Source organism: Rutilus rutilus (assembly GCF_951802725.1).
Source record: "Rutilus rutilus genome assembly, chromosome: 14".
In the NCBI taxonomy this organism is placed as follows: domain Eukaryota; kingdom Metazoa; phylum Chordata; class Actinopteri; order Cypriniformes; family Leuciscidae; genus Rutilus; species Rutilus rutilus.
In genome coordinates this window covers 35018866-35072821 of record NC_140219.1, presented here as the reverse complement: position 1 = coordinate 35072821, position 53956 = coordinate 35018866, and the positions used below count along the sequence as shown (strand labels likewise).

Here is a 53956-nt window from a genome sequence, read left to right as displayed (position 1 = left end):
GCCTGTACTGTATCCCCCCAAAACTGCACAACTGTAGAGTAAAACATTAATAAAAAAAAAGTGATAAAAAATGCGTCTTAAAACTGACATGATTGTTACAAAATCACACAGTCTGGGGCCTCTGGAGAACTCAGAACAACTGCTAACATTAAGTTTAAGGTAAAAATAACCATGAAAATTATAGTATCTTACTCCTATGCAATTAGATAAACTATTCATTCACTACATCACTTTACCTCTGTCTTTATCCCTTTTTATCCTCTTCTCTTCTTTTTGGCACTGTATCTATCGCAGACTATGCTCATTTATAATGTGTCATGTAAATTCGGCCATCCGTCACAATCAGGAAACTTACACCGTGTCTAGAACTGGCGCGAGCTGCCAGACCCGTTTCTACGAGCTGTGTGTTAACAAAAGCAATGCTGTCTACATTGGATGCGGCCTCGCACACGCTACACAACAAATTACCAACAACTGATCGCGCGCGCGCTCTGTGTCTGACGCACTTCAAGCACTCGCTGGGCGGGGGAAGATTGATGAGTCTGATTTTTTTTTTTTTTTTTGCTTTATTTGGTAGTATTTCGAATTAATGGTTTTAAAATATTATATATATTTTTTTAAATGTAAAAAAAAAAATTCACTCGTTCACTCATTCTGGCGCCCCTATGGATGAGTGGCGCCCCTAGCATTTGCCTATTCCGCCTATGCCGCGGGCCGGCCCTGCACATTCCTCATGATATTCCCAGGGGAGGGTCTTTGTCTCTTCAGGTGTGAATCACAGCATTATTCATGATGATTCACGCCCTCCCCGCATACAGCCATTCTGACAATAAGTGTCTTACAAAATTTAAATGACTATATTGCTTTGTATGAAGGAGTGCTCACAGCGTGTCCTAACTACACGCGACACTGCGACACGCGATAAAAGGTTCTTCTCCATGTTAATCAGAGTTTTTGTCCTATCCAGCCGCGACGGCGACACGCGACGATTCTATTTCAGAAACGGTTTCTATTTTTCTGCGACGTCGCGCTGGAACTACAAACACAAAGTGTGGCGATGATAATCTCAGGTACTGTTTATGTGCTTTATTTAATGCTAAAAGCATGCAATGTGACTTTGAATATCATTTCACGAGTTCACACGTACATGAAATCTAATGCAGTATTTATGCGTATTTGGCTTGCTGTCCAGGGAAGGGCTCCGAGCTCGGAATTTTGCCCAAACCCAGAGTACTCCCCCTATACTGGGGTAGACCCAGCCGAGAGTGAGGTGATGGGGTGGTGGAGGGATGCTGAGAAACTTGTCGTGAGACAGAAGGTGAGGAAAAGCTTTATTTATACTGGCTTCCTCTTGAGCTGATTGGTTGATAACCTGAATGTGCTCCTCCTGAACTTTGTTACATAAAACTTCATTTAGTGCTCCAGCTTTGAGGCTGTAAAAGCAACAATGGATAATTCACCTCAGATCCTGAAATGAAACAAATGGAAACAAGAACGTTCTTCAAACTGTGAACAAACAAGTGTATTATTTGACAAAGATTGTTTTAGTAACTCAGTAGCATATGTATTTTTAATAATGTTTAAAAACTGTGGGTTTTGATAGATTTTGACGCATCTCGCAGTCGCGTCGCGTCTAGTGTGGACAGACAAATTATTTGTCGCTGGAATCTTATCGCATCGCGTCTGGTTAGGACACGGTGTCAGGATGGTTTTCACATTGTTTTGAAGAAAAAACTCTAGGCAACAAGATCCAGTTTTGAAAAGCCTTGTGAACAAATGTTTAGGCTACTATGTGTTATAAGGCCTAATTTCAGTGACTTACTTTTTTTTTTTTAAATCATGCATAAACTTTATTTTCTCAAAACCACAAATTTTGATGTATATGTTGCTCATATATTACTGTAGCCCTGTTTGTGCAGTCTAATCAGACTTTAGCCATTAATATGTTTTTAAGCAACTGAAAAAGCACAAATGTCAGGGTATGTCAAAACTTCTTCGGGGCCCCAAAATACCCTTAGGGCCGAGAGGGTTAAACAACTCTTCTTGATGGGTCGCTAGTTTTTGAATAATCCCACTACTTGAAGCTAAGGCTGGCACATTCTTTTCACCTTCCTCTGACCAGGTAATCGCCACTTCAGTCACATCCTTGAAAGATATACCCCTCTGTTCCATACTGGTCCTTTTCAAACAAACCCTAAACCAGTTCCTCCAGAACAACTTCTGGTTGAGGTACAATTGTGGTCCCTTTTCAAAACCCTCTCCAACTTTTCCTGAAGAGCATAAGTATATGCCTTAACCGTCTCTCCTGGTCTCTGAGTGGTTTTGTAAAACTCCCTCAGTAGAGTACCAACTGGTGTTCTGTCGCCGTACGTGTCAAGGAGCACCTCAGATATAATTTCTGGATCATTTTCCATTTCACCCAGTATCAACTTTACAGTTAGCTTCCCCTTTAAGGTGATGTTTAAGAAGTTCAACTTGATCATCCTCGGGTATGCGGGACAAGAGGAAGGCGGATCTCGCTTGATCAGTCCATTTCTCCACATCTTGTTCCCCTGATATACAACTGAAATCAGAAAGCTTTCTCTCTCGAGGGATATAAATGGCTGGGGTTACTTTTCTGTGGCAGCTTTTGCTAATGCCAAGGCCTCACGTTGACCTTCTCTGGCTAGTAGCAAAGCTTCACCTTGTTCTTGCTATGTTTTGTTAAGTAAATCCACTTCTTTCTGTAAATCTTCCATTTTTCAAAGTACTTAGTCCCCACTTACTTGCATAACAGGCAAAAATGAATCCTTTTCGCGTTTGCCAATTGTAACGGGTACTTATGCCCGTCTGACAGGGGTTAAATGTCCTGTGGCTCCTTGCCTCCAAATTCAATACACGCCGTACTATTCTCTCCCTCTGCTGTCACATATCTCATTTCCATATTTAAAAGGTTTTAATTAATTAACCTGTACTTATTACTATAGAGTTACAGGTAGGGTTTGCTTTTGGGGTTAGTTACTTGTAATTATGTATAATTTACTGTTATTATTGTAGTAAATGTAAATGTAAACGTGTAACTATGTCACCTTAAAATAAAGTTATACCAAGTTTCTTTCTTCTGCTGAACACAAAAGAAGATATTTTGAAGAACGTCTGTAATCGAACAGTTGACGTTAGCCATTGACTAGTAGCCGCCAACTCTGGTTTTTAGTGGTGCTTACTGTGTGTTTCCTGCACAGGGTGTGTTAATATTTTCTTATTTCTCAAACTTTTGACTGTTCTTGTGTAAGACTGCAATTGTGTAACTTTTTTCCGTTATGTTATCTGCACATCATAGACACACCTAGGCAAGGCAAGGCAAGGCAAGTTTATTTATATAGCACATTTCATACACAATGGCAATTCAAAGTGCTTTACATAGAAGAAATTAAAATAATAAAAAGAAATAAGAATAATTAAAACAGTTTAGAAAAATAAAAAATAAAATACAGTACAAACAGTCGGACGAACATTGGCACAGTGCTCATTCAGTAAATGCATAGTTAAACAGATGTGTTTTGAGTCTGGATTTGAATGTGACTACAGTAGGAGCACGTCTGATCTCCTCTGGAAGCTGGTTCCAGCTGCGGCTGGCATAATAGCTAAAAGTGGACTCGCCATGCTTAGAGTGAACCCTTGGTATTTCAAGCTGATATGATCCTAATGATCTGAGTGATCTGTTGGGTTTATATTCAGTGAGCATATCTGCAATGTATTGAGGTCCTAGGCCATTGAATGATTTATATACCAGTAATAATACTTTAAAATCAATCCTAAATTTAACTGGGAGCCAGTGTAAAGACCTGAGGACTGGTGTGATATGTTCATATTTTCTGGTTCTGCTCAGAATCCTGGCGGCAGCGTTCTGTATGAGCTGCAACTGTCTTATGGTCTTTTTGGGAAGTCCAGTGAGGAGTCCATTACAATAATCCACCCTGCTGGTGATGAAAGCATGCACAAGTTTCTCTAAGTCTTGTCTGGAAACAAAGCATCTAATTCTTGCAATATTTTTTAGATGATAGTATGCTGATTTTGTTATCGCTTTGACATGACTACTGAAACTAAGCTCTGACTCTAGTGTCACACCAAGATTCCTGACTTGATTTTTGGTTGTTTGACCCCTAGAGTGAAGGTATGCGTTCACCTTGAGAACTTCATCTTTGTTTCCAAACGCAATGACTTCAGTTTTGTCTTTGTTTAACTGAAGAAAGTTTTTTTCTTTTTTCACCTAGACAAAACAAGAACAAGGCCTTGGACACACTTATACTCTCGCATATCTGACCTCTCTTACTTGTTATTATATTTCTTACGATGCCATATATGGTATACATGTTTGATTAGTTGTTTGTCAGCCAGTGGCGAGGCCACATAAGGGCCAAAGTGGCAATCAAAGGTTTGAGAATGTTCTGGAAATTACTGCAAAATAATCATATCTGTTGTGTGTATAATTTTTATTACAAATACATATAACATAATGTTTTTATTTTATCTCTATGAATGCTCGTCCATGATTCACACTGATAATACTGTGCCGTTTGTTTCATTTTTTGATTAATTATTTATTCTACCCTTTCAGTCAACAGTTCTTAAAGGAGCCTTTTTTCTCAGATTGAACAACATTTTAAAATTCTAAAGAAAATTTTTTTCCACTATAAAATGTTTTCCACTATGCCTTTTTTGGAATGGAAAATTTCCATCATGTCAATAAAGAACCTTTACTTTTAAGAGTGTAGCGCTACTGTTGACAAGAGAGATCAGGCAAACCAGATTTGTATTTGATAATAACATTAAAAGCAGATCTGAGCTTTCTCATGAACCAATGAGGTTCATTCTCGTGTGTTACGCAGCGAGTCTGAGCTCTCTCAAGAACCAATGAGGTTCATTCTCGTGTTACGCAGCGAGTCTGAGCTTTCTCAAGAACCAATGAGGTTCATTCTTGTGTGTTACGCATTAAATCTGAGCTTTCTCAAGAACCAATGATGTTCATTCTTGTGTGTTACGCATTAAATCTGAGCTTTCTCAAGAACCAATGATGTTCATTCTTGTGTGTTACGCATCAAATCTGAGCTTTCTCAAGAACCAATGAGGTTCATTCTCTTGTGTTACGAAGCAGGTCTGATCTTTGTCAAGAACATTTGTTCATTCTTGTGTTACGCAGCGAGTCTGAGCTTTCTCAAGAACCAATGAGGTTCATTGTTGTGTTACGCAGCACGTCTGAGCTTCCTCAAGAACCAATGAGGTTCATTGTTGTGTTACGCAGCAAGTCTGAGCTTCCTCAAGAACCAATGAGGTTCATTATCGTGTGTTACGCAGCAAATCTGAGCTTTCTCAAGAATCAGTGAAGTTCATTGACGTGTTGTGTAGCACGTCTGAGCTTTCTCCAGGACCATTGAGGCTCATTCTTGTGTGTTACACAGCATGTTTGAACTTCAGCGAGAACTATTTTGAATTATACCAAACATATTTCACGAGTTCACACTTACAAATAAGTCGGATAGATTAAATTGGTAAACGTATTTGGCGTGCTGTCCGGGGAGAGGGCTCTGATCTTGGTAATTGGCCCGAACACAGAGTATGTGTTGATTGGGTAGATATGTTGATTACTGATTGTAGACAGCTGATGATACTAGAGTATTTGTGATTACTGATTGTAGACAGCTGATGATACTAGAGTATTTGTGATTACTGATTGTAGACAGCTGATGATACTAGAGTATTTGTTGATTACTGATTGTAGACAGCAGGTGGCAATAGAGTAGCTTATTTTGACGTGTTCCTCCCGAACTACGTTAATAAAACATAATTTCACAAGTTCACACTTACAAATAAGTCAGATAGATTAAATTGGTAAACGTATTTGGCGTGCTGTCCGGGGAGAGGGCTCTGATCTTGGTAATTCAGAGCCAGAACATAGAGTATTCCCCCAAAAATGCCAAATTAGCTTATTCAGACAGCAGCCAGGAACTGTACCCCCAAAATATAGAAATAATAGGGCTGATGTTTGCGGTGTCCGACGGGAGTTCAATACTCGCTGCGATCGGACGGGTAAGCTTACACTGACAATTAGGTGGACGTTTATTTATCATATTGGGAGGGCTTTTTGCGGCGTCTGACGGGAGTTCAATACTCACTGCGATCGGACGGGTAAGCCTCCGCTGGCGATGAGGTGAACGATTTATATTGGGAGGGCTTTTTGCGGCGTCCAACGCGAGTTCAATACTCACTGCGATCGGACGGGTAAGCCTCCGCTGGAGATGAGGTGAACGATTTATATTGGGAGGGCTTTTGCGGTGTCCGACGGGAGTTCAGTACTCACTGCGATCGGACAGGTAAGCTTCCGCTGACATTTAGGTGGACGTTTATTTATCATATTGGGAGGGCTTTTTGCGGCGTCTGACGGGAGTTCAATACTCACTGCGATCGGACGGGTAAGCCCCCGCTGATGTAGACATGAAGATGTTTAGCTATTGCTGATTGGGAGGGCTCTCGCACCATCCGACGCGAGTTCAATACTCACTGCGATCGAATGGGTAAGCTCCGCTGGCAATCAAACGAGTTAGAGTTGGTTTAGCTGAGCGGGTAGGATGGGTCTTTTGGATGCCTTTAATAAGCAGTGATGTCTGTGAGTTTGTTAAAGCAGGAGAGGGTGAGCCAAAAATTTATTTGTGGAAAAATTGGATTTCACTTAAATAGCCTTTAATGGAACCAACTTGGAGGTTTTTTGCTGTGTTGAGGTAGGAGACAAACGATGTAATTGTGAGCAGAGAGAAATCCGGGGAGGGTAGGTTAAAAATTAAATGAAAGGTTAACGGAACACTCCACCATTTTTTGAAATAGGGCTTATTCACCTTCTTTCCTACATTTAGATAGGTGGGCAAATGCATTTTTGTCTCAGTGCATGCGTCGTTTTAGTTTGACAGGGTCAGCGCTAGCTTAGCTTAGCACAATGAATGGAATCATTCGGCGCGTGCCTTCTTCAGTGTGCAAATAAAAATAAAAATATATTTAAGCATAGTCTGGCCTCTCTCCCACTTCATGCATGTATAGATCGACCCATATTATACCTGTATTCACATTCACATATTATACCACATATTCACATTTCATGTGTTGCGTGATATCTCTGCACCCAAGTAGCAGCGCCTTGCCTAAGTAGCAGTGCTTCGCCTGTGCTTCCCCCTAATATAGTCCCAAGTCAATATCTGCCTAGGAAATCGCCTAGTGTTAATCTGCATCGCTATTTGTACTCGTTGTGAATACGCAGGCCACAAGAAGTAATTAGGTGGGTTTTTTCATTTTTTTTAGATCACTTTTACTCAGGCCATGCTAGCTGGCAACAAAGGATTCCATTCATTGTGCTAAGCTAAGCTAGCGCCGACCCTGTCAAACTAAAACAACGCATGCACTGAGACAAAAATGCATTTGCCCACCTATCTAAATGTAGGAAAGAAGGTGAATAAGCCCTATTTCAAAAAACGGTGGAGTGTTCCTTTAAAAAACATCTCCAAGCTGTTAAATATGATTGGAGAGTTCTGAGGGAAAAGACTTGGAAAATAGAATCAAGAGAGGCAGGGCCACGAACGATGGAGAGAATTTGGGATGGTATTAATATATTGTATTGTATGTATTGTATGTATTGGGATGGTAACAACAGGTTGCACCTGTCCCGCTAGTGGAGGCAACCTCACGCTAGAGGGAAGACGGTCGCTGTTAGTGACCGGTAATGAGTGATGCTGAGCAGAAGGCGGAGAGGGTAGCGGTCTAGCGGCGGCGGAATCTGGGGCCCGTCCCAGGCTCGCTGAAGGTGCACTGCCCCTACCTGATGATCGACGGTGGTCCGGTCTCGCTGTGGAGGAATACTGGATTTGGTAGGTACGTGGTGTTTTACCTTTGTTGGTTTTGTTTGTCGCTTTATTGGAGACCTTGGAGGGAGATGAAGGTTTAAAGGGGGCGCACGTTGACTGTAGGTTAGTGTATTATTGGTATAATTCGACTTGGTTGTAATGGTTGGCTGGGCCAGTGAGTAGGAGGATGATGAGGATGAGGACGAGGAAGAAGGTGTGTGTCTTGTTGGTGGAGGTGAGCGCTGTCTTTGTCTTTCTGGAGTATGGATAGCGGTGCAGATTGGCACTGAAGCTGGAGACTCTGCGACGGCACCTGGTGGTGTAATGGCGCTCTTTGGGGTGGCTGGAATTGCTGCAGAGTCCTGAGAGTAGAGAGATTCATCATCGGACGGGAAGAGTTCAATCTCCGACATGGCGGCTATTAGGCTAAACCTGTTCTGAAGACTGTAGAATATCCTTAGGTGAGTTTGACTGTGATTATATATGGTTTGCCTTTGTGCTGATTGGGTAGATATGTTGATTACTGATTGTAGAAAGCTGGTGATACTAGTGTGACCTGGGAGATCTTTAACCAGATCTAGATTTAAAGGTTCTTGACTACGCCACCTGGTGCCTCTCACACCAGGATATACTTTGCACCTTAACTGCTAAATATCTAATCTAAGGCAAGCAGGTTCGTAGAAATACACCAAAGATGAACTGGACAGAGACGTGCTTTCAATAGAAAAACAATAACAAAACTTTATTGTACAATAGTATAATACAAGAGTCACACCGTCATACTAGAGGCACAGTACTAAAAACGAGAGACCAGACCTGGTATTGGCTGTTACAAAAGACAATACGATTAACAATTTAACTAGAAAAATACTGATTCACTGTCAAGGCAGGTTACCTGTCCGGGATACGCGTGACGTTCACCGCCCGTGCTCTGGATACTGGAGCCCACGATCACGTGCACACACACACACACACCCACCCACACACACACACACACACAGGCAGGCACAACCACTACAAGCCAATGATTCAATCAATATGGTGAAGTGCAGATTACCACTACAATACGTGGTGCAGTGCGCGAGGACGGAACCAGGAACCTCTCTTATGAGCAGCTACTCTAGTACTCTAGAAAAAAGGAAGAAAATGACAAGAAAGTTATCACTAGCAGAGTGGATAGAGAATGTAAAACTATACACCACTAGTACAGCCAATACCACATCAGTCGGACAGATCTGTAGACGGAGGCTACGGCAAAATAACCACAATAAAGAAAAGAAAAGAAAAATATAAAACTTAATTTGGGCAAGGCAAAGCAGCAGGAGCAATCTGTCTGCAGACACAAAATCATTAAAATTAGTGCTTGATATACACAATGCACAAATAGTCCTGTAGCATCGCAAACATTTCATAAAAACATTATTTTCTTTTACCTCAATGTAGACATACGAACTGACACAGTGGAAAAACAGCCCTTTGCGCCAGTCTTCACAATCCTACATAACAGTTGTTACACAGCATATTCATCAAATACATTTATATTAAGAGTTGACAATAAAACACAGCCATGCATTACGTCAGGGCAACACAATCAGACTCATTTTACGTGTTCAACGCTTTTAGTCCTAACACACTGGATCTACTCGTAACACAATAAACAAACATTTACCTTCTTGATGTTGCTGCTTAATTGCGGTACAGCTACCTGGCGGGTGCTTTGCCCAAGACCTGTGCGCAAATGTGCTCATTAAAATGCATGTCCCAACAATGACACCCACATTATAATTATCAGTAAAATGCACAAATAATACCTTCAGTAATACACAGCACGATTACCCGGAAGCATCTGGCAATCAGTCAAACACCTATTTTCCAATAGCCCAGTATTAGATACAATATAAATGCTTAGCTTGCTACATCACATAAACATTTACCATACCTTCGTTGCACAGGAAAACCACATACCCAAGCAGTAACAAAATGTATCTGAACACCAGAGAATCTCTCTAAGCCCAACAGTGCAGACTGTTTTATAGAAACTGACCTAGACGCAAATGAGTTGTTTAGCCACTCACGGCTAGCTGGGTGACGTCAGAGGGCTACCGTAGCTGCAGAGGGACAAACTTCAACAGGACAGCGAATACTCTGCCGGTTACACTCTACCCCCCGATTTGTTATCGGCGTCCCGCCGATAAGCTCAATAGGTCATGACTCTGCCTTTCTTTAATAAAAAGAATACAAGATAAACAAAATGCAAGGGGGTAACCTAATACCAAGGACGGAAAACCGTTGTCACTTTACCGCTAGACCCAAGTACTTGAGAGTTAGTAGCCCCATCTGCCCTACTCACCACTGGCACTGGGAGGTGGTATAGGTTGGCGTGTCTTCCTGCAGTAGTCCGAGCTGTTCTCCGGGGTGCCACTGAGCCAGCTGGTGTCTCGTCCGTGATGGGGGCGACATGCGGGGAATCGGGCAAAGCTAGCCTGGGGGCATATACTGGGAGAGTTGTGGCAAGCTGGATAGGTGGAACCTCTTCCCGAGAGCGGACAAGAACCCATCGGCCAGGGGTGTCACCATCTGCTGACTGGCTTGTTTCCCCCTGCAGTTCCACAGGCCTGTTGGGTGTTTGTGGGTCCTGATCCAAGTGGGCAGGCTTTAGCATGGTTCGATGTACTTGTCGTACTTTGCTTAGGTCCTGTGTTGGGGCCACGGAATATACCACCCCACCAAGTGGGGGTGCACGGATGACCTGATGTATTGTGGCGCCCCAGGCATCTTGGATCTTCGAACGGCCCCTCGTTGTATGGTCTCTGATGTAGACGTGCTGTCCTTCTACCAGTGGCTCACTCCGGATTTTCTGGTCATGCCGTTCTTTTCTCTTGGAAGCAGCAGCTTGCATACGCTCCTTGGCATTCTGGAAGGCCACATTAAGGCGCCGCTGGTGCTCTTGGACCCATTCACACACATGCCCGTGTCCAGGCTCTTGTACCCTGCCAAGCAGGAAGTCCACCGGTAACTGGGGGTCTTGCCCGAACATCAGGTAATACGGTGAGTCGCCAGTTGTCTGATGAACAGCAGTGTTGTAACTAAACACTAATTGGGGTAGGTGCTCTGGCCAGCGGCGCTTCAAATCCATGGGCAGAGTACGGAGCAGATCGTGCATCGTGCGGTTGAAACGCTCACACTGGCCGTTGCCCTGAGGGTGGTAAGGGGTGGTCCGGGTCTTCTGGATACCGTACAGGGCACACAACTGGTAGATGATGGCATTCTCGAAGCTGCGTCCCTGATCAGAATGTAGGCGAGCTGGGACCCCAAAACGAAAGAACCACTCCCGGATGAGCACATTAGCCACAGTTGTTGCCTTCTGGTCCCTAGTGGGCACGGCCTGTGTGAATTTAGTAAAAACATCCGTCATGATCAACACTTGCTCTCTACCATCCATTGCAGGCTCCAGGAAGGTGAAATCCACAGCCAATATCTGGTTTGGACGAGATGCCAGGAGGTGCCCCATGGGTGCATGGGGTCGGAGTTGCGAAGACTTCGCAAGGGTACACCGCTCGCAGTTCTGACACCACTGCTTTATATCTTCCCCCATTCCTGGCCAATAGCACCGCAATCTTATCAGCTCTGTGGTACGTTCAACTCCCTGGTGGCCATGGTCGTTGTGGAGCTGCTGTAGGACTTCCTCCTTTAGGCATGCAGGCAACAAGAGCTGACGCACCTCTTCACCCCCATCTGGACGGAATGTTCGGCGGTAGAGCAGTCCATCGGCTCCCACAACACGGTCCCATTGTTGCAGCAGCACACGGATAGGGCCCGGCAATTTCCTACGCACTGTCGGGTCGGGCAGTCCCTGTGCCAACCAAAATGGCAGAAAGGCCCCGATAGTGGGGTCTGCTGCTTGTAACCTTCTTAACTCCTCGAGGGTACGGGAGGGGAAGGCCGAGACAGCCATCTGGATTGCCAGTGGTGGATCTTGACATCTGGTCGTTTGTTGTACAAGAACTGGTATGGCTGTCCCTAGTGTGGAGGACTCTGTGGTCTGTCCCAGTGGTCCTGCAGGTTGTCGGGAGAGGGCATCTGCATTCCTGTTAGTACGACCAGGCCTATAACGGATGATGTAATTGAAAGCAGCAAGCTCGGCCTCCCACCGCTGTTCAGTCGCTCCCAGCTTGGCAGTCCCCAGATGGCTCAGGGGATTATTGTCCGTCCAAACAGTGCATTGTTGGCCCCACAGATATTCCCGAAACTTGTCGGTCATGGCCCACTTCATCCCAAGGAACTCCAGCTTCATCGAACTGTAGTTCTTTTCTGATGGACTGAGACTACGACTAGCATAGGCGATTGGCCGGATCTTTCCTTGCTGCTCCTGCGAGAGAACTGCTCCGAGACCAATGTGGCTAGCATCCACCTCCAGAATAAAAGGTAAGTTAAAATCAGTGAACGCCAAAGTGGGGGCACTCACCAACCTCTGCTTCAAGGCCTGGAAGCTGTTCTCACAGACATCTGTCCACACTCCATCAAGCCGTGGCCCTTGGCCCTTCCGGGTCTTAGTACCGCCAAGCTCTGCCCCCAGGCGGTTTAAAGGAGCTGCCAGCTTGGAAAAGCCCTCCACAAATCGCCTGTAATAACCCGCAAAACCAAGGAAAGACCTCAAGTCGGACACGGTGGTGGGACGGGGCCACTTAGCCACTGCGGACACCTTGGCTGGGTCAGTGGATACACCTTCGCGTGAGACAAGGTGGCCCAGATACTGGACTTCCTTCTGGAAAAAACAGCATTTCTCCAGCTTTGCTTTCAGACCTTCTTTCCGTAGACGGCTCAACACTAGATCCAGACGGTGTATATGATCTTCGACACTAGAAGAAAAAACAATTATATCGTCCAGATATAGTAAAAGGGACTGGCAATGCTGCGCTCCAAACATTCTCTCCATCAATCGTTGAAAAGTGCTTGGAGCGTTACACAGTCCAAAGGCCATGCGGTTAAATTCGAATAAACCAAAAGGCGTACAAAAGGCAGTCTTTGGACGGTCTTGTTCGGTCACAGGTACCTGGTTATACCCGCTAGCCAGGTCCAGCGTGGAGAACCACTGAGCCCCCGATAGTGCATCCAAAGACTCCTCGATGCGGGGGAGGGGGAAGGCATCCTTTCTGGTCCTGCTGTTGAGCTGTCTGTAATCAACACACATACGCAGGCCACCACATTTCTTCCGCACAATCACAATGGGAGAGGCATAGGGGCTACTACTTTCTCGTATGACCTGGCTGTCTAGTAACTGTCGCAGGTGGGCCTTAACAGCATCATAATCAGAAGGGGGAAGACGCCTGTAACGTTGCCTAACTGGTTGGTCATCTAGCAGAGGTATATCATGAGAGATAAGATTGGTACAGCCAAGGTCACCCTCAAAAGCAGAGAACACTGACTCATGTTTTAACAAGAATGCCCTTATCTGTTCTTGCTCAGCCTCCACTAGCACTGACAAATCAAGGGCCTGTATCTGCTCCCTCACTGACTTAGGCCTGACTTCCCCATTAGGAACCTGCATGCTAGCCACAACAGCCTCTATTTCCGGTTGGTCTTCAGAAATGCCCACAGGAAGGCCCTCAACAGTAGCGTGAACCAGCAACCCTAGTGACTGGCGGGGGTATAATGTAGCACGTGTAAACCCCACATTGACTACAGGGATAAAAGCTGTACCTTGTTCTACGCGCACTAGCGCAGGCGAAACTAGGAGACCACTAGGTAAAGAGCCGCTAGTCGGTTCCAACAGGACAGCAGAAGCATCACAAAAGTGAGGGGAGCAGGTGGCTGCCACCAATTTTACAGTGCCTCCTGGTATATGAATGGGCCTTCTACCTCTAACTTTAGCTACACCCGTTTTGGGTGGAAGAGAGCTGAGCTGGACCCGATGACAATGCTGCAAGGCGTGCCGCCATGGGAGTGAAGCATGAACTACCGGTGGGAGATCAAACAAAGAAGAACCATGTTGGCCAAACAGTTCAGCATAACATTCTTGAATAACATTCATCCCAAGCACACCCGGCACAAATGGAGGGGCTGGCTGACCTGGGGGATCTTTAACCACTAGCCAACCTCTTTGGGGGATTACCTTCCCTAATACTTCAACTGTTAGCTCAGCATACCCGATATAGGGTATGTCTAGACCATTTGCAGCCCGAAGCTGCAACCAATTACACTGTTGAAGTTTATCCTTGAAATGTTGCACAAAGAAACTCTCCACCAAGGTAGATACCATAGACCCTGTGTCTAAAAGACAACTGACAACTACTCCCCCTACTCTCACAGCTACCTTCGGGCACTGAGCGACAAGGGAGGTTACAGGGTGACTAAAAGTGTCCTGATTCTGAGAGCCGCTACCATCCCCTCTCAGCGTGTGGCTCTGCACGCTGAAGGGAGCTAGTTTTCCGACTGAGAAACTGAGACAACATTAGCCTGAGCTTGGGCCTGGGGGATGTGATTAGGAGCTACTACTCTCTCATTGTTACACTCTCGAGCGTAGTGACCAGGCTTTAAGCATCGCCTACAAATGACAGTTGACGGCCGACTAACTAGAGGGGGGCGACTGGGGTAGGCTGGGCGAGCTACTCCCTGTAAAGTAGTTAAGGCACTAGTTAAGTGGTTGATCTGTTCTTGTTGCTTCAGCAACATGGACCGCAGCTCTGCCATTTCTGAACTTGCCATACTAACGGGCGATGAGGCTCTGCCTGGCTGAGTTTTGGAGTACTGCAGAGCACAAAGAGAGGGAACTGAATGACTCCTACCCCTATTGAAGTCACTGGGCCTGCCCTCACACTCCCACCGGATGGCAGCAGCACGCACTTCCAGCATGGACATCCCTGGGGTCTGACGGACAATTCTCTTCAATTCCCTACGGAGGTCCGAGTCAATAACGTGCTCTGCAAACTGGTCACGGAGCAGCATGTCGAACTGGGGTACTGAGTCAGGGGAGACCTGTTTAACTTTATCCATCAGAGAAAAGAGAGCATGTGAGTATTCTTGTAAAGATTCACCGTCTAATTGTTTTCTAGAAAAAAAACTTTCTTGTAAGGCAACATAAGACTGGGAACACCCATAAAGTTCTTTGAGAATATTTGCAATCCTTTCCGGGTTTTCCCGATCTGCCCTTGGCCTATAGCGAATCTCATCTTTAGCCTCCCCATCCAGATGATCAAACATAAAGTAAGCTTTGTCAAGTGCACCCAAATGTCTAGTACGCGCACAAACCTCCACCTCTTCCACCCACTCAACAATGTCAATACCCACCCTACCCCGAAATACAGGACACTTCCGTTCCCTAGGGAGATAAATCAACCGTCCATGGGAAGCAGGGTTGGCAGAATTGTCCGGCTGAGGCGGCGGTGGTTGCTGCTGCTGCAGGTGGCCATTGTCTGCCTGCAGCTGACGGATCTGTTCTCTCAGCTGTTCAACTTCATCCATTACTGCAGCAGAGTAATGCCCACGTTACAAGAGAGGCGGGGGGGTAGTCGGTGGCCTTCCCACTGCTCCTTTAAGTCCCACGCCGTGCTCACTGCTGCTTTGCCCTTAACCTATTACTATGCCTTAAAAATCAAAGTATACATAAACAGACAAAAAAAAAGAAAGGAAAAAAGAAAGAAAAGAAAAAAAAAGACACGTCTCTGTGTGCAAGGACCCTGCCGACTGCGCCACTTTGTGACCTGGGAGATCTTTAACCAGATCTAGATTTAAAGGTTCTTGACTACGCCACCTGGTGCCTCTCACACCAGGATATACTTTGCACCTTAACTGCTAAATATCTAATCTAAGGCAAGCAGGTTCGTAGAAATACACCAAAGATGAACTGGACAGAGACGTGCTTTCAATAGAAAAACAATAACAAAACTTTATTGTACAATAGTATAATACAAGAGTCACACCGTCATACTAGAGGCACAGTACTAAAAACGAGAGACCAGACCTGCTATTGGCTGTTACAAAAGACAATACGATTAACAATTTAACTAGAAAAATACTGATTCACTGTCAAGGCAGGTTACCTGTCCGGGATACGCGTGACGTTCACCGCCCGTGCTCTGGATACTGGAGCCCACGATCACGTGCACACACACACACACACCCACACACACACACACACACACACACACAGGCAGGCACAACCACTACAAGCCAATGATTCAATCAATATGGTGAAGTGCAGATTACCACTACAATACGTGGTGCAGTGCGCGAGGACGGAACCAGGAACCTCTCTTATGAGCAGCTACTCTAGTACTCTAGAAAAAAGGAAGAAAATGACAAGAAAGTTATCACTAGCAGAGTGGATAGAGAATGTAAAACTATACACCACTAGTACAGCCAATACCACATCAGTCGGACAGATCTGTAGACGGAGGCTACGGCAAAATAACCACAATAAAGAAAAGAAAAGAAAAATATAAAACTTAATTTGGGCAAGGCAAAGCAGCAGGAGCAATCTGTCTGCAGACACAAAATCATTAAAATTAGTGCTTGATATACACAATGCACAAATAGTCCTGTAGCATCGCAAACATTTCATAAAAACATTATTTTCTTTTACCTCAATGTAGACATACGAACTGACACAGTGGAAAAACAGCCCTTTGCGCCAGTCTTCACAATCCTACATAACAGTTGTTACACAGCATATTCATCAAATACATTTATATTAAGAGTTGACAATAAAACACAGCCATGCATTACGTCAGGGCAACACAATCAGACTCATTTTACGTGTTCAACGCTTTTAGTCCTAACACACTGGATCTACTCGTAACACAATAAACAAACATTTACCTTCTTGATGTTGCTGCTTAATTGTGGTACAGCTACCTGGCGGGTGCTTTGCCCAAGACCTGTGCGCAAATGTGCTCATTAAAATGCATGTCCCAACAATGACACCCACATTATAATTATCAGTAAAATGCACAAATAATACCTTCAGTAATACACAGCACGATTACCCGGAAGCATCTGGCAATCAGTCAAACACCTATTTTCCAATAGCCCAGTATTAGATACAATATAAATGCTTAGCTTGCTACATCACATAAACATTTACCATACCTTCGTTGCACAGGAAAACCACATACCCAAGCAGTAACAAAATGTATCTGAACACCAGAGAATCTCTCTAAGCCCAACAGTGCAGACTGTTTTATAGAAACTGACCTAGACGCAAATGAGTTGTTTAGCCACTCACGGCTAGCTGGGTGACGTCAGAGGGCTACCGTAGCTGCAGAGGGACAAACTTCAACAGGACAGCGAATACTCTGCCGGTTACACTAGAGTATTTGTGATTACTGATTGTAGACAGCTGATGATACTAGAGTATTTGTTGATTACTGATTGTAGACAGCAGTTGGTAATAGAGTAGCTTATTTTCCCGAACTACGTTAATAAAACATAATATAGTGTTGAATGATAATTTTTCACATCAAGAGTTTTGGGTAAATTTCAGGTGATCTTTGCATGAGAGAGAGAAGAGATGGGGGAAGAGGAGGTGAATGGAAGGAGATGTAGATTAAGACGATACTGAGGTGATTGAGAGACTGTTCAAATGTTAATTTCCTTGCTCTGCATCTTCTAGTTTTTCCAGTCCTACACCAGCGTTTGACCTCGGGTAGTAAAAGACCCTGGACAGATGGCCGGTCCATCACAGGGATGACACACTCACACCTAACATCTCCAATTCACCTGTCCTGTATGTCTCTGGATTGTGGGGTAAACCCAGAGGAAACCAGCATCAACACGGAGAAAAGGTGAACTTTCTTTTAAAGGTGAACTAAGTAACTTTTTTATCTTAACCGAACAGCTTCGGAGTCATTGGAATGGTTATATGACTGTTTTCGGGTTGAATGGTGGTCTTCTCGCACCCCTCGAGCGCCTGTGAGACGAAAAACCACCCTTGCACCGCAGCAACAGGAAGTATCGAGTGATATCAGGTCTCGCGATGCAACAAACTGCTTTACGGCACTGCACACATATACTATCTAAACATTTAAATGCTAGTCTTCTGTGTATTATACATACCTCAGTGGACATGGCTCCGTGCGTTCGCCGGGTTCTTTGAAAACAAATGCACATGACCAGCGGGAGAAGATGGGACGAGCCAACGAGTTTTGACGACAGTGTTGTCAAATATCTATTCCAAAGCTGTAGGGGGAGCTCTATAGAGAAACCCGCGAGAAAAAAGCGACAAAACAGCGAAGAAATCGGCAAAGCTGCATAATGCAGCTTTAAAAAAAAGATAAGAAACGACAACAAAAAAATATTTGGCAGCTAACAAAAAAACTAACTTCCCTACAAACCAAATAAAAGAAACAACATACAATGACATATCTCCTTATTTAACCAATAAACAGGAGAAAAAGTGATGGACTTTAGGCCTACAAAAGCTTCTCCCCCCTCGGCTTCTCAAATAATTAAGAAGGAATACAGATATGATCAACGGGACACTGATGTTTTCACATAATGGGCAAACTGTGTCAAAAGTGTCTAACAGCACTCAGTTAAACACAAAGAAGAGCACAGAAATCACCATCTATCACACAGCACAGCAACAGTCAGTCAAGAGCAATGAAAGAGACAGAGAGCTTCATCCAGAGGAATTTACAGTCCGGGTCTCTTCTCTAGGCCAACAACCAACAGCCTTGCATTACGTCCAGGACCAATCCTAAAGGAGGAAGAGGAGACCGCAGAAACAACAACAGAACCAACACAGCTGCATTCTGTCACGGACGTAACAAAGAAATACTGATTTATGTGAGAAACTATTCAAACTTTAAAGATAAGTTCATCATTTATGCATTTCTGCCTGTTGTTAGCGTTTTTCTAGATCAGTGTGTTATGAATGACATGTATGTTTTCTGAATGAGAATTGTTGCCAGTGTTATGGTGGAACGAGCTTATTTTGAGACATATATGAGTGAGTTTTGGAGGTGAGATGAACTGTTTGGCCAAGATTCATGTTGCTAATGCAGACTGTATGAAGAGTTTTGAAAATGTGGCTTCAGTATTGAAAAATGCTTTTTAAATAAACCAATAATAACATCTAAGCCTCGTCATTTTCACCACCTTTATTATATTAAAACTTATGAAAGTATTGGAGAGATGTGCAATGATTGGTGGGTAAGTTTTCCTCTCCAGTTCCTGTGAAGTGATGTATGGATGTTCCCGTATTCCCTGAGCTGTTTGCAGGGCCTTCACACGGGTCTTTATCGCTCCCTTCAGATTGAAACATCACTTTAGATGGTATGGGCTGTATTTTAATTACATGTATTTGAAATACGCATTTAATTACTTTTGAGTATTTTGTAATTTGTATTTTCCTTAAATAATATATTAATACTATAATTTGTACACTTCACAGGGCACTATGGTCGAATGGAACGCACTTGAGGATTTCAGTGGTGTTTTCTGCACAGGGAGTGTTAATATTTTCTTATTTCTCAGACTTTTGAGTAACTTTTTTCCGTTATGTTATCTGCACATCATAGACACAAACAAAACAAGAACTAGTCCTTGGCAAGGCAAGGCAAGTTTATTTATATAGCACATTTCATACACAATGGCAATTCAAAGTGCTTTACATAGAAGAAATTAAAATAATAAAAAGAAATAAGAATAATTAAAACAGTTTAGAAAAATACAAAATAAAATACAGTACAAACAGTCGGACGAACATTGGCACAGTGCTCATTCATTAAATGCATAGTTAAACAGATGTGTTTTGAGTCTGGATTTGAATGTGACTACAGTAGGAGCACATCTGATCTCCTCTGGAAGCTGGTTCCAGCTGCGGCTGGCATAATAGCTAAAAGCGGACTCGCCATGCTTAGAGTGAACCCTTGGTATTTCTAGCTGATATGATCCTAATGATCTGAGTGATCTGTTGGGTTTATATTCAGTGAGCATATCTGCAATGTATTGAGGTCCTAGGCCATTGAATGATTTATATACCAGTAATAATACTTTAAAATCAATCCTAAATTTAACTGGGAGCCAGTGTAAAGACCTGAGGACTGGTGTGATATGTTTATATTTTCTGGTTCTGCTCAGAATCCTGGCGGCAGCGTTCTGTATGAGCTGCAACTGTCTTATGGTCTTTTTGGGAAGGCCAGTGAGGAGTCCATTACAATAATCCACCCTGCTGGTGATGAAAGCATGAACAAGTTTCTCTAAGTCTTGTCTGGAAACAAAGCATCTAATTCTTGCAATATTTTTCAGATGATAGTATGCTGATTTAGTTATTGCTTTGACATGACTACTGAAACAAAGGTCTGACTCTAGTGTCACACCAAGATTCCTGACTTGATGTTTAGTTGTTTGACCCCTAGAGTGAAGGTATGCGTTCACCTTGAGAACTTCATCTTTGTTTCCAAACGCAATGACTTCAGTTTTGTCTTTGTTTAACTGAAGAAAGTTATGACACATCCAACTGTTAACTTCATCAATGCATTGGCACAGGGAGTCAATGGGGCTATAATCGTTAGGCGATAGGGCTAAGTAGAGCTGTGTGTCGTCTGCATAGCTGTGGTAAGCAATTTGGTTCTTTCTCATTATTTGGCTCATTGGGAGCATATACAGGTTGAACAGGAGTGGTGCAAGAATTGAGCCTTGAGGGACTCCGCATGTCATGGATGTCCACTCAGACTTATGGTCTCCTATACTCACATAATAACCTCTCCCATCTAAGTATGACCTGAACCATTTTAGGACTATCCCAGAAAGCCCCACCCAGTTTTCCAGCCTGTCCAGAAGTATGTTGTGATCGACAGTGTCAAATGCAGCACTGAGGTCGAGTAGTACCAGCACTGATAATTTGCCTGAATCAGTATTTAAGCGAATATCGTTTATTATCTTTATGAGCGCTGTCTCTGTGCTGTGGTGCGGTCGGAAACCAGATTGAAAATTGTCAAAGTATCCATTCGAGCATAAGAATTTGTTCAGCTGATTGAAGACAACTTTTTCAATGATCTTACCTATGAAAGGAAGATTTGAGATCGGTCTATAGTTGCTTAATATGGTCTTATCCAGATTGCTCTTTTTCAGGAGGGGCTTGACAACTGCAGTTTTCAGGGAGTTTGGAAAACTCCCAGAGAGAAGTGAAGCATTTACCACTTCTAGAAGATCTGCTTCTAAACTGTTTAACACACTTTTGAAAAACGATGTGGGAAGTGTGTCAAGAGCGCAGGTTGATGTTTTAAGGTGCTGTACGGTTTCTTCCAAAATTTTCCCATCAATTTCTTTGAAATCAGACATAGTAACTACTTTCTCAGGTGGTTTGATCTGTCTGACCCCAGCGCAAGTCAAGGATGTGCTGATCACCTTTCTGATATTATTGATTTTCTCAGAGAAGAAAGAAGCAAACTCACTGCACTTGTTGTCTGAGAGCATTTCACTGGGAATCTGGTTTGGCGGGTTTGTCAGTCTCTCTACAGTAGCAAAAAGAGTGCGTGTGTTGTTTAAATTGCTGTTTATAATATTTGAGAAGAAAGTCTGTCTAGCTTTGCCTAGTTCCATATTGAAAGCATGAAGGCTGTCTTTGTAGATGTTATAATGGACTACAAGTTTTGTCTTCCGCCACATGCGCTCTGCTTTTCTGCATTGTCTTTTCATATTTTGCACTGCTGTTGAGTTTCTCCAAGGTGCTTTTTGTCTGCCACTCTTCTTCCTGACTTTAACAGGAGCAATATCATCAATTACACCTTTAACTTTTGAGTTAAAAGAATCAAGGAGAAAATCAACAGAGTCAGCAGATATGCTTGGTGTTAAGGATATAGCCTTCATAAATAGTACACTAGTGTTCTCATTTAAGCATCTCTTCTTGACAGACACAGATCTAGCTTCAGTGGCAGGAGAGATCAATATATCAAAGAAAATACAGAAATGATCAGACAGTGCTACATCCTTAATAACAATCGATGAAATGTTTAGACCCTTACTGATAAGTAAATCTAGAGTGTGTCCACGATTGTGTGTGGGTCCATGTACATGCTGAGTCAGATCAAAAGTTTTTAAAACACTTTTGATTTCTTTTGCCATATTGTTTTCTGCATTATCTATATGGATGTTAAAATCTCCAGTAATGGCAAAACAGTCAAACTCTGAGGTAATTGTTGATAACAGTTCTGTAAAGTCCTCAGCAAAGGCTGGAGAGTATTTTGGAGGCCTGTAAATAATGATGAGTAAAATGCGTGGAGCACCTTTTAACACAATACCCAGATATTCGAAAGACAAGTAATTCCCAAATGATATTTGCTTACATTGATATATATCTTTAAAAAGAGCAGCTAGACCCCCACCTCTCTTAACAGCTCTGCAGACACTCATAAAAGTAAAGTTAGGAGGGGCTGCTTCATTGAGGATTGTTGCACTGCAGCTGTCTTCTAGCCAGGTTTCATTTAGAAGCATAAAATCCAGGTTGTTTGTGGTTATTAAGTCGTTGACTAGAAGTGATTTATTTTTAAGTGAGCGAATGTTTAAAATAGCTAACTTAACAGACTTACTTTTCCTCACAGCAATATTAGTTTGACGTGTAATAGGCACCAGATTAGTTGGGTTTGCTGTACGGCTATTGAAGGCCTTAGACTTTCTATCATGTAATAGAACAGCAATAGAGAAAGATACAGGCACACTGGGTTCCCGCTTGTTTTGTAAACATTTGAGAAAGTTACTGTTATCAAAACGGGGACCCGACACATATCACTGAGAGCTGGTATCAGTTGTTTTTGGTTCACCTCGAGCAGAAGGAGGAGGGTGTGGGCCCTGGCGTTGTGGCAGAGGCCGAAGAGCTCTCACAGGAGGAGGGGGAGGGCGAGCTGGGCCCGCAGGCTTTGGTGGTAGTGGTGCCTGTCTTTTTTTAGTTGGTATCTGGGGGCTTGCAGCAAAAGAGTGGGATAGTCTGGTTCCAGCATGCACCAGTTCTTCCATTTTCTGTGAGAAGCACAGTAGTGGCGTTGCAGGGGAGAGGGAGAAAGTGTCTGGTGAGAGGGGCTGTTGCTCTGGTGTTATAGGAGGCTGTAATATGCTGTCCTGGCTTCCCTGGCTGTTTTCCAGGAAGTCGTCCTTGGGTGCTGAATCTTCAAGCAGTTCTGATATGGCTGTCTGTGGTGAGCTCTGTGTGCAGGGCTCAGCTGAGATTGTGTCCGTGAGCAGAGGTTGTTGTGGCGGAGTGGTGTTATCATGTCCATTTTGCTGCTGAAGTGAAGTCCCGTGGTCATTCATACTGTGTCCAGGTGTGTGTGTGCCGTTCAGATTGAGTGGATTGGCACAAACCGCAGAAGGATGATTTAGGGAGAAGTAGATATTGTCCTTTAACACCCTTGAACCAAGTTTGTTTGGGTGATGGCCATCCCGATGAAAAAGTTGTCTCTGACTCCAGAAAAGATTGAAATTGTCAATGAAGTTTACTCCTTTTATATTGCAGGTTTTTTGCAGCCATGTATTTAGCCCAAGCAACCGTGAAAACCTGTTTGTTCCTCTTGCTGGTAGTGGTCCACTGATGAATGTTTGAACTTTCAGTCTTTTAAGTGTTTCAAAAAGTTCATTGAAATCCTTCTTAAGGAGTTCTGACTGCTCTTTATGAATATCATTCTTCCCCACATGTATGATGAGTCGATTTGCAGTCTTATGTTTCATCAGAATGTTCTGAAGTTCCCTGTTTATATCAGAAGTTGTTGCTTGTGGAAGGCAGCACGTAGTTGTATCCCTGCTGCTAATGTTTCTGATTATGGAGTCCCCCACTATCAGAGTCCTGTGCTCGGCTGCGCTCTGAGCTGAGTGCCGCTGTCTGCTCGACCTTGAGCGCCAGTTAGCATCAGTGTTAGGTACTGGCCTATTCAGTCTGTGTTCGATCACATTCATCACATTTGTGGATTCCTCATTTACATTCATTAGTACTTCAAATCTGTTCTCAAGATGTATAGGCGGTGGTAGGAGGCCAGTGTTTGCAATCCTTGTCAGAGCTGTATCTGGGGTAGAGGATGCTACTGCGGTAATATGTGGGGCTCGTGACAATCTGATGTCTCGAGTGCCTTTGGGTTTAGCTCCCTGTTTGTGCCATCGATTAGTAAGTCGATCGGCTTGTTTCTCTACCTGTCGAGGAGTACTAGTTTCCTTGGACACACTTATACACTCAACGCACATACATTTGAGCATCTGACAACTCTTGTTATATTTCTTAATATGCCCTATAAGGCAGAGGTTGATCTTGAGTATATGACTGGATGGCCTGGCCATCGTGGATGAATCTGCTTTATCTTGTGTATAAATATGACCCTTCTTTAATAAAATTGATTGTTATGGTATTACACGGTCTCGGTTTCCAACTGAAAGCTTCGAGGCTGCAGATAGTCTACCTGACAAATAATAATAATAATAATAATAATAATAATAATCTAACAGGAGTAAAAAAAACAAAACAAAAAAAAACAGACCATTTATGATATTCTGCTCTTGATATGGTTTGGGTACCTCCTTCCAATATTCACCTGTTTTATTGTGTCTTTCCAAGATTTGAGGGAGAAAACAGAACAGCTTTAATATGCAACATTTATTTATGGATTAAATCATTACACATTCAGGTCGTAATGAATGAGACATGAGTAGCTGACTAAAGGACTGTCAAGCTGAATCATTGGTGCCATCCTGTGTTACTCCTCCAGATCTTCACTCTTACATGGGCCTTCATACTCGATCAAGATTTCAGTGCCTGATTCACTAAAAAAAAGAGAGATTAAATTGAGGATTAAAGTTTGAAAGTGACCGACTCTAAACTGTTTTTAAACCTACAGTACTTTATTTTAAAATACATGCATTTTTAAACTCACTCGATGGCAGCACAAAGCAGGCATTCATTGTCGTATGTTATTCCATCGGTTCCACACACGGGTCTTAATATCTTTGGGCATCCGTTGTCAGGATAGCCCTCGCACTCAGGCTGGTCACATAAAAAGAGAAAAACCTTGAGTTATTTGCACCTGGAGAAAAGCAATTCTACAGCCTTTATTTACTCACCTCTTTTGCTCCATCAGATATGGCCACTGTTTGAGTCAAGAGGGAAAAACAAGGATTAAAGTTTATCATGATATGGCAAGAGGAAATCAAATAACATAAATGCTAACTTCTTGTTTTACCCATGCAATGAAAGTCAATATGGTCTAATGTTTTTTTTTTTTTTTTTTTTTTTAAAACAGAACTTTAGTCTTTGTTTTTTAGTTTTTGTGAACTATACTTAAATCACACTTAAAAATGTCTGAATGTCACTTTTTCATTTGTCCTACTTTAGCAATGGTGAATTAAGACTCTAAAGAATGTGCAGACTTTATTGAAACAATCACCTTGATTCATTATGAACCAAATTAGACTGTTGCTGAGTGTCAGTGTGTATCGCAGGTCCTCATGTGACAAATTACCAACATCCTAATATCAGTTGTTTTGTAAATGAAATGATTATATTACTCACCTAGGACGCAGAGAAGGACGATGATTCCTCGTGCAAACATTGTTCACAACCTGAGAGTCAACTCACTGACGATATGATCAGTGATAAATGATCCGGCTATTTATAGCAATACTGCATATGTCCATCCCACCGATTCATCACACACACACACACACACACACACACACACACACACACACACACATACACACACACACACACACACACACACACACTCTTTAGGTTTACTCAACACCTTTAGTTTGAACTGCTTAACTGGGGAACTACTTTCTTCAGAGCTTCTTCAAAGAAAATGTTCTGTGCAAATGTTACACTTATTATCAAATATTTGTTTGCACACTTTTATGTCTCATCCAATCCAAGGCTGTTCATTTTTTTTTTTATTATAAACTTTTATTATAAAATTTTTACATTTTAATATATCGTTACTGAGGGATTTCATCACAACATTGCCATGACAATGTGAAAATAAATGTTAGCCTTGGACTTGGATAGCAGGTTTGCATCTTGCCTGACTTTATTCATTTATATTTATATTAGAATTCTTCACATAACGATTGCTAAAATCATATTTAGACATTGGCAGTTTTATAAATAATATTTTGCATAAGAAGAGATGCAGTTGAAACAGTGTGGGAAGTCCTCAAGCTCAACTCACTATTTCATTATTTCCTAAAATCAACAGCAGTATTTGATGTTCTTTAGTGATTATGAGTGATGAATTATCACCCTGAAGTTTAGCACCTTTGCTAAACTAGGACAAATGAAAATGAAAAAGTGACATTCAGACATTTTTAAGTGTGATTTAAAGTATAGTTCAAAAAAAGAAAGAAAAAAAAAAGACTAAAGCGTTTCAGACACCGGTTCACGCACAAGCGTTCCCCATAGCGTTCTGACGCAGTGTCTCGTTCCCTGTTCTTAGTCAGGGGGCCAATTCTGAAAAGGGCTTCCGTTAAGACTTTTACTGACATGTTTTGGTACAAGCTGTCACCCTATTTTTTTAGTTAGAAGACACCCATAGGTAAGATATTAGGGTGGTTGTCAAGCTGAATTTTTTTTTGTGTGACTTGTACAAGCAATTTCCGGCCAATTTTTTGGTTTCCTGCTCAACACGACATGCCAACAGTAAATGTTGAATATCTCCACAACCACAAGGACCATATTCATAAAATTGGTATCAAATGAAAGCCAACACTCATGGGATGTCTGCTGAAGTGTCAGAATGAACATTTATTGTACAGTGTAAGAGACAACAGAACTAGAACATGAAAAAAACAATCTCCGCCTAAAGAGAACCAGTTTTCAAAGTGAATATCAGCTTGGAAACATAACCTAGTATCCCAAAACCTCTATCAATCAGTACCCATATCTATGAGAATGAGTCAAGCCAAGTTTAAAGCTTGTAGGGAGAGACAGTGCAATGCTGCACAAGTTATAATACTTTAATGTCAAGGCGGAAATTTAGAACTGTAGATGATGGTCTATAGTGCTTTTTGACTTAATTAGTGTTCCAGGTTGTAACACAAATTATATTTAATTCACATATCACTATAGTTATTAATTCCATCCTAACAAAACTGCTCTCTCACTTCTTTAGGGTTAGGGGTTAGTAACTAGTTAGTAGTAATAACTATATAATAGTCGTATGGCAAAGGTATGTTTTTCCCCATCAAAGCAGTGGCTCTCAGGTTGGCAGAGGTTGGCTCTCAGGTTGTCAGTCTCATCCCTTTGAGACTGAATGGATTGAATAAGCAAGGTCAAGCTAAGCGCAATGCAAATAATGGTGTGTGTCTATTATATTGCAAAAATATTGCACAATATTATACTACAATAATCTCCAGAAAGAGCACAAAGACACCACTTCCTGAAAAATCACTTCAATCAAAGGGCTTTATCTTGGCTGTATTTTCCATATTTGTCTTGACAAATGAAATATTTTTCCCAATCAATATCTCTTCCTATTTGTTTTTCTTTGGACGCTAGGCTTACAGCTCCCTCTGGATCCATGTTATCTCATCTGAAGGCAAAGAAATGTTCACTACACTAGTCTGATTGGTTTCTGAGTGGATCACTACAATGTGCTCTGACATAAGCTGAGGGCTTTGCTATCTAACAAACTTATTAACACTTTTAGCTATAGCAGACTGTAAAATAGGCTGCTGTGCAGCAAATAAATTAAAAACATAATATTTCCATTACACATATGCACAAAACTTAATTTACCTATTAGTAAGTAAGCTAGTAATTATGAAAGTAAATTAGCCTAGCTATACACTCACCTAAAGGATTATTAGGAACACCTGTTCAATTTCTCATTAATGCAATTATCTAATCAACCAATCACATGGCAGTTGCTTCAATGCATTTAGGGGTGTGGTCCTGGTCAAGACAATCTCCTGAACTCCAAACTGAATGTCAGAATGGGAAAGAAAGGTGATTTAAGCAATTTTGAGCGTGGCATGGTTGTTGGTGCCAGACGGGCCGGTCTGAGTATTTCACAATCTGCTCAGTTACTGGGATTTTCACGCACAACCATTTCTAGGGTTTACAAAGAATGGTGTGAAAAGGGAAAAAACATCCAGTATGAGGCAGTCCTGTGGGCGAAAATGCCTTGTTGATGCTAGAGGTCAGAGGAGAATGGGCCGACTGATTCAAGCTGATAGAAGAGCAACTTTGACTAAAATAACCACTTGTTACAACCGAGGTATGCAGCAAAGCATTTGTGAAGCCACAACACGCACAACCTTGAGGCGGATGGGCTACAACAGCAGAAGACCCCACCGGGTACCACTCATCTCCACTACAAATAGAAAAAAGAGGCTACAATTTGCACGAGCTAACCAAAATTGGACAGTTGAAGACTGGAAAAATGTTGCCTGGTCTGATGAGTCTCGATGTCTGTTGAGACATTCAGATGGTAGAGTCAGAATTTGGCGTAAACAGAATGAGAACATGGATCCATCATGCCTTGTTACCACTGTGCAGGCTGGTGGTGGTGGTGTAACGGTGTGGGGGATTTTTTCTTGGCACACTTTAGGCCCCTTAGTGCCAATTGGGCATCGTTTAAATGCCACGGCCTACCTGAGCATTGTTTCTGACCATGTCCATCCCTTTATGACCACCATGTACCCATCCTCTGATGGCTACTTCCTGCAGGATAATGCACCATGTCACAAAGCTCGAATCATTTCAAATTGGTTTCTTGAACATGACAATGAGTTCACTGTACTAAAATGGCCCCCACAGTCACCAGATCTCAACCCAATAGAGCATCTTTGGGATGTGGTGGAACGGGAGCTTCGTGCCCTGGATGTGTATCCCACAAATCTCCATCAACTGCAAGATGCTATCCTATCAATATGGGCCAACATTTCTAAAGAATGCTTTCAGCACCTTGTTGAATCAATGCCACGTAGAATTAAGGCAGTTCTGAAGGCGAAAGGGGGTCAAACACAGTATTAGTATGGTGTTCCTAATAATCCTTTAGGTGAGTGTATGTCTGGTAAGTATATAGCTAGTTGGAAAACAGTTTAGCTTACCTGTTTCTGGCAAAATTTGATGGTACTGTAGAATCTTGAGGTAAATGTTTGTGTAGACAAATAGATCAAGTTAATCTGTTGTGTGATTGTGTGATTCACTCCTTTATAAAGTTTTGTTCAGACTGTACTGTTGACACCTGCTGTGATCATCTTCTCTGGATCTGCTGCCAAATCACAGCTGTGCTGACACAACAGTGCCCCTTGTGGTGTGATACTCTTGTGGTATTTATTGATTATTATTTTTTAATGATCATGCTTGCACATAAGTTGGATTATATTGCACATTTGCCCAAAATTACAATAGGTAACATGGAAGAAAATGGAAGCACTTTGGGAAAAAAATCCGCTTTTACCACTTTTAAGAATATAGTGTTAAAATGGACAAAAAAACATTTTCTAAGCTGAACAACCTGGCTAGAATACATGTTGAGGGGTTAAATATTAAATATTAATACTGGATAGGTTGTATACTTGTACCAAAAAGTGTCCAACAAAGTTTTAATATCAGTTTTGGCCCCCTGACTATCGCAGGGAGTATAGGATATAGTCGTAACCTGAGACGGTTTTTAATGCTGTTGTTGTTTTCTTGTTTTTGTTTTAAAGAAATAAATACTTTTATTCAACAAGGATGCCTTATATTGATCATAAGTGACAGTAAAGAAGACATTTATAATGTTACAAAATCTTTCTATTTCAGATAAATGTTGTTTTTTGAACTTTCAGATCGTCAAAGAATCCTGAAAGAAATTTGTACACAACTGATAATATTGATAATAATGATAATAACAACATTGATAATAATCAGACATTTTTCTTGATTATCAAATCATCATATTAGAATTATTTCTGAAGGATCATGTGACACTGAAGACTGGAGTAATGATGCTGAAAATTCAGATGTGATCACAGGAATATATTGCATTTTAAAATGTATTTAAATATTAAATTTAAGATAAATGTTTTCTATTTCACAACATCACTGTTTTTGCTGTATTTTGGATCAAATAAATTCATCAAATCCTAACCAGCCGCGACGGCGACAAGCAACGATTCTATTCTAGAAACGGTTTCTATTTTTCTGCGACGTCGCGCTGGAACTACAAACACAAAGTGTGGCGATGATAATCTCAGGTACTGTTTATGTGCTTTATTTAATGTTAAAAGCGTGTAATGTGACTTTGAATATCATTTAGTGCTCCAGCTTTGAGGCTGTAAAAGCAACAATGGATAATTCACCTCAGATCCTGAAATGAAACAAATGGAAACAAGAACGTTCTTCAAACTGTGAACAAACAAGTGTATTATTTGACAAAGATTGTTTTAGTAACTCAGTAGCATATGTCTTTTTAATAATGTTTAAAAACTGGTCTGGTTAGGACACGGTGTCAGGATGGTTTTCACATTGTTTTGAAGAAAAAACGTACTCGGTTACTGACGTAACCTCGGTTCTCTCTAGAGAGGGAACGAGTACTGCGTAAGTCTTACGCTAGGGGATAATCTCTTTTCCGCGAGATACTGAAGCCAAAAATTATCCTTAATTTTGAAATAATGTAAAACGCGTTGCGGCAGCATGCAGACACAGGCGAGACGGCTCGCGCGCCTATTGGCTGCCCTGCGGCAACTGCAGCAGCCTATCGATAAGGCCTTTTCGTGACGTCAGCTCCAATGGGGGCGCTTCGCGCCCAATACGTCACGTCCCGCCAGAATGGGCGTGGCCTAGGGCTATAAATATAGCTTCGAGAGGCTAGCTCACTGGTTTTTCATCGCCGAAGCGAACCAGAGCGTGTGCAGGCACGGCAAGATACGCAGTACTCGTTCCCTCTCTAGAGAGAACCGAGGTTACGTTAGTAACCGAGTACGTTCTCTTACGAGAGGTTCTCTCGTACTGCGTAAGTCTTACGCTAGGGGAACACAGTGTAAAACGCCGTGCATGCTAAGATCCAGCACCAAAGACCCAAGGGCAAGTGCCCAGGCTCATATAGTACATGATCATAAGGGACTCACAGAGAGCCCAGGAAAGAGTGGCTAGAATAGCATCATTCCTGTAATAATATAATAATAATAATAATAATAATTCATTACATTTATATAGCGCTTTTCTCGGCACTCAAAGCGCTTTACATAGAAGGGGCAATCTCCTCAACCACCACCAATGTGCAGCATCCACTTGGATGATGCGACGGCAGCCATATTGCGCCAGAACGCCCACCACACACCAGCTTACTGGTGGAGAGGAGACAGAGTGATGAAGCCAATCAGTATCATATAACATCCTATAAGGAGCAGTTATACTGATGATGTGTCGTACAGTCAGGGCGACCCCCGGCCTGGACTGACGAATATAGTGGGTCTTACACACTGCCCATAGAGCTGCGCGATCAAACAGCGAGCATTTGCTCAAGCAGTGTCAGTATTCTGGCCCGAACACATCAGGGCAGACAGTACCGATTTTAGACCGGAAGCAGCTTAGCCTGCAAGGCGGGAACCTCTAGGTTATAAAACCTTATAAATGTAGACGGGGAGGCCCAGCCTGCCGCCATACAGATATCTTGCAAGGCAATCCCACTAGACCAAGCCCACGACGAGGCCACGCCTCTCGTGGAGTGTGCTCTGACACATAATGGGCACTGTAAGCCCTTAGAGGTATAAGCCAGCGCTATAGCATCAGCTATCCAACTGGATAGGCTCTGTTTCGACACGGCAAGTCCCTTAGATCGGTCGTTGAGTGAAAACAAAGAGCTGCTCTGTCTGTCTGAAAACAGACGTGCGAGACACATAAGCTCTTAATGCCCTGACTGGGCAAAGGAAGCTTGCGTCTCCTTCCTCGTCAGAGACCGGTAGGGCTGACAGGGAAATGACCTGCGCCCTAAACGGTGTATTGAGGGATTTTGGAACATAACCGTGCTTAGGTTTGAGTATAACTCTTGAGTCATTAGGCCCAAACTCCATGCACGTCGCGCTTACTGAGAGCGCGTGTAAGTCCCCTATGCGCTTCACTGAAGCGAGAGCCAGAAGAAACACTGTCTTGAATGACAGATGTTTAAGATCAATCGTCTGTAAAGGCTCGAATGGGTCACCTTTCATGGCTTCCAGCACTGTAGAAAGGTCCCATACAGGGACTGAGGGAGGTCTGGGAGGATTCAGTCTCTTAGCTCCTCTAAGGAAGCGGATGACTAAATCGTTCCTTCCTACTGACTGACCCAGCGTTGTTTTTGAGAATGCTGCTATGGCCGCCACATACACTTTGAGCGTGGAAGGGGTCCTGCCCTTGTCCAACAGCTCTTGTAGGAAGGAGAGAACCTCCGTCACCCCACAGTCTAGGGGCGACACGCCACGAGCTGTGCACCAGCTGGAGAACACTGACCATTTCGAGGAATAGAGACGTCGCGTAGACGGAGCTCTAGCCTGCGTGATCGTGTTTAACACTCCGCTTGGGAGGTCAGCGGGTACCCGTTGATGGCTCAAACATGAAGGGACCACAGCTCTGGGCGCGGATGCCAAAACGAGCCCTTGGTCTGAGAGAGGAGGTCCCTCCTCACTGGCACTGGCCATGGGGCAGTGCTTGCTAGCTGCATCAGAACTGGGAACCAGAGTTGTTTTTTCCAGAACGGCGCTACGAGTAGCACTGAGCATCCTTCTCTGATCCGTTCTATCACCTGAGGCAGGAGAGAGACGGCAGGAAAGGCATAGAGCGGGCGGCGGGGCCATACATGAGCCAGCGCGTCCCTGCTCTTGGAGAAAAATTCCAGACAGTGAGCGTTTTCTTGAGACGCGAACAGGTCTACTTCCGCTCTGCCGAATTTCTTCCACAGCAGCTGGACTGTCTGTGGGTGTAGAGGCCACTCGCCTGTCGGAACATTGTTCCTGAACAGTCTGTCCGGTCCTACGTTTAGGAGCCCTGGCACGTGCGCTGCTCTCAGCGAGAGCAGGTTGCGCTGAGCCCACACCAGGAGGCGTTCTGTCAGCCTGTACAGGTTTTGGGACCTGAGGCCGCCCTGGCGATTTATGTAGGACACCACTGACATGTTGTCCGAGCGGACCAGGACGTGTTGTCCTTGTATTTGGGAACAAAAACGCGTCAGCGCGTTGTCTACTGCCAACATTTCGAGGCAGTTTATGTGTAGAAGCTTCTCCCGTTCTGACCATTGGCCGAAGAACGGTCTGCCCTTGAGCAGTGCTCCCCATCCCAAGGTGGATGCGTCCATAGACACTACCTTCACACTTGAGGAAGTCCCCAGGCTTACACCTGATTGGTACAAGTCGTTTGCTTTCCAAGGTTTCAGAGCTGCGATGCATTTCTGATTGACCTTGAGACGAAGCAGACCGGAAGCCCGTGCTCGGCGCGGTACTCGCGCTTTCAGCCAGAACTGTAGCGGGCGCATGCGAAGCAAGCCCAGCTGAAGCACTGATGATGCTGAGGCCAAAGGACCTAGCAACCTCTGAAATTTCTTGAGCGGGAAAGATGCGCCGCAGCGGAAAGAGCTCGCTGCGCGCTGAATGTCTAGTACGCGCTGTTGTGACAGTCGCGCTATCATAGACAGCGAGTCCAGTTCTGTGCCCAGAAAAGATATTATCTGTCTGGGAGACAGAGAACTCTTCGCCCAATTGACTCTGAGACCCAGATTCTCGAGGTGATCGAGCAAAATGGTCCTGTGCTCTATGAGCACCGAGTGAGATTGAGCTAGAATCAGCCAACCGTCCAAGTAGTTCAATACTCGCATGCCCTGTAGTCTGAGGGGTGCGAGCGCTGCGTCCATGCACATCGTACATGTACGGGACGCTAGAGACAAGCCGAACGGTAGGACTGAGCACTGATATGCCTGGCCCTCGAAGGCGAATCTCAAATGTCGCCTGTGACGTGACGCTATTTGTATTTGAAAATATGCGTCTTTCAGATCTATTGACACAAACCAATCTCCTCGGCGAATCTGCGTGAGGATTTTTCTGGTCGTGAGCATTCTGAACTGTCGCTTCGCAAGCACTCTGTTCAGTTGCCTTAGATCTAGTATGGGTCTGAGACCCCCGTCTTTTTTCAGTACCAGGAAGTATCTGCTGTATAGCCCTCCTTCGCTCTGAGCTTGAGATAAAGGCTCTATGGCCCCTTTGCTCAACAGTTTCAAAATTTCGGCTCGAAGTAGGTGGTGCTACTTCTGTTTTTACCGTAGTTTCGACGCGCGTCACAGCGGCGAGGGCGTCGGCGAAACTGTAGCGAATAGCCTCTTTCTATAATGTCTAGCACCCACTTCAAAACCCCCAGGTAGCCTTGCCCATGCATCTGCACGAATGGCTAGGGGCTGAATGTGGAGCGCGCTCTGGTCGCTCAGCGACAGAGGGGCTTCGGTGTGCTGCAACATAAGCGGCGCGCTTTGAGGCAGGGGGCGCGCTGATAACAGCGGGCAGATTGCCCGCGCTCGACTCCTTTGCGGTGGTCAACCGAGAGGGGAGGGCTGAGCGAGTCCCGTAGGACCTGTTATATCTATGTGTGAATGTGGGCGCGGGATAGCGGGCACATTTACAACACTGAGAGCATTGTCCGCCTGAGCAGAGCGAATACACGTTGGTTTTGTTTTTACAGAAACCTTGAGATATGCGGAACGTAGTGTTTGTGGGCACTGGGCACATTTACCACGTTTAATGCGCAATCGATCTGGGTCGATTTCATGTGCGCGAGCCCTGTGACGGGCTGTGTTTGTGTGTAGGAATGAGCACTGGGCATTTTGTCTACACTCGTAACACCATCGGCCGTGGCCGGGACACCAGAAAATACACTCTTATGGGATTTATCTGGGTAGCCGTAAAAGCGGCGTTAGTGTGCAGGCAAGCGGGCTGCTTCGCCGACTTGTTTACTGCAGAATACACTGGAACAGTCGCATTTACTGGAACTGAACGAGCGAGAAGTTGCCATAGAAACAGAGAGCGTCAACATGCTGGCGTTTGTTTGCAGGCGTGCGTGTATCACAGCAGGCTTGTTCACTGCAATATTGACATTTCCAGTCGTCTGAACTTCAGAGGCGGAAACCATAGAAACAGTGTTTGGGTGCAGGCGAGCGGGTTGTACCACGCGCTCGTTGGCTGCAAAATACACATCTGCAGTCGCCTTCTCAGGGAACTGCCAGAGCGAGCATTGACAGCAAAATATTTTCTGCCGGTAGACCCGGGATTCGATCACGGGTCTCTCGTGCGAACGCTTGATAATCTACCACTGGACCACAGAGGAAGACACATAGATATTCAGTTAGCGCGAGTATTATCAGAGAGCGTCAACATACTGGCATTTGTTTGCAGGCGTGTGTGCAAAACAACAGGCTCGCTCACTGCAATATTGACATTTCCAGTCACCTGAACTTCAGAGGGGAATGAGAAATGTGTGAGGAGTTAAGGTCGGCCCGGCCGCAGCGGGGCTAAAAATACCCTTTTCTCCTTTCGCCAGTGACGCACGGAAACCATAGAAACGGTGTTTGGGTGCAGGCGAGCGGGTTGTACAACGCGCTCGTTGGCTAAAAAATGCACATCTGCAGTCGCCTTTCAGGGAACTGACAGAGCGAAGCATTGGCGGCATAATATATCTGCCGTTAGACCTGGATTCGAACACCGGTCTTTCGTGCGAAAAACCTAAGATTCCGCCACCGAGCCACAGGGGGGAACTCAAAAGATTATAGATGCATGAGCATATAAGACAGCGTCAACATGTTTTCTTCGGCGTTTGCTTGCAAGCGTGCGTGTTTACAACAGGCTCGTTTGCTGCAATATTGATATTTCCAGTCGCCTAATCAGGGAACTGAGTTCTCTTTTCGCCGGTGAGTGACGCGTGAATGGGGCGCAAGGGCAGGGCAGCTTTCTTGTAACGTAAAGAAAAACTAACCCCGACCGTCCGCTTCCAGCCTCCCTTGTGAACGGCGCAGTTTGCGCGGCTCGAACAGAGGGAGAGAGAAAGCTAGCCCCGTGACCGTCCGCTCCTGACATCCCCTGTGAACGGCGCGGTTTGCGCGGCTCGAACAGAGGGAGAGCAGGTATCATCCCCCAAGCAGGCAAGGCAAGCGGGCGAACCGGTGAGCTTTGCGGGTTGGGGGGGGGCAGAGGAGCAGTCTCGGAGAAGGATGCCAGGTGAGTCCTCAGAGTCACCATAGGCAGTAGCTGGCTCGCAGTGAGGGCAGTCGCCGTCAGCGAGCGCGAGAGCTGCGTGATCCTCAGGAAAGGGGCGTCTTGAAAAAGACGCCCGGCTCTTTTAGTGCAATGAGAGTGTGTGTCGCGGCGGCGAGCACACACACATACACAAAACACAGTAGCAGAGAAAGGATATAACGCCGGATAGCGCAGCAGGAAGGTGACTGAAGGCTGCGCGGCCAGCGGCTTCAGAGTGTCGACTCGTCCCGCTGAAAGGCTTCTTCAGACGGCGCGGCTTCTCTCCGGATCCAGCGATGTGAGAGCTTCGCTGAAGAGATGAAAAATCAATGAGCTAGCCTCTCGAAGCTATATTTATAGCCCTAGGCCACGCCCATTCTGGCGGGACGTGACGTATTGGGTGCGAAGCGCCCCCATTGGAGCTGACGTCACGAAAAGGCCTTATCGATAGGCTGCTGCAGTTGCCGCAGGGCAGCCAATAGGCGCGCGAGCCGTCTCGCCTGTGTCTGCATGCTGCCGCAACGTGTTTTATATTATTTCAAAATTAAGGATAATTTTTGGCTTCAGTATCTCGCGGAAAAGAGATTTTCCCCTAGCGTAAGACTTATGCAGTACGAGAGAACCTCTCGTAAGAGAACTCTAGGCAACAAGATCCAGTTTTGAAAAGCCTTGTGAACAAATGTTTAGGCTACTATGTGTTATATGGCCTAATTTCAGTGACTTACTTTTTTTTTTTTAATCCATGCATAAACGTTATTTTCTCAAAACCACAAATTTTGATGTATATGTTGCTCATATATTACTGTAGCCCTGTTTGTGCAGTCTAATCAGACTTTAGCCATTAATATGTTTTTAAGCAACTGAAAAAGCACAAATGTCAGGGTATGTCAAAACTTCTTCGGGGCCCCAAAATACCCTTAGGGCCGAGAGGGTTAAACAACTCTTCTTGATGGGTCGCTAGTTTTTGAATAATCCCACTACTTGAAGCTAAGGCTGGAACATTCTTTTCACCTTCCTCTGACCAGGTAATCGCCACTTCAGTCACATCCTTGAAAGATATACCCCTATGTTCCTTAATGGTCCTTTTCAAACAAACCCAAAACCAGTTCCTCCAGAACAACTTCTGGTTGAGGTACAATTGTGGCCCCTTTTCAAAACCCTCTCCAACTTTTCCTGAAAAGCATAAGTATATGCCTTAACCGTCTCTCCTGGTCTCTGAGTGGTTTTGTAAAACTCCCTCAGTAGAGTACCAACTGGTGTTCTGTCGCCGTACGTGTCAAGGAGCTCCTCAGATATAATTTCTGGATCATTTTCCGTTTCACCCAGTATCAACTTTACAGTTAGCTTCCCCTTTAAGGTGCTGTTTAAGAAGTTCAACTTGATCATCCTCGGGTATGCGGGACAAGAGGAATGTGGATCTCGCTTGATCAATCCATTCCTCCACATCATGTTCCCCTGATATACAACTGAAATCAGAAAGCTTTCTCTCTCGAGGGATATAAATGGCTGGGGTTACTTTTCTGTGGCAGCTTTTGCTAATGCCAAGGCCTCACGTTGACAGTGCAGTTCTGGCTAGTAGCAAAGCTTCACCTTCTTCTTCCCATGTTTTGTTAAGTAAATCCACTTCTTTCTGTCCATTTTTCAAAGTACTTAGTCCCCACTTACTTACATAACAGGCAAAAATTAATCCTATTCGCGTTTGCCAATTGTAACGGGTACTTATGCCCGTCTGACAGGGGTTAAATATCCTGTGGCTCCTTGCCTCCAAATTCAATACACGCCGTACTATTCTCTCCCTCTGCTGTCACATATCTCATTTCCATATTTAAAAGGTTTTAATTAATTAACCTGTACTTATTACTATAGAGTTACAGGTAGGGTTTGCTTTTGGGGTTAGTTTTCTTGTAATTATGTATAATTTACTGTTATTATAATAGTAAATATGTAACTGTAAACGTGTAACTATGTCACCTTAAAATAAAGTTATACCAAGTTTCTTTCTTCTGCTGAACACAAAAGAAGATATTTTGAAGAACGTCTGTAATCGAACAGTTGACGTTAGCCATTGACGAGTAGCCGTCCACAATGGTTTTTAGTGGTGCTTACTGTGTGTTTCCTGCACAGGGTGTGTTAATATTTTCTTATTTCTCAAACTTTTGACTGTTCTTGTGTAAGACTGCAATTGTGTAACTTCTTTCCGTTATGTTATCTGCACATCATAGACACACCTAGACAAAACAAGAACAAGGCCTTGGACACACTTATACTCTCGCATATCTGACCTCTCTTACTTGTTATTATATTTCTTACGATGCCATATATGGTATACATGTTTGATTAGTTGTTTGTCAGCCAGTGGCGAGGCCACATAAGTGCCAGAGTGGCAATCAAAGGTTTCAGAATGGTCTGGAAATTACTGCAAAATAATCATATCTGTTGTGTGTATAATTTTTTAACGTGTTTTATTACAAATACATATAACATAATGTTTTTATTTTATCTCTATGAATGCTGCGTGCGTCACCGTCCATGATTCACACTGATAATACTGTGCCGTTTGTTTCATTTTTTGATTAATTATTTATTCTACCCTTTCAGTCAACAGTTCTTAAAGGAGCCTTTTTTCTCAGATTGAAGAACATTTTAAAATTCTAAAGAAAATGTTTTTCCACTATAAAATGTTTTCCACTATGCCTTTTTTGGAATAGAAAGTTTCCATCAATGTCAATAAAGAACCTTTACTTTTAAGAGTGTAGCCCTACTGTTGACAAGAGAGATCAGGCAAATTTGTATTTGATAATGACATTAAAGGAACACGCCGACTTTTTGGGACTTTAGCTTATTCACCGTATCCCCCAGAGTTAGATAAGGCCATACGTACCCTTTTCATCTCCGTGTGTGCTGTAACTCTGTCTGACGCACCCACCGCTAGCCTAGCTTAGCACAAAGACGGGAGGTAAACGGCTCCAGCTAGCATACTGCTCCCAATAAGTGACAAAATAACGCCAACATTTTCCTATTTACATGTTGTGATTTGTATAGTCACAGCGTGTACAAATAACAAGGTCACATGAGACACAGCCATCTTCAAACCGTATACATACTGGGAACTATATTCTCAGAAGGCGAAGGACTGCTACTTGAGCTTTCTCAAGATCCGACGATGTTCATTCTCGTGTGTTACGCAACAAGTCTGAGCTTTCCAAGAACCAATGAGGTTCATTCTCGTGTTACAAAGCAAGTCTGAACTTTCTCAAGAACCAATGATGTTCATTCTCGTGTTACGCAGCAAGTCTGAACTTTCTCAAGAACCAATGATGTTCATTCTCATGTTACGCAGCACGTCTGAGCTTTCTCAAGAACCAATGAGGTTCATTCTCGTGTTACGTAGCACGTCTGAGCTTTCTCAAGAACCAATGAGGTTCATTCTTGTGTTACGCAGCATGTTTGAGCTTCAGCAAGAACCATTTCGAATTATACCAAACATGTATAGTGTTGAATGATAATTGTTCACATCAAGAGTTTTGGGTAAATTTCAGGTGATCTTCGCATGAGAGAGAGAAGAGATGGGGGAAGAGGAGGTGAATGGAAGGAGATGTAGATTAAGACGATGCTGAGGTGATTGACTCAGTGTTATTGCGTCTTGGGTGGGGATGCTCATTTTGCAAGAGAGTGTTCAAATGTTAATTTCCTTGCTCTGCATCTTCTAGTTTTTCCAGTCCTACACCAGCGTTTGACCTCGGGTCAAAGGCAGTAAAAGACCCTGGACAGATGGCCGGTCCATCACAGGGATTTTTTTGTAATTATTATTTCTTCAGGAATGGTTGTCTTTTTACTTTTGACAAAAAAAAATCCTATTTGTAAAGATATTGGAAAAAAAAATCTTTCTTTATGCTGTAATACAGTCAGTAAAATGAAAGATCAAATTTTTTATCCTACAATGTGTTGCAGTCCCTGGTCTAGGTCAGGCTGTAACATAAATGACAAAACAATAGTGACCCATTTTTCTTTTCGTGTTCTTTGGTTTATTTTTATAGCAATATTCTTTCAATTTTAACAAAATTTCTTTTAAAGGTGAACTAAGTAACTTTTTTATCTTAACCGAACAGCTTCGGAGTCATTGGAATGGTTATATGACTGTTTTCGGGTTGAATGGTGGTCTTCTCGCACCCCTCGAGCGCCTGTGAGACGAAAAACCACCCTTGCAACTTTGGGCCGGCGGGCCGCACACATATACTATCTAAACATTTATATGCTAGCCTTCTGTGTATTATACATACCTCAGTGGACATGGCTCCGTGCGTTCGCCGGGTTCTTTGAAAACAAATGCACATGACCAGCGGGAGAGGATGGGACGAGCCAACGAGTTTTGACGACAGTGTTGTCAAATATCTATTCCGAAGCTGTAGGGGGAGCTCTATAGAGAAACCCGCGAGAAAAAAACGAGAAAACAGCGAAGAAATCGGCAAAGCTGCATAATGCAGCTTAAAAAAAAGGCTTTATGATCAACGGGACACTGATGTTTTCACATAATGGGCAAACTGTGTCAAAAGTGTCTAACAGCACTCAGTTAAACACAAAGAAGAGCACAGAAATCACCATCTATCACACAGCACAGCAACAGTCAGTCAAGAGCAATGAAAGAGACAGAGAGCTTCATCCAGAGGAATTTACAGTCCGGGTCTCTTCTCTAGGCCAACAACCAACAGCCTTGCATTACGTCCAGGACCAATCCTAAAGGAGGAAGAGGAGACCGCAGAAACAACAACAGAACCAACACAGCTGCATTCTGTCACGGACGTAACAAAGAAATACTGATTTATGTGAGAAACCATTCAAACTTTAAAGATAAGTTCATCATTTATGCATTTCTGCCTGTTGTTAGCGTTTTTCTAGATCAGTGTGTTATGAATGACATGTATGTTTACTGAATGAGAATTGTTGCCATTGTTATGGTGGAACGAGCTTATTTTGAGACATATATGAGTGAGTTTTGGAGGTGAGATGAACTGTTTGGCCAAGATTCATGTTGCTAATGCAGACTGTATGAAGAGTTTTGAAAATGTGGCTTCAGTATTGAAAAATGCTTTTTAAATAAACCAATAATAACATCTAAGCCTCGTCATTTTCACCACCTTTATTCTATTAAAACTTATGAAAGTATTGGAGAGATGTGCAATGATTGGTGGGTAAGTTTTCCTCTCCAGTTCCTGTGAAGTGATGTATGGATGTTCCTGTATTCCCTGAGCTGTTTGCAGGGCCTTCACACTGGTGTTGATCGCTCCCTTCAGATTGAAACAACACTTTAGATGGTATGGGCAGTATTTTAATTACATGTATTTGAAATATGCATTTAATTACTTTTGAGTATTTTGTAATTTGTATTTTCCTTAAATAATATATTAATACTATAATTTGTACACTTCACAGGGCACTTATGGTCGAATGGAACGCACTTGAGGATTTCAGTGGTGTTTTCTGCACAGGGAGTGTTAATATTTTCTTATTTCTCAAACTTTTGACTGTTCTTGTGTAAGATTGCAATTGTGTAACTTTTTTCCGTTATGTTATCTGCACATCATAGACACAAACAAAACAAGAACAAGGCCTTGGACACACTTATACACTCAACGCACATACATTTGAACATCTGACAACTCCTGTTATATTTCTTAATCTGCCATATAAGGTAGAGGTTGATCATGACTGGATGGCCTGGCCAACTGAAACATATGCCTCGGTTCTTGATAAGGATTGGTTTAAGATTAAATTGAATTTTAAAGTTGAAAAGTAACAAACTATTTTTAAACCTACAGTACTTTATTTTAAAATGCATGCATGTTTAAACTCACTTGATGGCAGCACACAGTAGGCATTCATTGCCGTATGTTACGTCATCGGTTCCACACACAGGTGAAGAGGTCGATGGACATGGGTCAGGCCAGTTCTGGCAATTAGGCTGGTCAGATCAAACAATGTGAAAATAAACTTTAGCCTTGGACAGTAGTTTTGCATCTTGCAACTTGATCAACTATATTTATATTAGAAGACTTTACATAACCATTGTTAAATTATATTTAGGCAACAGCAGTTTTAAATTAAATTATATTTTGCATAAGAAGAAATGTAGTTGAATGAAACAGTGCAGCAAGACCTCAAGTTCAACTCACAGACTCACTATTTCATTTCTTTAAATCAAAAGCAGTATTTGATGTTCTTTAGTAATTTTGAGTCATGAATGATCACCTCAAAGTGATAGAAGAATGACATTCTCTTCTACAATGTAATAAAAGACACACTTTCCCCAGTTTGAGAATCATGTCTGCATGACTTCAGGTGTGTGTGTTAAATGTTTTGGCCAGACTGACTCAGATCACTTATTCTGTTCCTAAAGTATCATAAAGTATCATAAATTATCATAGAGTATGATAAAATTCGCCACAGTGGTCGGGCTCGTCACAAACAGATGAGCCGGCCTATAGAGAAGCAGTGGCGGTTTTATATTCACCCTCATGTCGTTGCAAATATGGCTTTCTTCCTTTGAACTTAAAAAAAAAAAAAAAATTGTGAGAAAGTTCTCGATTTTTTCCCCATCCACACAATTGAAGGAAATGGCCATCGAAACAGTTTGGTTTCCAACATTCTTCAAAATATTTTCTCTTGTGCTCAACAGAAGAAAGAAACCCTGCAGTTTTGAGGGTGAACTAACACTTTCATCTATTTTCAGGGTTATTTTTACAGGGTCATGTATCTCTCTTAACAGCTTTCTGAAACCTAAGAAGTGAAGCCCATGAAATCTGATAAGAGACCAGTGATTTATTTATCTTCCAAGTCTGATCTACATTGTTGTCTAAAAAGACGAGTATGTTCATTTAGCCAAGGCTGAAGATTGCCTTACGACACTTAATCTTTTAAGGAGCAACAGAGTCCAAAACATCCGAGCAAACGGAGTTACGTCGTCATGTGGATCATATAGATCAAATACAGACCGGAGCAAGCGCGTTTCAAGTTTTTTATGGACATACCTGTACACTATATTGGCAAAGGTTTTGGGACATCTGCCTTTACATGCACATGAACTTTAATGACATCCCATTCTTAATCCATAGGGTTTAATATGGAGTTGTCTCACCCTGCAGCTATAACAGCTTCAACTCTTCTGGGAAGGCTTTCCACAAGGTTTTTGAGTGTGTTAATGGGAATTTTTGAACATTCTTCTAGAAGTGCATTTGTGAGATCAGGCAGTGATGTTGGACGAGAAGGCCTGGCTCGCAGTCTCCTCTCTAATTCATCCCAAAGCTGTTCTATTGGGTTGAGGTCAGGACTCTGTGCAGGACAGTCAAGTTCCTCCACACCAAACTCGCTCATCCATGTCTTTATGGACCTTGCTTTGTGCGCTAGTGCGCAGTTATGCTGGAACAGGAACATCCCCAAACTATTCCCACAAAGTTGGGAGCATGAAATTGTCCAAAATGTCTTGGTATGCGGAAGCATTAAGAGTTCCTTTCACTGGAACTAAAAGCCCAACCCCTGAAAAACAACCCCACACCATAATCCCCCCTCCACCAAACGTTATACTTGGCACAATGCAGTCAGGCAAGAACAGTTCTCCTGGCAACCGCCAAACCCAGACTCGTCCATTGGATTGCCAGACAGAGAAGCGTGATTCGTCACTCCAGAGAACACGTCTCCACTGCATTTGACACTTTACACCACTGCATCTCATGCTTTACACCACTGTATCCCACACTTTACATCATTGCATCTGACACTTTACACTACTGCATCCCACGCTTTACACCACTGCATCTGACACTTTACACCACTGCATCCCATGCTTTACACCACTGCATCTGACGCTTTACACCACTGCATCTGACGCTTTACACCACTGCATCTGACACTTTACACCACTGCATCCCACACTTTACACCACTGCATCCCATGCTTTACACCACTGCATCTGACACTTTACACCACTGCATCCCACGCTTTATACCACTGCATCCCACGCTTTACACCACTGCATCTGACACTTTACACCACTGCATCTCTCGCTTTACACCACTGCATCCAACGCTTTACACCACTGCATCCCACGCTTTACACTACTGCATCCCAAGTTTTACACCACTGCATCTGACGCTTTACACCACTGCATCCCTCGCTTTACACCACTGCATCCGACGCTTTACACCACTGCATCCCACGCTTTACACCCCTGCATCCAACACTTTACACCACTGCATCCCACGCTTTACACCACTGCATCCCACGCTTTACACCACTGCTTCCCAAGCTTTACACCACTGCATCTGACGCTTTACACCACTGCATCTGACGCTTTACACCACTGCATCTGACGCTTTACATCACTGCATCTGACGCTTTACATCACTGCATCCCACACTTGACACCACTGCTTCCCAAGCTTTACACCACTGCATCTGACGCTTTACACCACTGCATCCCACGCTTTACACCACTGCATCTGACGCTTTACACCACTGCATCCCACGCTTTACACCACTGCATCCCAAGCTTTACATCACTGCATCCCACGCTTTACACCACTGCATCTGACACTTTACACCGCTGCATCCCACGCTTTACACCACTGCATTCCAAGCTTTACATCACTGCATCCCACGCTTTACACCACTGCATCTGACACTTTACACCGCTGCATCCCACGCTTTACACCACTGCATCTGACACTTTACACCGCTGCATCCCACGCTTTACACCACTGCATCCCACGCTTTACACCACTGCTTCCCAAGCTTTACACCACTGCATCTGACGCTTTACACCACTGCATCCCACGCTTTACACCACTGCATTCCAAGCTTTACATCACTGCATCCCACGCTTTACACCACTGCATCTGACACTTTACACCGCTGCATCCCACGCTTTACACCACTGCATCCCACGCTTTACACCACTGCATCCCAAGCTTTACACCACTGCATCTGACGCTTTACACCACTGCATCCCACGCTTTACACCACTGCATCCCACGCTTTACACCACTGCATCCCAAGCTTTACACCACTGCATCTGACGCTTTACATCACTGCATCCCACACTTTACACCACTGCATCTGACGCTTTACACCACTGCATCCCACACTTGACACCACTGCTTCCCAAGCTTTACACCACTGCATCTGACGCTTTACACCACTGCATCCCACGCTTTACACCACTGCATCTGACGCTTTACACCACTGCATCCCACGCTTTACACCACTGCATCCCAAGCTTTACATCACTGCATCTGACACTTTACATCACTGCATCCCACACTTTACACCACTGCATCTGACGCTTTACACCATTGCATCCGACACTTGACACCACTGCATCCCATGCTTTACACCACTGCATCCCACGCTTTACACCACTGCATCCCACGCTTTACACCACTGCATCCTACGCTTTACACCACTGCATCCCATGCTTTACACCACTGCATCCCACACTTTACACCACTGCATCTGACGCTTTACACCACTGGCTTGGATGCAGCTGCTCGGCCATGGAAACCCATTCCATGAAGCTCACTACTAATCTGAAGGCCACATAGGGTTTGGAAGTCTGTAGCTATTGACTTTGCAGAGAGTTTGTGACTTCTGCGCACTGTGAGCCTCAGCATGCACTGACCCGCTCTGTGATTTTATGTGCCCTTCCACTTCGTGGCTGAGTTGCTGTTGTTCCCAATTGCTTGCACTTTGTTATAATACCACTAACAATTGACTTTGGAATAGTAGTGAGGAAATTTCAGGAATGGACTCATTGCACAGGTGTCATCCTATCACGGTTCCATGCTTGAATTCACTGAGCTCCTGAGAGCAACCCATTCTTTCAAAAAAAAAAAAAATTTGTAGAAGCGTCCGCATGCCTAGTGCTTGATTTTATACAACTGTGGCCATGGAAGTGATTGGAACACCTGAATTCAGTGATTTGGAGGGGTGTCCCAATACATTTTGCAATATAGTGTATTTCATATACTCTAGTCTAGTGCTCTAAACATGAACCAGCAACGTGTATGCGCACAAAATCTAAACATATCTTCTTCAAATGGAAAATGTGCATATAAGAACACTGATACAGCTGTACTGATCATAAACGTGATGACACAATGGATTATTCTGTTGTAGACAGAGCTTACAGTAGGTTAGTGCTCTTAAATTTAATAAATGTTCTTCTGCATTTCTGCCTCGTTTTGGGAGTTTGCTGTTATGAAGGGTTAGATTTTTAAAATGCTTCATTGTGCCAGTTTTTTTTTCTTCTTTTTTTCTCCGTGGTCATATTTTAATATCCATGTGTCTGTATAATGAGTGTGTTGCAGGTCTGTGTTTTATTGGTTGTTGTCTCTCCTTTTCCCACCTTCTACACTCCCAAACTTTTTCCAACTCTGAGGTGTAAACGACCAGACTAAAGTGTTTCATAACACTTTAAAAACACCATATAGACATATAAACAATATTAAAAACTTGACAAAAGACAAAACTTGACAAAACTTTTCACAAAAGGGGAACTTTAAAAAACAACACATTACAGCGACAGATCGCCTCTTATTTAAGACAAATTAACGTCTAACTGGAGATGTTTCATTTGTATTATGCATATCCGTGCAACCAGATATTTTCAAAAAAGTGGTGGGGACAATATCGAACCTGGCAAAATGTGGTGGGGACATGTCCCAACCGTCCCACCCACTAATTACACCTATGGCACACACCTTTTATGATATTCTGCTCTCTAGATATGGTTTGGGTGCTTCCTTCAAAGTAAATCTTCACCTATTTTATCATCTTGTCTCTCAGGATTTAAAAAGTAAAAACAGATCCAAACAGAACAGCTTCATCATGCAACATTTATTTATGGATTAAACCATTCAGGTCGTAATGAATGAGACATGAGTAGCTGACTAAAGGACTGTCAAGCTGAATCATTGGTGCCATCCTGTGTTACTCCTGCAGATCTTCATTCTTATATATATTGCAGGTCCTCATGTGGCAAATTACCAACATCCTAATATCAGTTGTTTTGTAAATGAAATCATTATATTACTCACCTAGGACGCAGAGAAGGACGATGATTCCTCGTGCAAACATTGTTCACAACCTGAGATTCAAGTCACTAAACCGATATGATCAGAGATATAATGATCCGGCTATTTATATCAATACTGTATCCGCCTCTTAACGTGGGAGCGGACCGTCCATCCCACCGATTCATCACATCACACACACAGAGGGAGGTTTACTCAACACCTGTTTAATAGATGTATTTACTTTGGCTGGTAGGTGTTTGCAGGGCAAGACTTAGGGGGCCCCTGGGCTTGAGTTTATGTTTGGGCCCTACTTACGCTACAGACATCATTATGGAGTAGCACAAATTACACAAAAATTTAAATATGCTTTTGAGATTCCTAGAACAATTAATATTTAACATGCCTATAGTCAAAGTTTTGTGGTAGGCTAATATTAAATAGTAATTATAATATAATATAATGCAGGATGTGCTCTCTCGATTGAGATGATCAAAACTCTAATAATAAAGCCAAGAGAAAACAGTATTTTTAAATTCATTGTCATAGCTATCTTTCCTCTTATATCAGATTCTTAAATAAACAAATTTAATCAGAATGCAAAGACGGTGTATGGCTATTATGACCAAATAAAAGGAAGTCGGTATCAATAAAATCCATTTTTGGATTGACACAGGCTGTTTAGACATGGCATGTTTACACAGCAAATTATAATGAAATAAATTATGTTAAGAGATTAATGTTTTAAATGTTAATTTTTTAATGTAGAAATATGAAATGATTGAAAAAATTAAATAAGTCTACGTTTTAACTATGAAACTAACACCGCCAGTAGGTGGCGGCAAGTCTCCATCTTAATGATGGAGTTGAATCCTTTATTCAACCGATTCGTTTAAAAATCCTAATTCGTTTAACCTAGCAAACGACTGTTTTTATGAATGGGTAGCCTAAGTGAATTATTTTTTCGTCTGATTCTGTCAAAAATGCAGATATTTTGAGGAACAAAACACGTGTTGCTCGGAGGCACAGTGGTGTTTCTTCTGTTTTCTTTGACGGAGCAAAAACAGAATATATCTATAAAAGTTACTCAGTAACTTTATTGAACTGTTGTATAAATGTCACATTTGCAATTGTACAGATGTTTGGAAAAACAGCACTCTTGCTGGTGTGATAACTCACATATCATAGGCTTGTGTTATAAATTTATAAAATGGGAACTCGTTAGGACTAAATAATAATAATAATAATAATAATACATTTTATTTATTTGGCGCCTTTCTGGACACTCAAGGTCGCCTTACAAGAAGGTACATTAGAACAAACTAGCAAAAGCAGTTTTTTAGTTTTTTAGTCAAAACTAAAAACTAACTATGTTAAAAACTAGCATAAAACATGTTAAAATACATCAGTTAAAAGCAGTACAGGAGGATAATGCAGTAGTGGTCACAGTGAGTAGGCTTGTCTAAACAGATGAGTTTTGAGTGTGGATTGGAAGTGTGTGAGAGAATCGAGTTGCGGAGGTCAGGGGGGAGAGTGTTCCAGAGCTGGGGAGCAGAGCGACTGAAGGCCCTACTCCCCATAGTGATGAAGCAGGCGGGCGGGTGGCCGGGCGGGTGGCCGGGCGGGCGGGACAATGAGATGGAGAGAGGAGGAGGAGCGGAGAGAGCGGGTTGGTGTGGCAATATGAAGGAGGTCAGTCAGGTATGAAGGGGCAAGGTTATGGATGGCTTTGAAAGTGAGGAGCAGGATTTTGTAGTGGATGCGGTGTGAGATGGGGAGCAGTGGAGCTGTTGGAGGACTGGGGTGATGTGCTTTATGGAGGGTGTGTGAGTGATGATGCGTGCGGCAGAATTCTGAACAAGTTGGAGTTTATGGAGGGTTTTTTGAGGGAGACCAAACAGGAGAGAGTTACAGTAATCGATTCGGGAAGTGATGAGGCTATGGACAAGAACAGCAGTGGAGAGAGGAGTGAGAGCAGGGTGAAGACGGTGGATGTTTCTGAGGTAGAAGTAGGCTGAGCGAGTGATGTTATTGATGTGTGCAGTGAAGCTGAGGGTGCTGTCTAGGATGACACCCAGACTCTTTACCTGAGGGGAGGGGAAAATGGAGGAGCCGTCGATGAAAATTGAGACATTTTTTATTTTACTTAAGGTGGATTTGGTGCCAGTGAGTAGAAGTTCAGTTTTATTGCTGTTAAGTTTGAGAAAGTTTGAGGTGAACCAGGACTTTATTTCATGAAGGCAGTTGGTTAGGGAGGAGGGTGGGAGTATGCTGTTGTTTTTACTGGAGATGTAGAGCTGGGTGTCATCCGCATAGCAATGAAAGTGAATGTTGTGTTTCCTGAAGATGTGACCAAGGGGGAGAAGATAGATCAGAAAAAGCAAGGGGCCAAGGACAGAACCCTGCGGAACACCAGAAGTGACAGGGAAGGGATGAGAGGTGAAGTACTTTAGCTGAATAAACTGGGAGCGGTCGGAAAGGTAGGAACGGAACCAGGTGAGGGGAGTGCCAGTGATGCCAATGGAGGAAAGTCTGTCCAGAAGGATAGAGTGTGAGATGGTGTCAAAGGCCGCACTGAGCTCAAGCAGAAGGAGGATGGTTAGTGAACCGGAGTCAGCAGAAAGGAGGAGGTCATTGGTGATTTTGAGAAGGGCCGTTTCAGTACTATGGAGAGAACGAAAGCCAGATTGAAAAAGTTCACCGGCGTCCGGTGTTCTTCAAAGGCCGGCGGGCGGTAGACCAGAACGACTTGATGGAGCTGGAGTTGTCGTATTGGAAATGTCGACGTGGTCCCCGGTGAGTGCATCTCCGCTTCTGATGTTCCTTCATATTTATTCTGGCACCGACTGTGTTTGTGGCTGAAAGTGAGCGCACGTTAGACCCACTTCTCACTGGAAATTGTTCGTTGGTCATCTGGTGATATCACTTCTTTATTCTGCACCGCTTTGTTGTTTGCATTCAAAACTTGCTCCTGCTCCTAGCTCATGGACAGCTCATACTCACGCTCTCCGTCTCTATGTGAAATGAAGTAGAGATGTTGGCGCTCGCTCAACCAAGATGATGCCATGTAAATGGTATATATAGTGCATGCGCACTACAGTATATTTGATTTTGTTTTCAAGCGCTCAAGTCACTACTTTGGGCTGATTATAGCCCTCGCTTGCACATGGCCAGACAGTGGAAATACGGCTAATAATTTCTGGATATCTGGCATACAAGTCAACCGAACAAAACAAACAAACGAAAATGGGTAAGGGAGTGGGCCAGGGCCCATGGGCTGCAGCCCAGTCAAGCCCAATGGCAAGTCCACACGGCCACGGGTGTATGTAATGTCAAATGAATAATCACTTGAGTTGTACAAAGTCAATCATGGAAAACATATACAGTTTAATCTCTCTGACTCCACCAAATCATTCAGTTCCAGTAAAACTACTCAACTGGGGAACTATTTTCTGAGTTCAGAGCTTCTTCAGAAAAGATGTTCTGTACAAAGTACAAACATTTTACACATATTATAATTTTTTTTTTTAAACCGAAGGTCCTTTTTAGTACAATTAATGTATTTTTAAATCCCACTCCTAGTGCCCCATTACAACCCATTCTCTCTCCCAAAAACTGAAGCATGGTCAAGCATGGTCAATATGAAGACGCCAAAGGCACCTCTCTGTGTCACTCTATGGATGAATTGGGAACCCCATTGCTTTCAATGGGAAACCTGTGGCGTCAACAACAGACGCAAATTTTATCAGTAGGAAATCGCGCTGAAGAAGTCTCTTATGGAACACATCGCGATATTTGGCATTAGTTCACGTGTGCCAGATGTTGGTAAGTAGTCGTAAATATATTGTCCCAATAATGAACTTCACTGGAGCGCTGAAAAGACATACACGCATTATTCCTTCGCCCAGGCCGTTGAACCCCGTTGTTGGGCCAATGGGTGGTCCTTACACCTTTAAAAAAGCTTTGCCTTCTTTTCAGACTCAAAGACTCATATAGGCCACTGGGGGGCGGAATATACACCCTGCGCTCAAGCGCACGCATAAAGCTTGCCACAAAGTAGTCTAATAGATAGATAGAATTCTTTATTGCCATTGTACAATTTTACATACAACTAAATTTTTTGACTTTCCAACGTATACAGTTACATATTGCAATCAAAGGCCATATTGCACATTAATAAATAAAGTGCTCATTGTTATTTCACATAAATTGTCTTGTATGTCTTTGGGATTAATATCCTGCCATGATTCAAAACTGAAAATAAAGTTCTGAAAGGTTGAAACTAAGTGTTCGAAAACTCAAAATCGTACAAAAAAAAGTTTTGCGGGACTTCCGGTGGCTGGGCACGAGTGATGCATGCCTAAAACTGAGCTCCGTCTCAAAAGTCCGAAATTTCGAGAAAATATTTTTACAATCAGAAATTAAGCTAGATGATTTTAGTCGGAAGTGTCCCTGAAGATGTCTGGATCAAAATCCGTAAAGAATAAGCCATCGCAAGACGAAAAAGAAAAAGAAAGGGAAAGAAGTGCCGAATGAAGACTCGCCGAACTCAGCCATTTTAATGGCTTTGCAAGAACAAGAGGAGAGGTTCGCAAAAAAAGTAAAATTAGCAGTGAGAGAGGTAATGGAGGAGGTACTTTCTGGAGAAATTCAAACTTTAAAGAATATGATTGTAGCACCCTCAAGGATCAACGAACGCATGATGTAGAGTCATAAAACAGGGTTTATTCTGGTCTTGACAACCCGTGAGAACTGCTCACAAAAGAAAACAACATAAAAAAAAAAAACAAGATATCAGAGCTTGTTCTTATCCAATGTTACAACTTCGTTGATAAGACATTAATCACAGAAAAAACATTTAAAGAACACGAACCTCGTGAGCTGACATCCCGGAGGGGGCTAAATAATCCTTTATCTTCTTCTCTATCTTCTTTATTTTCTTCAAATTTTCACGTTTCTTTCATTCTTAGTGGAGCTAACCGGCAGCTACAGCCTGCAGATAGCATGTGTCTCAGCAAAATGGGCTCGGGCAGAAACCCAAACATAAACAATTGTACCCGCTATAATCTACCAGTAGATGGCGCAAAAGAGCACGCCTGGACACAGCTCAATGGGACATTAAATGCTAATACTGTTACAATGATTGAATCCTCGAACTCAGCCGTTAACGAACTACGACAGGATTTCACCCGCCAAGCTGAACTTGGCAAAGCATTAAAAGGTAGGACGGATTCGATGAATGCAAATATGCGCTCGGCTAAACAGGAGCTTAATACGCATCAGCAAGAGATAAGTAATCTCCGAGACAAAATTGTTGAAATGGAGGACAGATCGCGAAGATGTAACGTCAGACTCGTGGGCCTTCCTGAGTCAGCGGAGGGCGAGAACGCTGTTCAGTTTCTTCAGGAAAATCTACCGAAGTGGATCCCTTCCCTCCAAGTAGGTGGAAAGATAGAAATTCAGCGGGCTCACCGTATTTATGGCGGTCGTGATAAGGCAAACCGACCCCGAACACTCATCTTTCGGCTTCTCAGATATCAGGATAGGGAGAGAATTCTTAACGGAGCCAGAGCACTTCAGTCCGAAATAACTCATGGTCCATCCAAGCTGTTATTTTTTCCAGATTTTAGCAACGAAACAGCTCTAAAGAGAAGATCGTTTGATAGTGTGAGAAGGAAGCTTGCAGACAGAGGATTGCGCCCGTTCCTGATATATCCAGCGACCCTGAAAGTGAAGTTCAACGGAACGCTGCATCATTTTAAGAATGCTGAGGACGCCGGAAAGTTTCTACTGGAATTGGATCATGCTCCGCTCTCAACGCCTGCTACGCCGAGCATCTCTGCCTCTTCGTTTCCAAGTGGATGTGACGACCAGGAAAACCCTTCCTTCGGTATTTCAGAGTCTAGTTAATCGGTACAAATCAAACCGGTAAACAAAAAGTCCTCGTCTAAATAGGTCTGATGGGTTATTTACTAGCGTTTCTGATGTTCGTTTTGACTCGGACTTGGGACGTGCTGCTATAGATAGCCACAGGCAGTAACACCTTACATTTTGTTTATTTTTCTCCACCCAAAGAGAGAGAATTCAAGGTCTTGTCTCTTGCGGATGGATTGTAATGTTCTTTGTTCTTTTGTCAATTGTTCTATCGCCAAAGCCTTGAAGTTTTTGTGTAAGTTATGTACATTCATTATTTTACTGTTTTTAAATTCACGTTTTGATTTTGTGGAGGCTCATCTATATCCTGAATATTTTACGTTAAAGCTCCATTTATGAATATACCCCTTAATGTAATGTCGTGGAATGTCCACGGCCTAAACTCGCCGATTAAACGAACGAAGTGCTTAGCATTTCTTAAACGAAAAAAGATCTCAATTGCTTTGATCCAAGAAACACACTTAAAAACGAATGATATTCATAGATTTCAGAATAGATATTATACATGCATAGCTCATTCCTGTGCCCCAAATAAATCTAAAGGCGTTGCTATTCTGTTTGATAGGAAATTAGCATTAAGTATTGATAAATTTGGGAAAGATAGTGAGGGACGCTTATCATATGCTGCTGTAACTGCCCATAATATAAAAATCTGTTTTGTATCAATATATTGCCCTAATATACCCGACTCCAACTTCTTCAATATGGCTTCAGCCACTCTCTTAGATATACCTGAATACTTACTGGTAGTTGGTGGTGACTTCAATCGAGTGTGTAATACTACCCTAGATAGATCAGCAAATATCTATTCTGGCTTGGATGCACCTTCCGGGATTAATAGATTTATGACAGAATTGAACATTATTGATGCCTGGCGTTTACGAAATCCCTTAGTGAAAAATTACACCTTTTTCTCTAATAGGCACAAGACATTTTCCAGAATTGA

The 53956-nt window shown here is 43.1% G+C and overlaps 1 protein-coding gene across 2 annotated transcripts; it reads right to left on the bottom strand.

Moving 5' to 3' along the window:
• Nucleotides 1-24426: 24426 nt before the first annotated feature.
• On the bottom strand, nucleotides 24427-47155 carry LOC311304219 (serine protease inhibitor Kazal-type 1-like). 2 transcript variants are annotated; one of them, XM_084431123.1, is made up of 4 exons: nucleotides 47101-47155; nucleotides 24906-24931; nucleotides 24719-24828; nucleotides 24427-24608 (listed from the first exon to the last, which is right to left on the bottom strand). In XM_084431123.1, exons 1-4 carry the CDS (start codon nucleotides 47138-47140, stop codon nucleotides 24542-24544), a joined length of 243 nt encoding a protein of 80 aa, XP_084287249.1. In that variant the 5' UTR covers nucleotides 47141-47155; the 3' UTR covers nucleotides 24427-24541. The 2 variants fall into 2 exon arrangements, with proteins under 2 accessions (XP_084287249.1, XP_084287248.1); XM_084431122.1 differs by lacking the exon at nucleotides 47101-47155 and adding an exon at nucleotides 25354-25464.
• Between the last annotated feature and the right edge of the window lie 6801 nt (nucleotides 47156-53956).

Coding starts and splice junctions, on each gene's coding strand:
- LOC311304219 (XM_084431123.1), bottom strand. CDS start 47,140: ATGTTTGCACGAGGAATCATCGTCCTTCTCTGCGTCCTAG. Junction 24,932..47,100: donor CGTCCTTCTCTGCGTCCTAG/GTGAGTAATATA, acceptor TGACTCAAACAG/TGGCCATATCTGATGGAGCA. Junction 24,609..24,718: donor CTGCTTTGTGCTGCCATCGA/GTGAGTTTAAAA, acceptor TCTTTTTTTTAG/TGAATCAGGCACTGAAATCT.